General features: G+C 32.0%; 6 protein-coding genes across 6 annotated transcripts in view; 4 read left to right on the top strand and 2 right to left on the bottom strand.

Moving 5' to 3' along the window:
* Positions 1-1990: 1990 nt before the first annotated feature.
* LOC123193723 (MLO-like protein 12) lies at positions 1991-6767 on the top strand. Its single transcript, XM_044606807.1, has 14 exons — positions 1991-2228; positions 2310-2367; positions 2497-2723; positions 3304-3420; positions 3508-3568; positions 3866-3954; positions 4935-5009; positions 5083-5177; positions 5256-5305; positions 5396-5436; positions 5519-5728; positions 5812-5879; positions 5956-6016; positions 6105-6767. Exons 1-14 carry the CDS (start codon positions 2103-2105, stop codon positions 6558-6560), a joined length of 1734 nt encoding a protein of 577 aa, XP_044462742.1. The 5' UTR covers positions 1991-2102; the 3' UTR covers positions 6561-6767.
* A 1992-nt stretch (positions 6768-8759) lies between these two features.
* On the bottom strand, positions 8760-12264 carry LOC123193720 (rhomboid-like protein 19). Its single transcript, XM_044606806.1, has 8 exons — positions 12085-12264; positions 11875-11999; positions 11037-11097; positions 10785-10951; positions 10154-10259; positions 9838-10040; positions 9593-9730; positions 8760-9282 (listed from the first exon to the last, which is right to left on the bottom strand). Exons 1-8 carry the CDS (start codon positions 12097-12099, stop codon positions 9177-9179), a joined length of 921 nt encoding a protein of 306 aa, XP_044462741.1. The 5' UTR covers positions 12100-12264; the 3' UTR covers positions 8760-9176.
* Positions 12265-13665: 1401 nt separating this feature from the next.
* Positions 13666-23353, bottom strand: LOC123193208 (uncharacterized protein slr1919). Its single transcript, XM_044606036.1, has 16 exons — positions 22730-23353; positions 21715-21890; positions 21391-21556; positions 21157-21209; positions 20500-20643; positions 20233-20337; positions 20026-20151; positions 19243-19431; positions 18804-18910; positions 18552-18714; positions 18306-18371; positions 17571-17664; positions 16870-16982; positions 16254-16324; positions 15184-15334; positions 13666-14741 (listed from the first exon to the last, which is right to left on the bottom strand). The coding sequence occupies exons 1-16, from the start codon at positions 23046-23048 to the stop codon at positions 14292-14294; spliced, it is 2493 nt and encodes an 830-aa protein (XP_044461971.1). The 5' UTR covers positions 23049-23353; the 3' UTR covers positions 13666-14291.
* Positions 23354-27990: 4637 nt separating this feature from the next.
* LOC123192357 (chlorophyll a-b binding protein 6A, chloroplastic-like) lies at positions 27991-29306 on the top strand. The gene is made up of 4 exons (XM_044604884.1): positions 27991-28278; positions 28377-28479; positions 28609-28897; positions 28992-29306. Exons 1-4 carry the CDS (start codon positions 28082-28084, stop codon positions 29144-29146), a joined length of 744 nt encoding a protein of 247 aa, XP_044460819.1. The 5' UTR covers positions 27991-28081; the 3' UTR covers positions 29147-29306.
* Positions 29307-48037: 18731 nt separating this feature from the next.
* LOC123192236 (aminodeoxychorismate synthase, chloroplastic) lies at positions 48038-57015 on the top strand. The gene is made up of 14 exons (XM_044604716.1): positions 48038-48172; positions 48710-49029; positions 50123-50254; positions 50574-50641; positions 51649-51713; positions 51792-51858; positions 52297-52581; positions 52663-52789; positions 53343-53665; positions 54295-54374; positions 54602-54704; positions 55073-55155; positions 55349-55966; positions 56285-57015. Exons 2-14 carry the CDS (start codon positions 48723-48725, stop codon positions 56763-56765), a joined length of 2739 nt encoding a protein of 912 aa, XP_044460651.1. The 5' UTR covers positions 48038-48172; positions 48710-48722; the 3' UTR covers positions 56766-57015.
* Positions 57016-57751: 736 nt separating this feature from the next.
* The window catches only part of LOC123192238 (chorismate synthase, chloroplastic-like), a 5334-nt gene continuing 2137 nt past the window's right edge, over positions 57752-60948 (top strand). Inside the window, exons 1-8 of the mRNA XM_044604717.1 lie at positions 57752-58135; positions 58598-58748; positions 58947-59023; positions 59153-59211; positions 59886-59969; positions 60063-60155; positions 60633-60713; positions 60875-60948. The exon at positions 60875-60948 is cut by the window's right edge and continues 58 nt beyond it. Coding sequence (XP_044460652.1) covers positions 57988-58135; positions 58598-58748; positions 58947-59023; positions 59153-59211; positions 59886-59969; positions 60063-60155; positions 60633-60713; positions 60875-60948 — 767 coding nt within the window. The 5' untranslated portion in view covers positions 57752-57987. The remainder of the gene's footprint in view (positions 58136-58597; positions 58749-58946; positions 59024-59152; positions 59212-59885; positions 59970-60062; positions 60156-60632; positions 60714-60874) is intronic.

The following is a 60948-nucleotide window of genomic DNA, read 5'->3' as shown; positions in this document are numbered from 1 at the left end:
TTGAAAGTTATGGGGGGTGGCTGTATTTTGAAAAATATGGAAACCCTAGGTTTGAGGGTGAAAATGTTAGTTTTTAAAGTTTAAAAACTTTAGGTAAGGTGAAAATGTTAGTTTCTAAAACCTAAGGGGGGTGAATGGTAAAACCCTCACATCAATTTTGGGAGATTAAATGGAGGGGTATTTTTGTCATTTCATCTAACAAGGGTAAAATGGACATTTTACCCTTATGCAAACAGATATCATCCATTTTAACAGCTCATGGGTGAAAAAAGTGGATTTTCATCTGCCATGGGTGGTATTTTGAAAATGCATCAAAAGTTAGGTGGGAAATAGTCCTTCTCCCTTTTTAAATCTTATTGGTGTTATTTTGAAACCACATCAAAATTTAGGTGGGACGTATGTGTCCGTCTATATAAAATAATGTTTAGTATAAATAAAGAAACCAGTCAGCAATCCCACCATTCTATTATCCCTTTAATCGAAAGCCAGGCGCCGGTCAAGCAAGGAACAGGACTGAGCTGCAGTGAAAGCATAAATGGGGTAACAAAATCCAAGAACAAAAGTTTAAGAATACCATGTTGTTTTTATTGAGAAATAACCATGCAGCACTTGCCAAGTCTACGCTGCCAAAACTTTGACGATTGCAATTAATTAATCGTACCTAACTCACAATACTACTCAAAATTAGGCCGAAGTACAATATGACCCCCAATCTATGGAGGAAAAAATTCCCAGAAATTATCCCGCCGACTCATTCCAGTTTTACATTTATTTTCGTTACAATAAAACTACCAAGGCTGGTGTTTTTTGTTGTTAATATATCACGCTTCTGAGTATAGATTAAGTATACAAATGATATATCATTATATGATCAAATAATTTTAAATTAAAGATAAATTAAGACTCAGTTATATAATGATACATCATTTAGGGTTAGATCTAAACCGAATTGGCTCAAGCTTGAAAGTTAGCTTGGTTCGAATTTGTTTACTTTGAATATGAATTGAATTTGAGTTAAGAGACTTGACTCATTTTAAAACTGAGTTGAACTCGAGCTATAGAGGGTTCGGATAAGTTCGGCTCCCAAGCTGGATATATGACTCTTTTCGATTCGAATTTAACCCATGATTCAATTTGAATTATGTTAAATAATTGTTAAACGACATCGTTTTATTAATAAGCCACAAATTTAAACCATGAATTTAAATCACATATCTGAGTCATAAATTAGAACTAAACTCAAATTAAACTATTTTTATTTGAACCAAACTCGAACCATCCTTAATATTGGCTTAACAAATTCGAGCCTAATTCGAGCTAGGGGTGGTCGGTGTCAACTTAGTCCGTATCCACCTCTAACATTATTTATATACTCAAAACTATGTTCACGTAACATTAATTTTATGAAAATCATCAAATATAAAATAATTAATCCAAAATCTTATATTTTCTATCTATAAATAGTACATATGTGAATTGAGTTGATAAAATTGTTATTTCATGATTAAATTCGACGTCTGGATTTGAAAAAAGGGAGTGAAATTTGGTGTGTTTGAAAACAAAGAGCAAAAATTGTTCCTTTGAAATAGATTGGGGGTTATTGTACTCAGCCTTAAATAAGCGACAAAAATGTAAAAACAAATACAAAAAGAGACATAAATTGACCACGTAGTCATCCTTCATGTCTATGTAATCGTGTTGAAGTGTAATTTGGTTGATCTGGATTCAATTTTTACTTTTATGTTGTGTTTTTTTCGTTTTATTCTTACATGTTGTTGTTAGTGTAAAATCCATCAATGTATACGTTTGCCCTACAAAAAAACGGGTAAGCATTTTCTCTTTCTTTGAATTGGTCAAAGTCATTCTGCCTCGCGATGACCTCCCAGCCCCACCGCTTAATGATACAACAAACAAACACTTTCAAGCAACAAAGAACGAGTCTATATATATAATACAGATAGCTCCAGAAACTTACAAATCATCGCCATTTTCACTCTGCTTTCTTCAAGTTTCTTCAGTCACTTCTGGAGAATCTCATCGCTTGTTGAAAGTCTTTTAGGGCCGTTATTGTAGAGGAGTTAATACTAAGCACCTGATCGTCAATGGCTGGAGAAGCTGTTAAAGAGCGCACGTTGGAGGAAACTCCGACGTGGGCGCTTGCCGTGGTTTGCTTTGTGCTGATTGCTATATCGGTGTTGATTGAACATCTCATTCACATGGTGGGAAAGGTGAGAAGAGAAGCAATAGTACATTTTACTGATTTTACATAGAGCGAAATTAAATTCTTTTACTTTTTTTTTTTCTGTCAGTGGTTGAATAAGCATCACAAACGAGCTCTTTTTGAAGCACTTGAGAAAGTCAAAGCAGGTGATAAACCATCCGTGGCCTGCATTTCTTTCCAGTTTTTGCGTATATTTCTGTGCAACGAATGAATCTAATCATATTTAAGCACTGTAATAAAGAATTTCCATTGGCTTAATCTGTTTGTTTGTGCAGAGCTAATGCTCATGGGATTTTTATCGTTCCTGCTAACGATTGGACAAGGACCCATTTCTGAAATTTGTGTTCCAAAGAGCATTGGAAACACGTGGCATCCCTGCAGCAAAAAGGAGGAAGATGAAAAATATTCAGGCAGCGGCCGAAGACTTCTTTCCTTTTTGGATTCAACCTCAAGCTCTCGCCGAAGTTTAGCAGCTGCAAAAGGTGACAAATGCGCGGAAAAGGCAAGACAAATTTTGTATCTTTTATTTCTTTGTATCTTGTTCGCATCCAGGAAGCACACGATGCCTTTCTGCATTTCTGAAAACGTTTCGGGGCATTACGGAAATATAAAAAAAATTTGACTTCCTTATTTTTTAATCTATGAAAAAACTATTTCATGTTCAACTCTACTTCCGAATTTCAATCCTTACTTTGATTTCATCTCATCTCATCTCCTCTCCGACTTTTGAAACTTCGATTCGATTCGATATATTAAAAAAACTCTTCTCCTCTTTGCATCCGACTTTTCTAATTGTAAACAAATACTTGAAAAATCAGTTTTGTCAGATTTAATATGTATTATTTTTTAGGAAATACAATTTGTTATATTATTTTAGAAATTTGATATTTATGTAAAAACATTATATTTTTCATATTTATTCATTTTTCTATATTTTCAAAAAATATTTTTCAATTTTTTTGTTTTCGTGCTTCTGTTTCTGTGCCACATAGGTTCACATATCATCTACTTTAATTTACTTCTTTTTCTTATATATTTTGATAATTAATAGTAAAAATGAATGTGAATTTAATATTTTGCAGGACAAAGTTGCATTGGTGTCTGCATATGGTATTCACCAGTTACATATATTCATCTTTATATTGGCTATTCTTCATATTGTCTACTGCATCACCATCTTGGTGCTGGGAAGAACCAAGGTAAAATTTGCTCTCTTTTTCTCTGTATATATATATATATATATATATATTTTATATAATATCTCTGAAAGTTTGCAACTATTGCAGATGAAGAAATGGAAAGTCTGGGAAGATGAGACAAAGACCATTGAGTACCAATACTACAATGGTACTATAAAATATAACTGTTCATAAAAATTGAAAATTAAACTAAAAATTTTATGTTCATTTGATTAAAGCAACTGGGTGTTTAATGTTTTTAACTGAAGAATTGTTATTTAAGATACCTGAGGGGAATATATGAATTCATAATTTTGTTTTTTTTTTCTGGGTTTTGATGTTGACTTCCACTAATAAGTTAGTTAAATAATTAGGTGGATTAAAAGACATTAATTATTATTTAAAATTTAATTTATTGGCTTTTCATTTTTGGTATAAGTCTAATTTATTGACTTGTGTGTCGCAGATCCAGAGAGATTTAGATTTGCAAGAGACACATCATTTGGGCGTAGACATTTGACCATATGGAGCGAGTCATCATTTAGCCTGTGGATTGTGAGTTGCAAAATATTAAATAGCCCAAAAGACGTATTCCCACTTAAAAGAAATACTAAAATTTTAAAGCCTTATTGTCTAATTTTTAAAAATTTGAATACTTACTTATGAGGTAACATTTATTAAAAATTTTAATTAAAATTAGAGATAAAATCGTTATTTAATAAAAAAATTAAACTTTTATCACATTTTTCCTTCTTAAATTGAAAATCTCATAATTTTTCTCTTAAATTTTTTTTAAATTTAAAAAAGTGGAAATTTTTTCCTCTTTTCTTTAGCAAAGATCCTCTGTATTTGGTCGTTAATCGTTCTCCCTCCAACCTTATCTCTTCCCCTCCTCTCTAGCCACAAATCCATTGAAATCGTTTGAAAATCCAAACAACGCTTTCTTTGGTTGATGAAGACATTATTTAGACGAAGATGCCTTCATCATTTAGAAGATGTCGTGGCTTAGGGAGAGATGGCCAAACTTTTCTCTACGAATTAGGGTTAAAAGCGTTGTCACTTGTAGTTGAAGTGGGAGGAAGAAAACCTTAAGATTGAGGGGGGGGGGAGGAATCCCATTTTTCAAAGTTTGAAAAATTTAGGTAGAAATAAAATTATTAATTTTTAAAACTTAAGATTGAGGGAGGGGGGAGGGGGGAGGGGGGAGGAGGAATGCCATTTTTCAAAGTTTGAAAAATGGCGGTAGAGATAAAATTATTAGTTTTTAAAACTTAAGAGGGAAAATGAATGAATTTTATGTTTTAAAAATATTTTAATTACAATTTTACTTTTAACTTTAACCAAGTTTTTTAACGAAATTTTACTTATAAGTGGGTATTTAAAAGTTGAAGACGGTCATTTTATGATTTTACTATACCTTGAATAAAACAAGCCTTTTGAGCTACTAAATAAAAACAACTTATAATTGAAAATATCTTAAATATAAATTTCATTTTTGTACGAAAAGAAATTAAGCAATCTTTTTGTTTTCACAGGTTTGCTTCTTCAGGCAATTCTTTGGATCTGTTGCAAAAGTTGATTACCTCACATTGAGACATGGATTTATCATGGTAACTAAAATTGGCATTTTTTTGGCCATTTAATTGCCAAATGGAAAAAAATTTTTATGTTGAATAATTGCAGGCACATTTGGCTCCTCGAAGTGAAACAATGTTTGATTTTAATAAATACATCAGCAGATCACTTGAAGAAGATTTCATAGTTGTGGTGGGGATCAGGTTGGTGCTTTCTCTCAACATGTTTATGTTGGTGCCTTATTTTTCTGCAAAATTTCTAACTTTTATTTGTATTTTCAGTCCAATTCTGTGGTTTGTTGCAATGTTGTTCCTGCTCACCAACACACATGGTAACTTTGATCTAAGTTCAATCTGCCACAGAATTTTATGCATTTTGAAACTGATTTCTGAAAATGAGATGCTTCTTTCTTTGTGAACAGGCTGGTTTGCGTATCTTTGGTTACCATTTTTTCCCTTAATTGTAAGCACCAAAAGACAATTGACATTCAATTTTTATTCAATTTTATTTATTTTTTTAGTAATCGGAACTTGAAATTTTGCAGATAATTCTGCTGGTGGGTGCGAAGCTACAAGTAATCATAACTAAACTTGGTTTGCGGATTCAAGACAGAGGCGATGTGGTGAAGGGTGCGCCGGTGGTGAAGCCAGGCGACGACCTTTTCTGGTTTGGACGCCCGCGCTTCATACTCTTTCTCATTCACTTGCTTCTCTTTCAGAATGCATTTCAGCTTGCTTTCTTCATATGGACTACAGTAAGTGCAGTCATTTCAGGGTTGTACAGAGTATGTATAGTTTTATTTATATATTTTTCTAATACATTTGATTTATTTTGCAGTACGAATTCACTATAAAATCTTGCTTCCACCACAGCATAGTGGATATTGTCATCAGAACCTCAATGGGGTGAGTCATAATTTTGAATGACAAAAAGAGAATTATGCAACTAGTGTTAACTTGGTTAACAAAATTCTGGTTTCAGGGTGCTCATACACATTCTCTGCAGTTACGTGACTCTGCCACTCTATGCTTTAGTGACACAGGTGAGAAAAAAAAGACCAAGATTTTTCATAAGGAGAAGTAGCCATTTCTGATCTATCAATCAGCTTATTGTTTTGGTTGATTCTGCAGATGGGTTCGACAATGAAACCGACAATCTTCAACGATCGAGTAGCAGCAGCCCTCAAAAACTGGCATCAAAAGGCGAAAGAACACACGAAACATCAACATGGCAAGCATTCTGAGGCGACAACACCCGTTTCAAGCAGGCCACAAACTCCATCTCATGGAATGTCTCCGGTTCATCTTTTGCATAACTATCCTAACAGTAGCACTGACAGCCACCATCCTTCGCCGTCAAGACCTTCCAGCTTCGGTAACGGACAATGGGACCCTAAGAGCCGCCATTTGCATTCCCATAACCGCAATGAAATCAATGAATCTCATCACCATGGAGATTCAAGTGCCCCTAAACAAGAAATAGTAGCAGTGCCACAACAAAGCTCAATGCAGTCACCTTCAGGACCTGGTCCTGTTCCGGCACAACATGAAATCAATATGAGTCTATCGGAATTTTCATTTACATAATTATTTAATCAATGTGGTTAAATTTGATTAAATAATTTTAAAGTGGAAAAAAAAAATCATTTAATTGTATTATATATACTGTCAAATCAATAGTCATTATCAGAGGTTCACTCTCTGTACATGACATAGCCTGGAGCTTCCAGCCTGCATAAAAATAACATGCAGGGAATAGCGGATATAAATAAATGGGTTCACTCTTCATTTTCATTTTATACAGCACAGATGATTCTACTTCACATGTTTTTTTTTTTTTCTCTCTAAGCATACGTATGATTTGTATAATATTTTATTTTTCAAATTAAAATATTAGTTTAAATGTAAATTATTTAAAATATTATTATATTTGATAAAATTAGATAAAAAATGATATATATAAATAATTATTATATTTAATTAGAAAAAAATAAAAGAATTATAATATATTATTGTACTTAAATACTTTAAATACAATTATTTTAAAATAATTTTTATATTACTTATTATCTTAATTAAAATGAGATTACTTTTATTTTTAAAAAATTTAAAAATAATTATATAATTATAATAAAATAAAAATTATTTTATATTATTTAATATATTAATAATAAAAAATTATCAAAATTTTTTATTATTTATAAATTAATATAAATAATAAAAAAAAATTATTTGACTAATATTTTTTTACCCCGTACCCAATCCCACATTTTCCAATCCATTCACTAGTGATAAGACACAATTTCTCACTACAAGTGACTCCATCAACATAAAATCAACTATAAAAAGACATAGCCGATTTTATTTCTTAAAATTTAAACAAAATTAAGATTAAAAAATTGAATTAAGACTAATCTACATACGGGCGATGATGATGGAGGTGGAGAGAGGGTGGGTTGATGGATTTTTTTATTAATTAAAGATTATTTTTTAAGGAAAAAAATTTAAATCGGAAGAGGAAATGTTTGGTTTATGCACTTTCTTGTTGCTTTGCAACAATTCAAGAACTTTCATTATAACGAAGGTTTAAAACCTTCTATATCAGTTCCAAGCAATTAATTTGAACCAATAATTTTTAATACGATCTATTGATTTGATGTAATATAATATAAAAGATTAAATTAAAATTAAGTATTTTTATGTAAAATTTATTTTGAATCAACTTAATAAAACTCGATTAATGTTGAGATTAACACGAAAGTAAGTTGAACTAATTCGAATATTTAGATAAATATTATTCTAATAGAATTTATTAGACGTAAATTATATAAATGTTGAGGGACAATATCAACAACAATTAAAATTCTTACAAATTGTATATAGTTGTATTTTTATATAATTATAATTATTTATATTATTCTTAATTTTTATTTAAATCCTTTATTTTACAATAAAACTATACGTACACATTTTTAGTATACAAGTAATATATCATTATGTGATTAAATTATTTTAAATTAAAAATAAAATAATATCTAATTACATAATGACACATCATCCGTGTACCTAAATTATGTACAAAAAGTGTGTACACATATTATTATTTTTCTTTTTATTATTCAATAGTGAAAATGTGATTTGGCTTGTAAGATTATTGATGTGTTATAGATTTTTTCATATGTAATTTTTAGACCATTTGTAAATAAGAAAAAATATTATGAGTAATACTATGTGCACAAACAATGAGTACAAATGATTACATATCACTATATGATTGAGTATTATTTTATCTCTAATCTAAAATCACCAATCATACAGTGATATGTCATCATTTGTACTTATTATTTATATACATAATTTTATTAAAATAATATATTGTGTGTTTTATTAATAATAGTTTACAATAATTTAATGATGTAATTAAAACACTAAAAATACTTTAGAGAATAAAAACAATAAACAATGAATCAATCCAAAAGTTAAGAAGTTTAAAGTAAAAGTTCAAGATTTTTTATACGATTCTAATTTAGTTTTAATTTAAATCCGGTTAGAGTTAAAAATCTTTAATCCAAAATCTAAACTAATACGATATAACACAATCTAATAACAATAACTCTTCTGCCTAATTTAGAGTTAAATTTTATGGAAAAAGATAACAAAAACATTATCATCTGTCTCGTTAATCTAAAGCATAAAAATAAATTTGTACAGAGATATTTATTTCAATTTTCAATATCCATTTTGTCCATACAAAAGGCTGTTGTTAACCTACCATACGATTACCACTGACACGTCTCCCCGGCTCCCAGAGGTAAATTCAGATTCATTTGATCAAAGTCATGTTTACAGAAGTATAAGCATGGTCAAAGGCCTCAAAGCCCAAAATCAAATAAAACAAAAAATAAATAAATAAATAAGATTGATAAAAAAATAACACACACATCCAAGGACAATGTTTTTTTTCCATTTCTATTCTGTATAAATCGAGCAAGGGCTCAGATGAGATTCATTCGGAGATACCACGGCATAAAATGGCAACATTTGTAGTGTGAGGGTCATAGTCCACGGCAAATTGTAAAACAAACTGTCCACCACAATCTAGAAAGAAAGGATTTATCTCCTAACATCGCACAACATCTGAGGCTATCAAGGTATGAACAGTCCGCATTGGTCATCCAGGTTTAATAGTTGGTTCTCACACTGTCAGACATTCTCCGAAGCATCATCCTTTTTGGACTCCTCTACACTCTGTGCAGTGGCTAATTTCTCAGCTGCCAATCTTTCCTCCAGTGCTCTAGCCCCTCTTTCTCTGCAGAAGAATGACATTGAGAAATCAGAAACAACAAAGTCTATTGCATTCCCCCCCAAAACTTTCTGTATTATTACTTAACATTTTCGGTTGGGCACAAAATAGTTTTATTATTCGTTGTTTTGCTGTAACTTTTAAAAGGACTCCTTTACAACCAAGTCAAACAACCACTTTCCATATGTAAGCGTCATTTCATGCACACAAATTGGAGAGTCCAGCATTTTGTGCAGTTTCCTAATGAAATTGGTGTATTTACCATAGCTGCAGGAAACCAGAATTTTTTTTTTTGCTAAGCAACCAAAAATGTTACCTTCTCCTTGATGCCTCAATAGGGTCAGAACCAGGCAATGGGGCACCTCCCAAGGTATAACCATGACCATCACTAGAGCTTTCAGATCTTCCACAAAGCATCCGATGAAATATTGATGCGATAGGATCAATAACTGGTCTGCTTGGAAGTAAAAAGAGACAGTTAAAGAGTGACACTAAGATTAGATTAAAGACTTGAAGCAAATTGTCATGAGTGGAAGATTCAAACAGAAAAGACTTGCCTACCTAAGAAATTCAGGGAAGAATGAAGAGAATGCAAAATCTTCACTTGGATCACCCCTAAGTTTAGTTTCTGGTTTTCCCTGCATGTATCTGAGGTAAATCCAGCCCATATATGTACCAAATATTAAGGTTGGAAGATATGCTGCTGATTCCACTGTAAAGAGGCTTATAACAATGGATAGCAGGAGCATAAGAGATGGCAACCACTGCAGAATAATGAAGAGAAGACCAGGGATGAGAATATAAGAGAGATCTCTCCAACTTACAGAAAATCCTATCATAAAGATGAGCTTAAATGAATCTGTCAAAAAATTAGCACCTTTGCTTTTATTTTCAATAAAGACAGCTCCTGGTCAGGTACGATCTGCTTGATCCCAACCAAGAACCCTGCGAGAACCCCATGGAAGCCAGAAACAGGCATGTATCTACCACAAAGAATAGAGATAATAAACAATTACAGAAGTAGATAAAAGGCACCAGGAAAAAAAAAATATAATCCAGGTATAAAATATTACTAATCCAGGAGAAGATGGTTTTTTTAAGGTAGATTGATCGAGGCTTATCCTTATGTAAATTCAATAAACTATGTGTATAAACTTTTAGTACATAATTTAGGTACACAGATGATGTTTTATTATGTGATTGGATTATTTTGAATTAAAAATAAAATAACACTCAATCACATGAAGACACATCATTTGTGTATCCAAATTGTGTGCAAAAAATGTGTATATATAGCATTGCTCACGTAAATTATTGTATTAAAATATAAAAGAAACAGACAGCCGCCTTTTATGGCCAGTCAACAAGTTAGAAGCAAAGCAAGACACAACATGAATTATTAGATGTACCAGAGAGCAAGACAGGTAAAGGTAAGCTCCTAATCATGCATAATTAAAGCAAACAAAAGTAGCTAATTCTTGAATAGAAAATGCTACCATAGTACTTACAGGTAAGACTCCAGCCTTGTTATGTAGTACAAGGCAATAGCAGTAACGAAAACGCATACAGAAGTTAGAAAGTTAACTACGAAGATGAACTTCAGGAACTCCTTAGAACCCCACACAGGTTCAAGCAACTTCCCCATGAAGAGGAGACCAAGGGTGCTGACCACCACCTAGAAAACCAATGACCAACATTGTCATTGGGACAGTAAAATTAAGCAGATCAGGTAAATATTTTACAGCAAAAGAATGCCCTACCCCATGCAGTGTTTGCTCAATGTAACCGGCTGTCAAGAGATTCCAAGCAAAGGGAATAGTCCTGCAAATAAACTTTTAGTCAATAATTAAATATCCAGATACTGAAGAAACATAAAAACATAAAGCGCTGAGCTCCTCCATATTTCCATACGAGGATAAGGGATAATCAGGTGTAGATCTATTCCCGTTTAGGTTACATACATCACATCACCAGAAGAAAAGGGTAGTTAATTTGGACAAAGCCATTCCTCCTTAACAAGTTACAAGAACACCAGATTTCCAAGGAAAAAATACCAAGAGAGTCTAAAATCCTTTACCTATGAAAACACAAATTTACATCAGGATCCACCATACAAACAAGAATCATATTCCGTAAGCTGCTTCTTATTTTATTATATTTTACAAAAATGTAATCCAGTCTAATTAGATTTGCATTAGTAGTCAAAGTCATCACAAATCAATATTTAAAAACATTTCCTTATTAATTTATCTCCTAAAATTTATCAAAGACCCCCACTATCTGCCTGTACTTCAAAAAAAAAAAAAACACAAAGCAACTTCGATGAGGAGCTAACATTTCCTCATATATTGACTTCTATGAAGTCCTCTCTCGCAGGTAATAAAATTGCAACACAATCAATTAGGCAAAGAAGGTTTACACATCCTTAAAATATTAGCCATCAAAACCAGCTATGCTTAACTTCAGATAACACAAATTTATCATTAACGCTCCTCAGATTTAACAACTTGAAATTACTTCAATTCTAATTTATAATCAGATTAAGATTTGCTGAAATCTAATTCAAAAACTTAACAAACAGAGCAAAAATGTGCTTACCTAGCAGGAATCAGAGCAAGAACAGTAATCGCCGCAGGTAAAACCTGAACTAAAATGTGGCCACCAACAAGCACCACCGCTAGTCCCTTGCAAAGGTTAGTAAATCCAGTAAACAGGCGCGCGCTCTGCAAAATTAATTTGAAAATTAATAACAAAAAAACAATTTCATTTCTAAAAAAATTTGAGAGATCTGATGGGAAGGAAACATACTGCCGGAGAACTCATGATCGAACGGTGGCAGTTAATCCGGAAGTGAACGCCGATGATCTAATGAGTTTTGATTTGTTAAAATATTGTTTTGTTTTAGTTTATCTAAATAACTTAAGGGGGAAGGGAAGGTCGTTGTACTTTTTTTCAGATCGCGGAAGCTGAGCGGAGAGAATGAGGTACACAATAATAATATATAAACGCCTTAGCATTTACGGCGACGTTTTACTTAATTAGTTTTGTATCGTAGTTTTTTTTTTATTTTTTTCTGTTTTTATTTCTCATTTGATGGTTAACTTAACAATTTTCTTTAATAAAAAATCTATTTGTAATAATTTTCGATAATGACACTAAAATTTGCAAAATTTTTCATATTGATTATGAGGTTTTATCCTTCTGATTGTTTCTTAGATTTAAAGAAAAAATATGGGCCAAAGGCCTTATTCGCACCCAAAGTTTAATGCATTTGCAAATTAATACTATTAAGTATTAAAAATTTGAATATCCATTTGTGAGTGATTAAAACTAATGAAATAAGTTAATATTATCTATTTCTCTCTTAAATTTAAAAAATTAACAATTTCTCTCTTGAATTAAACTTTGAGATGTTACATTTTCCCCTGTAAAGTTTTTTCTTTTCTCTCTCCCCTTTTTCTAAGGCCATCATCAGTTGATTCTCTCTTCCTCCCCTTTTTCCCTTTCTTCAACACCTTCTCCTCTCCTCATCTTTGTCATTGAACGAAGATGTCCGACAATGAACTGTCACTTCTTCCAATGATGATGTTGTCTTCGTAATTGAAAGAAGTGATAATTCGTCATTGAATGTTTTTATCTGTTGTCAAAAATGAGGAGAAGATGCTAGAAAAGGAGAAAAAAAGGGAAAGGAGAGAGAACCGACTAACGACAACATCAAATAAAAAGAAAAGAGAAAAAGAAAAAACTTTAAGAGAAAAAATATAATATTTTGAAGTTCAATAATGAAAAAAATAATTAATTTTTTAAATCTAAAAAAATATAATATTTTATTATTTTTAATATTAAATTATAATTTTACACTTAAAATTTAACTAATATAATTAATTTTAACTGTTTATAAGTATGGTTAAATTTTTAATAATTAAAAAATACTAATTGAAGAATACAATAAGCTTTGAGCAGGAATAAGTCCTTTAGCCAAAAAGATGTGATCATTCGTATGAAACGGGCACACAATAAGATCTCTGGTAGATAAGCAAAACATTATCCTTTTTTATTTAAAAGAATATAATATGTAACATAAATTACCCACGAGATTATTCATTTCTCCTCCACCGTTACCAAACACGTTCACGATATGTCCAAATGTTTAAATCAAACGCCGCACTGAGGGTATCATTTTATCTGTAGCGTCTGCCCTGTCCCTTTCTTATTTAACGTCAAATCGGAGGTTTCTAAGCAAGGACAAGTCATTTCCTTTCTTCTTTCAATGTCCCTGACATACAAATAAAACAAAAAGCATTCTCGTAGGAAGCACTTCCTGGAAAAGCTTCCACGACTTGAAGAAGAACACAAGCTCAATAAAAGAAAGACAATTACACAAAAGAATGCTAAAAAATAAAGTATACAATAACTTCAGATGCTGAATTACACAACAAATGAAATATTTGCTTCGGACATTACGGATCATTCATCAAAGAATCCAAACGGTCGAATTTTTCAAATCTGGGTACACAATTTACACTATTTTGATTCACAGAATTAGCATGTATGTTTTTTTTTTTCCAACAAATGCAATGACGTAGAAACCTCTGTTTATTTACTATTAATGGCACTCATAACATATCATCATGATATATAGAACCAGGAATAAATCAAAAGCATGATTTCTTCCGAGCACACATCTGACCATACATAATATATAGAAAACATTCATCTATGTACCTCTCCACAGCCTTCTACCTCAATGCTTGAATCATCCTTGAAAATCGCATGACTTCAGGCAAGTGGATGTTCATATTGCTTCCTTGTATAGAAATCTACAACCGTATACATGGTTAGGATCTTAACTTGAATCCAGGGGTTAGGATTCTTACTTTCACGGGTAGTAGCTTATCTCCAGTACCATAAATTCCACTTAGGGTGTATGTCCTTCTAAAGTTGTCTTCAATCAACATTTACCCACATTTAATAAATTCATTGGAAATTATTGTATCTGTTCTACCTTTAGGGAACTAAGAATTTGAAGCACTGATTGCAAATCGCTTGGGAAATAATGAAATTGAGCCTCTATGGGCTTCTGATAGAGAAACTAAAAGTCGGTGAAAAGCCAGAGCTGAAGCTGTGACAAAAATAACAAAGGAACTCCAGCAAAGCCTCAGCATCAAAACTGGATCTCTTCTCACAGGGTCAAGTACCTTCAGAAAAATAACTTTGAGCCGTTTATCTCTCAAAAAGGATTGATAATCATAGCTAGCTGTTGATAATTTGGAAGATGACCCTAAATCTCCATTATCAGTCCCACGTGCCAATGTCAGTTGAGAATTATTCTGAGTTACAGAAACCCTTGATCCAAGAGATTCAAACATCCATTGGTGCAGTATGTCGGCTATAACCCTGCAAAGTTGCTGGCGAAAGAAACTTGCTTCCTTGGAAACCATTGCTCGGATCAAAGAAGCTCCGTCCTGTAAATCAAAGTGCAAACTGAATAAGAACTACAAATGGATGATACATGAAGTGGCTCATTCCACTTCCACCAATGGCCAACAGTATTGAGTTTCATTCCTATTAAACATTCATTCATCACTTATATTGTAATCAACGATCCAGGCACAAAAATAGAATTGGAAAAGTGACATTCAGATGAAATTATCCCATCCACAAACTTCTAAGCGTATGCATATTATGCAGAAGATAGATTTCCAAAAATCATGAGCTCATGTATTTTTCCTGCTGCTAGTAGGATCATTTAAAGAAACAGTAATATGATTAACAGCGTGATCTGAAATTCCAGTTTCTGTGACACATATATTTTCAACACCAAGGATAAAAGATACAGTGCTCAGAAGCATATGGAAAAAATAAACATTAATTAAGGAGAAAAATCCCAGCTAAAAGTTAACTCACTGCGGTCATTAGGAGTCTTCTTAGGACAACACCATCTTTAGATGGTAAAAGCTTCAAGACCAAATTTGCAACATCTGAAACACCAGCCCTATTTGGTAAATAATCAAGAGAAGTTTCATCATTAGATCCTACCACCTGTTGCAAGGTTTTCCTGCACAAATATATCACAGTAAGTACTAATCTGTTTATACAGAATAACACACTTAGAAGACAGGGAAATTTATGAGATGACGCCAGCTTGAAGCTGTTTAACATGAAGGACAATAATAATAAAGAAGGTATTACAAGAAAAGACTAAAAGTTAAAAACAAAAGAACTCTTTCAGTGTTATGTAATATGTATAATCTTCTAAATTCTGAATGGTAGTAAAATATATCCCTCCCATCAGACCATCCCCATTTGCTGGATAGCTGTCTAAAGCAGTGAAAAGGGAAAATATTTTATAAGGTGACATTGCCTTAGATATGGGCTTTCTGAAACTAGTTGCTATAACTAATGAAGTCGTGGATGCTTAGAAAGTTAAGGATGAAAGAAAAGTATAATTAGTTAATTGGGAAAATTTGTCACAGAAGTGATTGCTGATTATGGACAAAAATGAAATAACTTCAATATTGTTTGAAATATGTCAATAATAGTTTTTCAGAGAAGATGTGAGCTAGTACAAGTTTTAGGGACATAAAAGCAAAAAATGAATTGCATAGAAACTTGAAGGCAATCATATGTGCTGCTCTAGCTTAAAATATAGCTTCCAGGGAGTTAATATGTCAAAAAAGCATAGATGCTTTCCCCTCCAAATTAATTATTAAACAAGACATTCTTTTGTAGACCATAAAATCATCGTTAACCACTGTCAAAAACAAAATATCTAAAGTAACACTGATATATAAATTTTAGAATGGGACTTATAGGAAGAATATTAAATCATAAAAAAAATATGCCAACTTCCATCTTCAAATATGAAAATAGTTCAGAACATGAAAACCACCATCTAAAGAAATTAGAGCTCTAATATTTATAGATGAATACTATCAAGAAAGAAAATTGAACCCCACAGGAGACTTTGTGCATACCTTGTCGCACCCACTCTCAAGAAAAGCGCAAGCCTCTGCCACTGGAATTCCTTCCTTTTGTTAAAAACCACCTATACAGACACAAATAACATAACAAACAATAAAAAAACAGAAAACTTGACTTTGGACTTTTCCTAAAAACTCTTGCAGCCAATGGCAGATAGAACATGGTGTTCTAGATAGCTAGCACAATCAACAAAGTAAACATAGGATGTACTTCCAACAGTATAAATTCAGCACCAAAACGTTACACCCCCCACAAATAAATTCTGTACTGATACATTTTAACCTCCATATGCTTGTGGATTTGAAATCCACCAACAACATGATTATGCGGGGCCAGCAGTGACTAGCCTCTCCCATGCTAGAGATTGTCAAGTAGAAAAGTCTCAGTGCAAACATTTTGGGTGACAGCTCTGTGAGACCCAACTGACAGAAAGCTTTTGCTTCCCACAGGCCCATCATCTCCATCCTCCTAAATGAAGCTAAATTTTCTCTTCTTATCAGTTTCTATTGCTAATAGAAATAGTAACTAGCATCAAATACTTAAGTTATATAAATGCAGAATAATGTAATATATCTACTGAGAAACCAATGGACTAACAGAATTTGTTACCGAATGCAAAATTTTTCTTGTATCAGCAGAATTTTCAGTGAGTAGCTTCTGAATAACAAAAGGGTAGGCAGCTTCAAATGTCTTGAAATTTGGATCTGCAGCTACTGCCAAACCTGAGAGGAAAAGATAGAATATTTGAATTATTATTTAAACAAAAGAAAAGACTCTTCAAATTGTTGATTTATTGCCAGAGATGGCCAAGAACCACCAGCTCATTACCCCGTGGTTCTTTTTCCTTCTGTTATTCTACTATGACAGTCAAATTTGTTTATCAAACAGGACAATGCTGCTTCAAATTATGTTTGCCAAAAAAGCTCCCTTTACAAGGATGAAAATTAAAATTGGATTCATGTAGTAGGATAAAAGGTATCACAATGAAATACAGTTTATTCTCCATTGTCTGGTTTGCTCTTAAGATTCATCCACCTTCTATAACCAACCTTGGCTCTTCCATAGGAGATTTCATTGCTGATAACGATGAACAAAAAAGCCGATTGCACATCATCATAAAGTTATGTCACATAATTCAAAAGTTCTTTGTTGCAGTTACTATATTATAAACCACCCTCATTTTACACAAAATGCAAATTTCTATCATTCCATAACAGAATGAAAGGACAAATACAATGAAAATTGGATCCTACACATATTGTAAATCAGAAGCAACTGGGAATGAAAGAATCTGACTGCTGATAACTTACCTTCAAGGGAAGCAAGAGAGCGCAGGACAAGTGTATAGTATGGAGGCATGCGGAACTGATACTTCAGGGCTACAGACCATATTTTACTCAAAACCTTCAAAATCAAGAATTTTGCTGTAAATCTCAAATATTTGCATATATAAGCACGATGAGGGTTCAACATAACACTTAGACATAATTATTGTAAATAACACTTGTGTTCTTTAATCTTGAATGATATATTCAAAAATTTGAAGTTACACAGATGCATGCAAAGAAGAAAATCACAGATATGCTGCTGCTGCTGCTTCTAACACTCAAAAGTGCAAAAATGAGTTTTAGAATAAACTACATGGACCAAGTAGGCAAGCTCTAGAAAAAGAGTCAACACAATTGGAAGCTCAGTGCCCAGATTACAGATTATCAAAATTCCCAATAATCTTACTGGAATGCCTAATAACAAGAATGTTAATTGTCATTATCACGTAACAACATAAGAACATGTGTGTGTTGGGGAGTGAAGGAGATGTTATGTTTGGGAGCTGGGGTGGTAGAGGTATATAGACTAATCAGGAAAATATAAGTCAAACTGGACTCCCTATCCTAACTAATACATAAAACTAACAAAGATAAAAAAGGTTCCACCTATTACACCATTTCAGAGTTTTATGTGACTCTGATATAACAACGGGCACTAAGATTGTCAACAAGACATGAATGCTACAAACAAATAATATTCTCAGAAATAATTCTCACCCTACTGAACTTGACATCAGGAATTCCGTCATTAAATTCTACCTCTTCCAAAGAATCTTCCAGGTCCTGAAATATTTTCAAATATCAAACATTTAGATTCACCAAAATCTCAGAGGTTCTAACCTAAGAAACAATAATAGACACTTTGCATCACCGAATTTATTTTTAAGCAAATGATTGTCTGCTAAAATTTGCAATTGGTCAAAAGAGGTAACAAAATTAAATTATAAGAGAAGATAAAAATACCATGGTAATGCGTCTTATATTAGCCCCTGGCCTTACAACATCCATTTCAGCCAGAGCAAGAAGCAGGGAATGCCAATCTCCATTCACTATATGTACTATGGAAGCAAGCATGGCAAACTGATGCTTCTTTTCCATCCGACAAAGCAAACCAAAATCCAAAAAGCTGCCACATAAATCAGCATCAGTAACGAACCAATAGCTTCGGTAGGCACATAAAAACATCATTTATGGAAGGTAGGGCAATTGTAGTACCCCATTTGTCCAGACGAAATATAACGCAAGTTTCCAGGATGTGGATCAGCATGCAATAAGCCAGTTTCAAGGAGTTGAACAAGAGATGCCTCCACTCCATTTTTAACCTAGAAAAAATTAATCATGGGGATCAATTAATTAATTGCACATTAAATTTGGACCTTGACCATAAAAACTAACTTTTCTTTTCAATAAGACCATTAAAAAATTAACTGCCCACATGATATTGTCAAAAACACAAATTCAGTAATTGCAGAAATTACAATATCAGCAATCACAAAATTGAACTCGCTGTTGGATCATAGCCTCATATGAACTAACTTGGGTCAGCTTCACAAATCTTTAATCTTGCTTGAAATTTTACCATGAGTCCAGAAATAATTATAAAATTTAAAAAAAAAAAGATATCATGTTGACTATGTAGCTTAATTCTACACACCAGATCAAGAAGTCGCCTTTTTGCCTCCAATTTCTGCCTCTCAGAATATGTTGAACTATCACCAGTAGATATAGAGAGTAAATCAGTTGGACTCTCACCAACCATCCACTCCATCGTTAAAACCCTCTTTCTAGTCAAATGTGGAAAAACTTTTGGTACACGAATAAAACGAAAAGAGGAATGAGCTGCCTGTACATAAGATATTAAACAGTTGTGAAAAGAAATAATTCAAGAGCAACATATTTAGGAATTTGCTGAACATATAAAGAACTGTTAAATGCCCATTTTCCTAGGCAAATAATTATGTCTCTTCACAAATGAGTTAGATTTAAATTATAAAAAGAAAAAAAAAAAAAAGGCAGATGAATTCTTTCTTTCAATGAACTCAAAATTATCTACTTCGGCTGAGTTTAAAAAATGAGCATTTAAGACAATGTCAGTTTTCTAATTGATTACTTAACCATTTGATGCCAAACCCGGCATACAAGACTATTCTAGTCAGCTTGCCCCACATAAAAACATCACTGAGATTTTAACTCCAAGACAGCTTTCTAAAATCAAAAGCTTTTCCGAAGAAAAAAAAAAGGGACAAAAAAGGGCAGTAAGTATATGACTAATTAATAGATGCCTTACCAAATTCAACACATAAATCCACCTCCATAGTGCTATAAATGGTAGACCGTAGATGAAAACAAACCATTATGAAGCAAGAGTAACATTATTAAACCTTCTTGATCATCTATGACAATTTAAACAAGCAATTATGGATTTTGAAACAAATACCTGAAACTCAGAAGCGTTTTCAGCCTCCAATGTGTAATCCAACTCCCCAACTAGGCCTTTTCCAAGCTCGTCAGCATATAGGCGAAGATCACTCTTCCTATTTGCTATCTTTTGCACCAACTCCAGCTGCAAAACACGACCAATAAATAATTTAAGAAATTAGATTGAAGCAATTAGAGAAATAAGATAATAGTGTTCAAAACTAACCCCAAGGCGAAGAATATATATATCTCGCACAACAACATGTCGTAAATTAGGACGTTGAACTTTCACGGCTACACTTAAACCATCAAGAGTGCTTCCACGGTAAACCTAATACAAGTTTCATATGACGCCAATAAGAATCAACCAGAAATTAAAAGTTCCAACCAGATCCTACATTTTTTCATATATGATATTAATGTATATTATAATATATTGATGTATTACATGATTCATTATTTTTCCCTTAAGAATAGTTGATTAGAAATCCACCTGACCAAAGGAAGCTGCAGCCACAGGTTCTTCAGAGATGTAGCTAAAGAATGATTCAACTGGAGAACCTAACTCTTCCTCAATTATTTTCATTGCTACAGATCTGGGGAAAGGAGGGATTTGATCATGCAGTTCAGATAAAGCCTGCAAAAGGAAAAAAAAACAATCTATGAGTTTAAATTCATTGTACAGTAATACTAAATATGCAAAAGGTTATGATTAAAGTACAATAAAATATCTAGAAATATTATTAAAGTACAATTATTTATGCCAAGCACTTAATGCTGGCATACATCTACACATAAATAACAGAATACTCTGATTCTAGCCATCACATCATTGCAAAACAGTGAAGCAGCTGAGACTCCCAGAAAATACATTTTGTCCCAATACAACGAGACAACTTAATTCAAAGATTGTTCTTATTGCAACTGAAATTAAAAAGATAACTAGTCATTTGACCAGATGATAACTACATCGAAAAGCATAGAAGTACACCAAAGAGGTGAAACAAAAAAGAACAATTAGTTTTTGTTCCTTTCCAGGACCCATTGCAGATTATATCTTCATAAATATCTAAATGCGCTGAAACACTTGAATGTTATTGAAAGAAGAAACTGGCATGCATAGTAAGAAGAAAAATGTGTTTTGCTGAACCTTGGAAATATCAGAGCCAATAATATCTGGCCTTGTAGAAAGAGACTGACCAACTGCATCACCAAGCAAAGGCATGTAACTAGCATATTGGTAATCTTGTGACTGCAGGAGAAAAATAAAATACCCAGCATATAATTGAAAGAAAAATCTGGGGAAACAGGAGAAATTAAAAAAAAAATAAAGCAAAAAGAAAAAAGAGAACTGCAACTTATTTTTAAATTGCACATTCCCGACCTTTGATAAAAGTAGGACCCAGATATAGCATAGTTTCTTTCAACACCATCCCAAAATTGTATTGTGAAAGTTTTCCATCAGTATCCTCCTCTGCATTTGATCTCAAAAACTTTCTCATTCCTGAGGTTCGAATTTTGATTGCTGCAGATAAGAAGCAGGAACCAACCTACCAGAACAGAATCATGTCAACGTCATAAGTATCTGATTCTTTAAAAAAATAAAAATAAAAACTGATAGTTAATACCTACAGTATTAACAAAGAAACTAGGGAAGAAAGGCACACTAATAACATTATAACAAAATGTCATTAAAACATTAAAATACCTCAAGAAGTCGAAGGGCCACTATATGAGGCCTGCAAAGAAAATAATCAACAACATCTTGTGGATTGTAGACTTCCGGAAGCGGTTTTGACCAAATCTTGGACAGATAGTGGAAATAACTTGCATATGCTTCCAATGCTTTAAGATCAGCCATGAACAAATCCACACCAGAGAGTCCTGTCAACATGTTCAATAATGTGACGCAAAAATCAGTTTTTTGCTGTATAAAATAAAACTGCCAGTTTCTCATTAAAAATTTTACATACAACATCAGCCACGTCAACTAATGCCAACCCTCAGGATTTTTCCTGGGTCAAGAGTGGCCAATATATTTCAATTCAATTAAAGCTTTTAAAAAAATTTCACACAGCTATCATACAATATGCATACAACAACAAAGCAATATATTAATCCAGTTCTATAAATCTGGCAAATAAAACCTTAAAAGCAATGACATTTTAATTGATTGTCTTGTACCCTAATCAGATTTTCACATGAATAGTCTATTTCTCAAGACCTACAATTGAATTAAAATAAACAAATCCACTCTCAAGTTTATTGCTCAAACATATGACAAAGTAAATCCGATTCTCACTTTGCTCTCATAAGACTAATGTTTCTTTATGTCAATTGAAAATGTTCAAGTTAATATTCAACAACCTCCAACTAGAAAGAAATGAATAGACCACATGTTCCTTCTGTCTCTCCCTCAATTACAAGGAATCAGTCTCAATACAGTCCTAAACTGGCATTAAGTATCTGTGTAGCTTCCACGTCAAGCTATATCAAATGTAGCACGCTCATTATGAGGACGGCAACATCAGGAACCAAAACATCTATCTATCTACACATAATATAATTACTAAATAAATTCTGAATTTTGTATTGCATTGAACTACTTTGACTATTTAACACTGTCCATCATGTCATCTAATCATATACTATATTATATGTATCACTGCCGGCAGAAATAAAATTTAAATATCTAGAAACTTATTCACATAACGAAGCTAGACCTGGGTAGGAAGGCTGTGGCCAATCACAAGGCTCCACAGGAGCTGCTTGGGGATCCTCGAGATTCCGAAGCCAGAGAACATCATCAAGGGTTTTCGAAACTTGAGAAATGTGAAAAGCCTCATTTGCCCACTCAATTCCTCTACTGATTCCTTTCTTCAAAAACTGCAAGTCCTTGCGAACTACTTCACCAAAGTAGCTAAAATTTCCAATCACTCTCACTTGTTTCCGTACCTTGCTCCTCTTTGGCGTCGTTTTGGAAGCTCGCGGCGAGCGGAGCGCCGTTAAAGATGTCGAAGCTGATGCCAACGCCAAAGCCATTTCAAAAAAGGCTGCTCTTCTGATAAGAATTAGTATTTATTTATTTATATATTTCGTGACTACTTGTGGTTTCGGAGAAAAAGGAAGTAAGAAAGAAAGGAGGAGAAAGGGAAAGTGTCGTGGAGGGTGAGGTGTGTCAAGTTGTTGTGTGGCTATGGCGAGTGGGGAGGGAAAGCAGTGAAAGAGTGGGAATGAGATGTGGGAGAGTCCACTGTGTCAAAGTGTTTCCGCCTATAGAAATTCACAGCTCCAGCGTAGATGTTAGATGGGATTTATCGCTTCGCTCTCCGGACCGTTGATCAGACTGCCTCTATAAGTTTCTGTTCAACAGACACCTTTTTCTACTTGAAAGACAAATGTTTGCGCCAGTAACATCAGAAATTCACACTACGATATCAACATCAACGTCAACATCAGCATCAAAATGAGATATCATAAAATGATCTCTAGCAAAGCAATGTTATTATTTAAATTTAAATATTAAAGAGTAAATTACATTTTCTCACACGCGGTTTGGTCTATAAAAACACTCTTCCATCCCTCTGAGCATAATTCACAATTTTTTATCAAAAATTAAACTTTATTAATTAAAAAAATAAAACAATGCAAATATAAAAGGCCAAAAGATTCCCACCCAAAGTTGATGTAAACCCAATATTTTTATCAGTTTCTTATTAAAAATTTAAACTTTTGTTTATTGATAGTTAAAATTAATAGGGATAGTTAACGCGGAATAAAATCATTATTTAATTAATAATATATTTAAAATAATAAAATATTATATATTTATTTTTTAAGTTTTAAAAAACTAACAACTTTTCATATAATTAAACTTTGAAATCTTATATTTTTTCCTCATGAGATTTATGATTTTTTTTCCTTTTCTTTTGCATTGGAACTAGTAGGTTTCTCTCTCCCTCCCCCTCTTTGGTGTCTTTTCCCATTGTGAATCTTCCTCGTCCCGTGACAAAGATGATTCACAATGGGGGCAAAAACACTGAAGAGACGCTAGCAAAAGGGAGGGAGAGCGAAGCTAGCCAGTTCTAGCTCTGAAAAAGGAAGAGATAAACCTTGGGGGGGAAATGAAAATTTTAAAGTTTAATCATGGGAGAAATTATTAGTTTTTTAAATCTAGAGAAAATTTTATAATTTTTAATATATTACTAGTTAAATAACGATTTTAATCCTAGAGTTAACTATTTCTATTAATTTTAATAGATTATAGGTAAGAGTTTAAATTTTCAATAGTTAGCGAATAAGAGGTTATTTGGCCAATATAAAATAGTAAGTTAATCATCATAAATCATGAAAAGATAAAAATAACCTTATCAAATTTATAGACTATAATTTATCAGAGATAATAAAACATGATAATTTCATTCCTAAATATTCTAAGATTAATGATCCTAAAGATGAATAAGACTGTAACGAGGAAGATTAAAAAAAACTCAATCTAAATGTCAAGATAATTAACATTTAGTTTTGTGTTTTGAATTCCACAAAGTTTAATCGAGTATACACGTGTGAGTAGTATAGGAGATTTAACAAACGACCTACGAAGATTCAAATCAAGTAAAAGAATCCAAATGAAATTATTGTTTAGAGAGTATGAGTTCTTTGAGATGAAAGCAAGTGAAATTATATCATAGATGTGCAAGAGATTTTCAAACCTAATAAATGAATTAAAAGGATTAGAGAATAAGTTCAAAATTATCAAACATATTAAAAAGGTTCTAAGATCATTGTTAGAAACATGAAGTATGAAGGTGACAACAATTGAAAAGTCAGGACATGTGCAATATGCAAATGGATGAACTACTAGGTAGTTTATTAACCTTTGAAGTGAAGAGAAAATCTATAGAGGAAGAAAATAAGAACAAAAAGGATATAGCTCTTAATGTAGAGAAATAGGAGAGGAATAAAGAAATTGCTCTAGAGATGTCGTATGATGATGGGATTAGATTATACAGTAACTAGACCTGGCCACGGGCTGGTTTGGCCCGTGAACCGGACCGAAACTGGCTCGAATAAAACCAGAACCGGAACCGGACTGAATAAAACCGAAACCGGATTTTACCGGTTTTGTTCCGATTCACCTAATTTTAAACCGTGAAACCGTCGGTTCACATGCGGTTTATTAATCGACAGGTAAACCGATGGTTTACATAATTTGAACCAGAAAAATTAATTTATTTTGAATTTTTTTTATTTTTTTAAATTGAGAAAAAAGGAACCAACGGTTCCCTCCCTGCAAATATGCAGGGGACCTTGGTCCCTTGCATATTTCAGATTTTATGCAGGGGACCAATGGTCCCCTGCAAAGTGCAGAATTTTTGCACTCCCCTACAAAAATTTTAAATTTCGTTTTTACCCCCCATTTTAAAAATTTTGTTTTTAAAATTTTTCCTTTATATATCCATCCAATCTCTCAATTCTCCCACTCAATCTTTCAAACTCTCTCATTTACTCTCATTCTCATTCTTTCAATTTTTAATACTCTCTCAATCTTTCAATCAAATTCTCTCAAATTTAATTAAATTCTTTATTTATTTTTTATTAATTCCAATTTCTATTTCTAATTCCAAATTCTCTCAAATTTTATTAAATTCTTTCCAATTCCAAGCCTTTCTTTTAATTTTCAATTATTGAATTAAAATTTTCAATTTTAATTTAAGATTTTAGAATTAACGGTTCAATGTCGGTTTTGAATCGGGGTCATGAACTAGAACCGTCGGTTTCAAACCGATTACAAACTGTCTTATTACAATTTCGGTTTAGGGTTCTTATTTTTTTGAACCGTGAACCAATAATTTCAAACCGAAACTACCAGTTCATGAACCGTGGTCAGGTCTAACGGTAACTATATTGTTGACAGGTTAAAAGTTAGTCACTAATACTTCATTAGTTAGATGGTTATGATGTCTTGTTAAAAGCCAATCTTAATTTATGTATGGATGACTATCAAGTTGTAGATTTGACACAAATCTATTCACTATCAACTCGACGAAAAGTCTACAAATCGCACACAATAGAAGTTGATTAAACTTTAGAGACATTGTATTATTTGAGAGGAATTAGGTCTAGTATCTGAATTTTGAGTTTTGAGTCTCATGGAATAAATGGGCTCAAAACATAATCTAATATGCTTCGAGAACCAAAGTAAAATAATCATGAGGTGAGAGGATTAGGGTGAAACTGTGCATTGTTGACTTTATTTAGATTAGATAAAGATAAGGTTGAAATGGATAATTGTTTGGTTAGATGTATGACCATGCATGTTTTATACACATTTGTACATTATCTCAAGTTGACTTTATCCATGTATCTTATCGAATTAATTGTTATCTAGATAATTATATATTATATGAGATAAGATAAAAAATGGATGCATGACTATACGTTGACTCTAAGAGATGAAATCTCATAACTTCGTGACTTTTATCTATATACACAAACTCACACCCGACTTATAAACTTACACAAATGCTTTAGTAGACTATTTTGTTCATGTTCAAGCCTCATTGAGTTTGTACTTGGTGTGACCCTATATTTGGAATAGGGAGCGATTTGCAACCACCTTTCAACATGGTTAAAGTGAATAAACCATCAACATTGGTATGTTATCTTTAATCTTGATACACGTGGTTGTATGCTCACATGTTTGTAATTATATACACATAAATGGATCTGGAGGGAAGGTTTTATGGCGTGTGTTTATATGTTATTACATAATGTTTTAAAATTTTAATTAACATTTTTGTTGCATATTTCATTTTTGTGTCATAAATCGTTACAAAAACATCCATAAAAATCGTATTATATATGCTAAAATATTTGTTTCAAACATGAATCTCAAATAATCAACATTAACACAACATTTTATCTAAAGTATGTAAAATGGTTGCTATTAAATATCAAAGCTAATATTTTCTTATTTCTACGTTAAAATGTGATTCAAATCTTCGAAAACAAGCTCAATAATCACATGAAAGGGTAACAACAAGGACAACAACTAAGTGCAATGGTGGAGGAATATAACATAGAAGATGAAGGAAATTGATGAGAAACTCACCCTTGTAAGGTTTTGAGTGTCAATGTGATAGGTTTTTAGTCAAATTTTTGTTGAGTATTCAAGAAAAACTGGGTTGAAATTAAAAAAATGATAGATGGTTGTGCATTCGAGGAGAGGAAGGCTTGGAAAGAGATCAAATCCTAGATTATATTAGTTTAGTCATTAATTTTTTATTAATTTTTGATTAATTTTGTATACTCTAAAAAAAAATATGATTATGTTAATTAATATTCCCAAAAAAGTGCTTTGATGTAATTGAATCAAGAGAAAAAAAAAAACTTATCTATACAGATGATTTCATTCACTTTTCTTTAAATTTTTTTTTATAACGAGAGAATCTTATTTGAGTTGAACTACTTCTTTAAAATTGATCTAATCATAACAAATAAATAAAATCTCAAATTTAGTTATCGATCCTATAATAAGTTAAGTCGATAATTTAATATTTAAATTTGTTTTTATAAAGGAAGAAAGAGATTTATGATTTAAGTGGCAATGGAGGCCACTTCTTGTTGTAGGAAGAAAGAGAACTATGACTTAAGGGCAAAAGGAGGCCCAATAGAGATAGAGATATCTATAGTTTCATATCCTGATTCCATCCAATCAGCTTCCTGCATGGATCAGCCCAAAAGATAATACCGTTGTAGCATTCTCTTTAAAATTTTTCTTTTTTTTAGTATTTTTGTGATATTTTGCCTGTATGACACTGTCACAGATCCTCCGCCACAAACCTCAGGATATCCAACATGGCACCAACTGGATTAACAATCCCACGTGGCCCAATTACAAATCACGATCATAAATCCTCAGCCAATAACAATCCACTTTCAGATTCGCCTACATCTCACCACCCTATACTTGTTCTGCAACTTATCCACTCTTAAACTCCCTCCCTTTCTCCATTTTCATTATCACCTCTCTCAGAAAATCAACAACAAGACTCTTCTTTCAAGTTCTGAGAATGTCTTCCAATACATTGATGAGCTGTGGCATTGCCACCACCGCCTTCCCTTCAGTTCTCTCCTCTTCTAAATCTAAGTTTGCTACTGCTGTTTCACTTCCTTGTTCTACTGTCAATGCTACTTCACGCTTCTCCATGTCTGCCGACTGGATGCCCGGCCAGCCCCGCCCTCCTTACCTTGACGGTTCAGCTCCAGGGTAATAATACTAATATAAGATGGTTCAAGTATCTCAACTTCCTACCCTTTTTTTTTGGGTTTTTAACTTGTTGACATATTTTGACTTTTGTGTTCCAGTGACTTTGGATTTGACCCCCTTCGGCTCGGTGAGGTTCCCGAGAATCTTGAGAGATATAAGGAATCTGAACTCATTCACTGCAGATGGGCTATGCTTGCTGTTGTAAGTTTTCATCTTTTATCTTCAAAGGTCACCTTTTGAATTGTTTGATTCACGCAATCAACTGATTTAAGCGTTGTTTTGAATGAAAATAAACGCTTCCAATTTGATTGAATCGTGTAATTTTTGCAGCCAGGGATCCTAGTACCAGAGGCATTAGGATTAGGCAACTGGGTAAAGGCTCAAGAGTGGGCTGCAATTCCTGGTGGACAAGCAACTTACTTAGGCAACCCAGTTCCATGGGGCACTCTCCCCACCATTTTGGTCATTGAATTTCTCGCCATTGCCTTTGTGGAGCACCAACGCAGCATGGAGAAAGACACCGAGAAGAAGAAGTATCCTGGTGGTGCGTTTGACCCCTTGGGATTCTCCAAGGACCCCCAGAAGTTTGAGGAGTACAAGGTTAAAGAGATAAAAAATGGTTAGTAGCTGTAGTCCCACATAATTTGTGCTTAAAATCTCTTGACAAGATAAATTGAAGCATTTGTAATTTGGTGGGTTAATTTGATGTATAGGTCGCCTTGCATTGTTGGCATTCGTGGGGTTCTGCGTGCAACAATCGGCTTATCCAGGCACAGGACCATTGGAGAACTTGGCAACTCACTTGGCTGATCCATGGCACAACAACATTGGGAACGTTATCATCCCCAGAGGGCTTATGCCGAATTAATCTTTCATCCATATCCACTGTAAAATTACATCTAATGAAACAGTTTTCATGTATTTTGACTCTCAAGATTGGAAGTAATTTTCTACCAATATCTTGTAATATTTGAAGTACAACTACTATTGTGGTTTATGGCATAATAATCGAATTGCGTATTATATCATGTATTGAAAACTTAAGTTTTTATGTGATATGACTTTTAAAAAATAAAATAATAAAAAATATAATTAATACGTCATCAATTTGAAAAATATTATAAACATATTTAAAATTTTTTATACACACCTCTATTACATTATTATTTTCTCTAAAAAAGTGTTTTAATTTATATTAGTAATATGTATCGTATTATAAGATATGTATCATATCATATAATACGTCTACTGTATTATATTAATTCGATACATCTCATGATGTGTATCATTTTATACTAGTATTGTATAATTTTATACCTATATTGTATCATATTATATGATATATTTTGTGTATTGTATGATACTGATAATTATGGTTTATGAATTAACACCATTCATTCAGAAATCACATAAATCAGATTAAAAGGCCTCATAAACCACCGTGAATATGAAATGTGTTAAATGTAATATAAATTTGTTTATTATTGTATATTATATTTCCTTTTATTTCACAAGATTTTTTGTCGAATCTCATTTCCCGTAGAGGGGTCCTCTCTATTTTGGTGTAACAAGGGATCTATACGAGTACCGAAAGGAATGTGATGACTAGTGAATTATGCAGGCGTGGTGTTGAGGAAGACACATATGTAAGAGATCTTAAGAGTTTCTTGACGGCTACTCATTTGAGTACTACAGAATAATCAAGCTTTCAATTAGGGTATCCTTAAATTTTCTTTCCGAAAGGAATATGATGACTAGTGAATTATGCAGGTGTGGTGATGAAGAAGACACATATGTAAGAGATCTTAGGAGTTTCTTGACGGCTACTAATTTGAGTACTGTAGAATAATCAAGATTTCGATTAGTGTATCCTTGAATTTTATTTCCGATAAGCATAAATGAGGATTGAGGTTTTAGGCTAATATGTGATATTCTCCTACTCGCACGATGTCTCTTACAGATAAGCATTTCATCTCATGGTAGCAAGAAGACCCTCGCTTAGCAATAAATCTAAGACTCTGTCCTATACACGTCCTCATTCAAGATATTTTTTAATCAATAGCTAATAAATACATCATGAATATAGGTTTTCTGATTATTAAACTGAACTATGTTAAAAATTTTGTCTCTTTTATTTTCTATGTTAGTTATATTATATTATAGTAAATAAAAAAGTTTTACTAAATCTTTATCGTTTCTACCCCATTTTAACTTGTACAAGGCTATGAATATCATATTTCAATTGGTAAAGATAAAATTTATCAAAAAAATGGACACTATGGGTGTTATAAATTACCATTTAATTGGTGTTAATAAATTTTATCAAAAATTAAAAATTTTCCCTCCTCACTTGTGGATGTTATATGATTCCAAGTTAATTCTACCAAATAATTATATATATTTTTGTATAAAATATAACTTTAAGACATAGAGTACTGAAAATCATAGGTTAGGATAATTTTGAAATTTTAATTATATCTGTATAATTCATAAAATCTTGACTTATATCAATTAACCCTTATGAAATTAAGTTATTTTATTAATTTTCCTTTTTAAATCTTATATGATTGTTTTTATTTGAATCTTAATTGGCTTCATTGTTGCCACCAAAAAAAAAAAAAGAAAGAAAAAAAAAAAAACTTTCACATGACTATGAGATCAACAAAAATCAAGTTTGTGGAACAATTGCTGAGCATTGACTTGTTACTAAATGCACCATTCCCAACTTTGCTCCGGCCGACAACATCGACACTTGGGCCTAACGTCTAAAGAACAGCTGGCCCAAGTGATAAATCAGAAGGTCTTTTTAAGGCCCACAATAGTAAAGTTATTACCACTGTTGAAACACCCAGCAGCAGTGCTTTGACAAGACAATTATCTAAAATATCTAAGGAAATACCAAAAATATCCTTTACATTGTACATATACCAGATTAATGTAACAATGAATTTAAAATCCAATCCCTGTCAATTGTTTGTAAAGCCACATTTGATATGAAAGATATTTTATTATTAAAATTAAAAAAATATCTTGAAAATATATTATTTTTATAATTATTAATTATTAAATTATTATTATATTTAATAAAAATATATAAATATAAATAATTATTATATTTGATTAAAAATAATAAAAAATACTAATATATCATTTTATTTAAATGTTTTAGGTTTAGTTATTTTAAAATATTTTTATATTATTTGTTATATTAATTTAATGTGAAATTATTTTTATTTTAAAAATTAATAAATAAAAATATAATTATAATAAAATTAAAATTAATTTTTTAATATCTAAATTATCTTTTATATTAATTATTTTATTAATAATAATAATAATAATTCTTAAAATATTTTATTATTTATTAAATAATATAAATGATGAGAATAACATTTCTCCCCTTAAAACCAAACATCCGTCCTCGAAGAGTTGAATTATTTACATCTACCAACCTAAAATGTAACGAATATCGGAACCCTTTTAATCTTTTTACAGGTAGAAAGAAAGAGTACTAGTGTACAGGTTGTCAAAATATTAAATATTATTAATTAATTGGTAGCAGCAAATTGTAGGGGGAGGGGCATAATGATAATGCCCCACCTGAAAATTGACAGCTGGGCGTCCCGTCCTGTCGAATTTTTTGGTACCCGGAATTCTATCTTGTTTTCTTTTGCTAATTTCCAGACATCATTTAATCATAGTACCACTTCTTCATCAAGGTCTAAAGACATATTCCTACGGTCGGTTCGGTGAAAGCATCAAATTTTATCTATTAAATTTTAAAAATATAAAATTTTACCATTGTATTAAAATGTCTAAACTTAAAATTTTACCATTATATTAAAATTATTGTTTATATTTAAGGTAAAAATATTAATTGAATAAGAATATTAAAAAAAAAAAATCACATTTATCTTTTTTTAATTTAAAATTTTAATGATTTTTTTAATTCAAAATTTAAAAAATGATAATTTTTCTCTAAATTTTTTTTGTCACTGAAGTTGATAAAGTACGTCATCTCCAACCTTACTTTCTCTCCCTCCCAACTGATCTTTTTATTTAGGTATTTTAATATTTTTGTCTCAGATGAAGATGATCTATCTTTGTATCCAATGAAAATAACATGAGAGGATAACGAGAGAGAAAGAAGAACGAGAGAATGCCGATGGCTAAAGAGGAGATGGTCACAGGAGAAGAGAAGAAAAAAACTTTAAGGAGAAAATAGTCACTTTTTAAATCTTGAGTGCAGAAAATTATTAGTTTTTAAACTAAAGGAGGAAATGTGATAATTATTTTGTTTTTTAATTTTTTAGCTAAATAATATTTTTATTTTAAATCCTAATAGTTAATTTTAACATATGGATGGGTATTTGAATTTTTTAAATCTAATGGATGAAATTTTGTCATTTTAGCAAACCTTGGGTGGGACAATATCTTTTGGCCTTTCTTTAGGTTTCCTCAAACATGAACTTAAAATTACAAATAGAAGAAGGTGATGTATTCCGGTGAGCGAATTACTTTTCCCACCCAATATTTAGCCTGAAAATTTTTTCACCTCTGGATATTTTAAAAACACCCTTTCACCAATAATCAAATTCTCTTAATAGAAAATATACAATAAAAAGGCAAAATTATTAATTTAGACATATGTCAAAGAAAATAAGATAAAACAGAAAAATCAAAGTCTTCTCTTCTTCATTACTGCGAAACTTGCCAAGAACGAACTCTTCTGCATCAAGAAGAAAATTAGTCTCATCAAATCTAAACAAGAAACACTAACTTTTGAAATTTATTTTTACAACTCAAACACATACTACACTCTGAGATCCTAACAAATTTTATAGCATGACACTCTCATAACGACCATTCAAAATGATGCTAACTTTCCTATAAATCAGATATTATTGATATGGGAACGAGTCCCTCTAATTTAAATTCAATTTGTGGAATAAGGTTTTAAATTAGGGTAGCTTAAGATATAATTTTCCCTTCTAAACATCCTTTAAATTCATTTGTTTTTCTCTTTTTTTTAATTTATAACAGACAAAATTATCATCCTTTTACAATTAGAGATCGATAATAATATCATAAGGTTAATGAGCAAATTAAGTGCTTTAATTAATTAAGGATTAAATTAATTCAATAATAATTCATCCTTTAATTTTTTAGCAGTGAATTTCATACTGCATGCGCATATATATAGGGATGGGGAGGACAGAGTCCATGCGTGTTCGCTGGGTTAAATTCGAGGAAGAGTGGAAATAAAAAAATAAAAAAAGAAAAACACTAAGAAAAATCGATGTTAGCTTGACTACTTGAACATATGGCAAATTTTTAATAGAAAAGAAAAGTTAAACAAATAAATATAATAATTTATAAAATCAATAGAAAGAGAAAGAGAGTAAAAAATTTCAGCAAAGCACATGCTATCTGCAGCTTCTCATCATGTCGTAATTCTAATAGAAGGAGGAGGGTTTGTTAATTTGAATTCCAAAACAACATTTTTTTTTTAATTGATGACAAATCCTAGAAGGGTCCATGTAAATATGCCCTAATCCCATGCGCTAGCTAGGTTTTACGTTTGATCAGCCAACTCCTATTGTTAAATATTATTTAAAGCCTTTGCATTCTTTTACTCAATTTTGTCTCATTTCCCAAATGGGGTTTTATTTTATTTTATTGCTTTCTTCCTTCAACCCATAATTTGTCCACAAGGCAGAGAGAAGCTTATTTTAACTTTTGTGATGGCCTTTTGTAAAGGGTAAGTATGTGCAAAGCCTGTTTCTATCCCATTTTAGCATCTGGCTTTTACTATTTAACTTGGGATTTAATCAACATTTTTCAAATGGGATAACAAAAAGTTAAGCTTACTTTGATGGTAACTACTGTTACATAACCTTTGAAACTAGAGCGACTACTGCTCATAATGAGTATTCAATATTTTTCAAGTAGCAGTGCTCAGGTTGAGTTTTTCTTCCTTTATTTTTTTGGGTTCTGAATTCAAATGTCCTTTTGAGTATGACAGATTGTGCTTGACTTGTTGCGTTCACTTAGATTCTAATTAGCAGTAAATTCAGTAATTAAAGTCGTTGAGCATGCATACAAACAGTGTACTTAATTATGGTAATAATTAACAACAGTGCTGAGTGTAATATATATATATATATATATATATATATATAATATTTCAAGTTCCAATATGCCATGGGTAAACGCTAGATTGCAAAGGCTGACCAGTGTATCAATGTTTGCTCCTCTTGATTAAAACCAGTTATGGCAGGATCCGCCATTAATGATCGATAATGTTCAAAGCTTTCATTTGAACTCCATATTTATCAGAATCATGAACATCGCTAAAAAATACATATTTAATTCATAATCTTTTATATCAAAATCAAAATAAAAATAACACAAATGCTATTAACCTAATTTTAGTTAATTAGTTTTGGAATTTTTGTTGGACAAAAGAGAAGTATTTCAACCAAAATTAACGTTTAATCAATTGAATTATCCTTTTAACTTGTTTGAATTTTTCAAAATTTCCATACTGTAATTTTTAGGACTTTTCATTTATTTAAATTTTACTGAGGGATGTTAAAAAATATAAAATAGTGCCTTCTCTATAATGTCAAAACAATGTGTGTTAATGCATATGTAAAATAAGAATGAACAAGTAAAAGAAGAAATTTTTTCTCTTTCTCTTTCTCGATTTTAAAAGGCTTATTTTCTTTTTCTCTTAATACTTTTGAAGACAGCCTAGGGCTTGGATCATTTTTGTTGCAAATCTCATGGTGATATGGTTGTTTTTTTATCAACGGTAAGTGTTTTGAGTTTCTATCATTTTTATCTATTAGATTTATGGATTATTATGTGTTTTGATATACTATAAAGAGTTGGCATGTATTTTCTTGTATAAAAACATAAATATAGATGTTGTTTGTTAACAAAGAACTATTACTTATGTCAAACTACCTATTTGGTAAGGGAATCGACCACATTAAATAAGTGAAACTTTGTGATTTTGATATGTTGTTAATAAGTTTCAAATCTATGTTTTTTTGTTTGGACACCCCCACTTTTGTCACTCAAATTACTCCTTAAGAGAAATTTAAAAGTTCTTGAATTGTAATTTGTAATCTTGAGTTGTTGATTGAATAAAGAATCCAAGGTATGTTTTCTTTAATTCTTTGCTTTGTATTATGATATTTGCTTAATTCTTGGTAGCTCTTATATCCAATTGTACTTTTGTTTCTTGTTATGGTATCAAAGCCTTTAACAAATGTCACATATGGTTGATTTTTCTTTTTTTCATGGCACAACCACATCAAAGAAAGATGCCAATTGTATCGACTTCAACCAGTGGGCCTAGTGTGTCTAATAACATACTTGTATCTAGTTTGCTACCAGTAAACCTAAGTTGAATAAGAACAATTATAGGTATTAGAGAGCACAAGTTCTCTATTATGTTGGTGTATGACCTAGTAGACCATCTTATAGGCTTAGTGACTTGTACATTATCATTTGCTTTTGTGAAAATATTGAGGGTATGTGTAGTTGGTGTGTGTAAAATGGTGTGTCATAATATGTATTGTACAACTAAATTGCGGCACCCTAACTTATGTATTCTATCATTTAGGGTAAAATATTATGTAAAACTAATATGCATATATTATAATCATGCATAAAATCGAAAAAACTACATATGCATAAAATCTATTATCTATCTAAATAACTTTGAATTCTTTATTTATTAAAATAAAAATAACATCTTAAAGTGTTCTCAAACATAATCATAAAAATGTCTCAAATCCATAATCACAATATTAGAAAATAAAATCAAGTCTTTCAATAATAATTAATAATCTCAGACTATCTACACTTATAAGTCCATCACTCACATGTCGCTCCATCATTGATACACTGCGTCATCTCTAGTCTTATCACCTGCAAAATATGAAGGAAACGAAATGAGTATAAAATACTTAGTATACAAGAATGATCTATCCTATATCTCCTTAATCAAAATTTATCATTTTCATTTACTAACCTTGATTATCTCTTTTCTATTATAAGGTTGTCGCAATCTTGATCGAATCTATGAGGGATTAATGTACCCACTCTAATGACCACTCTATAAACTATCTCTCTAGTCTTGATTGTCCATTTTTATTGTCAATTGACAAGCTTATGATCTTAGCTTATCAATCTGTGGAATCTCATCATCAAACTTTTTATGTCCTCGTAAGTCCTAGCCAATCGATAAATACGTGATCGTAAATATCTTAATTTAAAGACACTAATCAACAAACTATACACTTTTTATGAGTTGCTTGAGTCACGAGTACTCTCTTAATTAGCTTATAGTCTCATAATCAGTCCCTTAGATATTGAGTAATCACATATGTTTCATCGAGATATTTAGTCTTTATCAATACCCAATATTCTAAAACTCTCTCAGACTTATCTTGAATTTAATCTATCTATACCTGGATATATCTCTCTTTCTTATAATCATATCCAATCTATTCCCTTGGGTATCTAACATGATCATATCTAATCTTTTTCTTAGATATCTTTCAACACCTCAATAAGCCTTATATTCTAATCACCTCAATAAGCCTCAATAATGAAGTTACGATAATATATTTTCTTCGTTGTATGGGTGCATTAGTGGCTATCTACGAGTGTATGTATTGATAGGTTGTCATACAATCACTCCCAAGTTGAAACCCAAACATATATCACCCAAATTCCCAAACATATAAGTAGGATACATTTGCTCTCCCAAGCATACTTAAGCTAAAGTTTCTCTTACAATCTCCCCATGCTAACTCGCCAAGCATATGTGGTGGGAAGAAGATGCACAAGCAAGCTTATCACAAGCTCGAGCATACATGCCTAGGAAGTGGATGCATGGGAAAGCTTGGTTACAAGCCTGGGCATACATTGCATGTAAGGCCAATGTACATGTGAACATGTGTATTGGGTGATATACGACTATACATGCTTAATGTGCCACTATTCATCATCTCTTTCATTTATGATTTCCAAACCATGCATGCCTGTGACCATGCATGGCATCCTAAAATTCTTTTTTGGCCAATTCTTGACCAAGTTCATTTGTTCTTCTTTAGTAAACAATCCACAAGAGTAGACACTCAACCAAGATACAAAATCATACATTCAAACCTACATCTAGCAAAGGGTAAAAAAACCTTGATTTCTTGTTGTATCTAGGATTATCATCATACATATTTATCTAGGCATAAATTCAAGCGTCTCATTCAAGAATTCATGCAATTTATCATACAATATAAGAGAAATTTGGAATCAAACGGAAGCCATTGCTACTTACCGGGAATTCTCGTAACAACTTGCCATCGGATGCCCTCCTTCCTCAAGGAATCTCACTTTTGTTATTTAAGGAGAAAGACGGTGGTAAATATTAGGGTTTTAATCAAGAGTTAAGGTTCATATATATGGCAGAAGTTCTATAAGTCATTGCTATACATCAAGTTTAATCTAAATTTCTTTATGATTTTGGCTCAATTTGACCTGAATTTGATCCAATATCAAAATCAAAGCTAGAAAAAGGACAATAATGCCCCTATAGTATACCTAAGTGTGTTACATGAATAATATGTAACGAAGGTGTTATATGTGAGAAATTGCAGTTTTTTTTTTGGTTGATGGAGAAAATTACTATTGCATCAAATTTATCCTTGTTCCTAAATTTGCCATCTTTTGTTGTAATGACAACAACAACATCTTCTAATTTCAAGTTGTACTTATCATATTTTAGACAATAAAACTATATGTATATATTATTTAGTATATAATTGGATAACAAATGATATATATCATATGAATGAGTGATTTTGAATTAATGATGAAATAACACTCAATCATATGATAACATATCATCTATGTACCTAATTGCGTACTTTTAAAATATGTACATATAACATTACTATATTTTAGGGTATCCATAAAGTTTAATAATATAGTTTCATGATCCTTATCATTAACCTTAATATTTAGGCTTTCTAGCTAGGTCCTAGACTAACTTCATAAATTCATCTATACATGTCTTCTAAAGGCTTACTCTTACTCATTTTGAACCAAAAAAACTACGGTTTCAAAATCAACCTATTAGGAGTAGCTTTAGATAAATACAATGCATCAAGCTTACCCCACACTCCTGCCGGAGTTATTTCATTCTTCACCTCTCTTAAAACTTTATCCCCTAAGCCAAAGGATCAAAGAACTATAAGCTTTATCCTTTTCTCACAAAGGAGTCGCAAGCCCTTCCTTTACCAATACTACTTTCATTTTCCCAAGTCCATAGTCATTAGCCCTTGTAAACTTTTTTATTTCAAACTTGAACATTTTTGAAATCCTAATTGAAAACCCTTATAGCTACATATCCAAAAACCCTAATCATTTAGCCAATAACCTAAGCTCTAATATCAATTATAGGTATCCATGTTACAAAATAAATAAACCCTAGCTGATTTTTTTGCTAAGTCATCAAAATTGACTTTTTGTTTTTGTGAAAAAGTATAGATTTGAAGAAGTCTGTCATTGATGAGGCTATAAACAAACTGATTCTCAAGCTAAACTATTAGACAAATAGAATCATTAGACATATTAATAAGAAAATATTTAAGGACAAAAGAGACATTAATTAATTATATAGTTAAGCACGCATACGCATGCACATAAGTGGTATTATGGGCAGCTGGTGAATGGACAGAGATGCAGGTGAATTAGGTAGCAAAGCAGCATGGTTTATTAAAAAAAAAACTAAACACAAGAAGATGAATTGAAGAATCTCACTCAATTAACTTAAAATTTTTTATTAAATTTAATGTAACGAATAAGTGATATATATCATACATAAGAGAATTTTATTGTAAAACCTTGTGTGCTCGGCTTTTTTAATAGAGCATCTATTGGGTTTGAAAATTTTTCTAATCCCTATATGTATTATCATACATACATACATACATACATACATACATATATACGTTTTTACTATTCATTCAAATTCAAGCAACCTACGACATTTGCTGCTCCCTTCACTTGGTGGCTGCAAGGAGATTTCCAATGCTTCTGTCGTGTGCTTGGATTTTTTGTTTAGGGTTGATAATTTTGCTGTATTCTTTGCTTTGTGGTCCGTCCTGTGTTTTATAGTCATGTTAAGTCTAGTGTGTAAGGTTTGTTTTGGTTCTCCTCCTGATTCCTTTCATGGTAGGTTCCTGGTTAGGTCTTCGTGTGGAGATTGTAAGGTTTTTTTTGGTTTTTGCAAGCTTTGTTTGTTGTAGTTTTGTGCTAACCATCTTTTGGTTAAGTCTAATTTAAGTTGTCTCTGGTTTCCCATAAGAGTGTCCCATTGGTTTTTGTTTATATACACATTTACTTAACAAAAATAAAATTCAAGCAACCTAACATGCGAAATCAGTCAATAAATTTATTAATAATTTTGAATTTGAATAGAAGATATTTCAAAAATCAACATATACTCACTAAGAAATACAAACATATAAGTGTGCTCACAGTAAAAAAAAAAGAAAAACGCTAGGGTTTATCATAGAAAAACAAATAGAATAAAAGGGACAAAGGGAGAAGGAGAATAATAAAAAGAAGTGATAAGACTATAAAAGAAAAGAAGGTCAAAAGATGATAAAATTATGAATATTATTTTAAAAAAAGGAATGAGAGATGGAGAATCCATGTCTTTCCAAACGCTTACAGACAAAATGAGGTTCAGAGAAGAGAAAAGCAACGTTTGCTTTACGACCTAGAAAAGGAGCTTTCAAACCACCTTAAGGTCGGCATAGGAAACTGCGTGGTTACTAACCCAACTCACTATTTTTCTCTCTCTCTTTTTTATTTCTCCATTTCTCTCTCTCTCTCTCTCTCTCTCTCTCTTGTGGTGTTGTCTATATTTAGCGCAAACCTTGGTGCGATTTCAACCCCACAATCCTCCTTCTTACAGTCACCAAAAATCTTCCCCCCTCACGTTTAGCCACTAGTTCTCTTGTTTTATGCAAATTCAAAGGGCTTGAGGGGCTTTAAAACTTGATAAATTTTAAGTTTTAATCCTCATTTGATCATCACCCAGTTGCTGTTTTCCCCACAGATCTCTCTTTCTTTTAACTCTCTTTAATTATCATTTGAGAAAACCTATCTTTGAGCACTGTTAGTACACTCAGGCATTTATTTGAATTTTTTTTTTAAAAATGCATATGTTGATGTAAATGCATGGTTTTATGGTTGATCATGCATATTTTATAAGCATATGCCTGGCTCCCTGTATGCCATTTGCAGAGCCCACCGGAATTCGATGGCCTCCGTGTATGGCGTATGAGGAGCCATGCATATTCCATATGTTTTCCATGGTTTTAATTATTCTCGCAGGTTTTAAATCTCCCTTTCTTTCGGAAGGTAACATTATGAAACAATTCTGCAAAAGAAGCAAGGTACACTTAATTATTTAATCTTTCGTATATTCTCCTGATCTTTTATACTTTATGGTTTCTCTATCTACGATGAGACGTTTATGATTTATAAAAATCTCTAAACAGAATAATAAAACCATAATGAATTTGAACCGATTGACTCATTTTTTGAAAGAGTGTTAAATCATATCAATTACAGTACACCTTGTTACTAGGAATCCCCAAATTATTAGAACCCAACCTGACATGATGGAAGTTGAAACTCGATTTGTTTTAGTGCTCTCTTCAGTTGTCTCTTAACCATTTCATTTGCCCTTTGGCGTTTTGGTTTCACTCTTCTACAAATCGCGAAATCAGATTTGTAATCAAGCAAAAACAAACAAACCCACTGATTGATCTTGTTTCATTAGCAAGAAAAGATCTTGTTAAAAAGGAAAAATTTAAGAATACCAGATAAATAAGTATTGAGGGGGATTCCTTCATGCTTGTTTTTATTTTCTTTCACAAACAAAAACAAGTTGTTTAATGGAGCTTTTCCTTGCTTTCAATAGCTAGCTAGATCATATAGAGCTGAAGAGCCAGATAGAACGAAGAGTTATTAGATGGTTTTAGGGTTATCTGATCAGAAAAACAATTACACAAGCAATCTCTCTCTCTCTCTCTCTCTCTCTTATCTTTTCCTCTTTTTCTCTCATTTGGGTTTGTGTATAACATATAAAGAAACGGTGTTACAAACACACACGTCTTGCCAGGGATTTGAGGAAGAAAAAAGGAAAAGGGATTGATTCTGGGGAAAGTAAAGTAGAGTAAAGTTTGAGCAGCAGTGATGGATTATGATTATTATTATAGCTACTAGGGAATCTCACAGAAAGCAGAAAAGAAAAAGTGGACCACTCTGATAAATTTCTCTCTATCTTATTGATTGGTTCGTGGAGAATATGATTCATACAGTCAAAGTAGGTCTAAGTTATGTAACAAAAGGGACCACGTTCAAGATCTCCTGAAAAATCAAATTGGATTTTTTAGAACAGATGGGTTGGTTTAATTTTTTTTCCACAGCCTTTAATCTACAGAAGAACATTCTCTCTGGTTTGACAGTGGCTATGGCTAACCCCTCTACTTAATCTTAAAAAAAAATTTACAAAAACTTATAAATATGTACGTGGGGTCCCACCTTCTAGCTTGCTTCCTCCCTGTCAATTCACGCTTTTACAGGTTGCACCCTGGAGAGTTATGATGAGTACTTTCAGAAAGTAAAGCTGATCTGTTTTTGTTTGGAAATTTCTCTGCAAGCTAGACAATTTTGAAAGATCAGGCTCATGGAAATATTTTTTTTTTTTTTTTTTTATTTCTTCTTTTAACAGTAATCATGCATACGGTAGTTTGCGCATATAATGGAAGGGGGTAGGCTGGAAAGCAAGTGATATAGCTAGCGATCAGTTTAATCATGAATTTCTCTGGTTTATGTAAATTAAAGGACTTCTTGCTTCTTATTAGGGGAGCAGTGAATCTTCTTTTACTGCATGCCTCTAGAAATTAGGATTACAAGGTGAGAGAAAATCTGAGACTTTCTAGTTTCTTTTGGCAACTTAATTTTATATACATTCATTGTTGAAAGTTCATGTTCAAAATGGGCACATCTTCTTCAAATTATGCAGTACTAATACTAATTTTAATAAAAAAATTCTTGTTTTTATATGCCTGGCTTGAAATGGTGTAAACCCATTTTTTCTTTTGATTATATTACTTTTATCTTAGAGTAATATTTACATATTTTAAGTTTAATCTTAAATTTTTTGTCACCAATAATATATATTTATTATTTTCAAATTGAATTGAATATACAAATAAATACAGATTTATATATATCATCACATAATTAGATATTAATATATTTTTAATTCAAAACACCTGGTCGCATAATAATACACATTAAATGAGCATGTATAGTTTTGTTGTTTCACATATAAAAAAAAAAAATTTATGAGAGACCCAAATACTTATTATATTATTATATAATGTAACTTGAATGATAAAAGAAGAGACTTCATATATAAGAAAACATAGTTTAAGTCTTATCTAGTAATATATCAAGATTAAACTTTTGACTTATTTGATTTAATAATTGTGAAGTTGGTCTCGAATAGGGTTTTTTTATTTAAAAAAAATCGATAAACAATTATATAATTAATCAATGATTATTAACATATTATACTTAGCTATAAACACAAATTATTTACTCTCTCATAAAGAGTAAAATTAAATGGTTTCTATAATAAACCATTTCTTGTAAATTGCTACACATAAGATTTACACTTAAAAAGGGTACAACTGTGGGCTGCACAATTTGTTCCTGCGCTGCGAGTAGGGTTTCGGCCTTCTTTATCCTATTTTAACGTCCATGAGCTGGCTGTGACATCGAAATGTCACTAACATTGATCTCACCGTTCATCATCTTGATCGTGGTTGAAATCTGAGATCGGAACGCCATGCAAATTGCTAGATTAATGCAGTCTTATGTAATTACGTATTAAAATTTAATCAACCGGATGCATGCTTACAGTTTCCTTCTGGATAATTAAGAAGTCTCACTTTCTTATTGATTCCCGAAAAGTAGAAAAAGGAAAAGCTGATGGAAATTTGATTGATTGCGATACATTGGAGTAATTGATAGTTTAATATTCCCTTACTCTTCTTACAACGTCCCAGCCACGCGTGTACTGAATATTGAAATTATGATCTAGAAGTATACATGTTACTAGCTTTGGTATCTCGATGCACAACATGTATATATGCAAGTCCTTTAGCAGTTCCCAGGTAACTTTCCTCTATTCTCTCGGAAAAGAAACAAACTCTTACAAAATACAGCAAAAGAGAAGAAGAAACACACAATACTGAGAGCCCCCAAGGGGTGGCTACCAAGGTGGAGAGCCTAGGTTCAAGTCCTTTGACAACATACCAAGATAAAACTCTTAATTTATCTGGTTTATTGGTTATAAGACTGGTCACTAGATCTGACTAGGGTTTGACTTGTTCAATATGAGAGCTTGGGTGTAAGTTCTCAGACAGCATACCAAAATAAGACTCTTGACTTACCTAGTTCAACGATTGCGAGGTTGGTCACTGGATCCAATTAGGGTTTGACTTGCTCAATGTGAGAGCTTGGATTCAAGACCTCTGGCGACATACCAAAATAAGACTTTTTGACTTACCTGGTTTAATAGTTGTGAGATTAGTTATTGGATTCGATTAGGGTTTGATTTGCTTAATGTGTTTAGTTATGTTACAAAGAACACTGGAAACTAAGAAACTTACATTGGTGTTATCATACCAAATAATTGTGGTAGATCTTGAGCAAAGCAATTTCGGTTGAAACTTCGCTAAGTGCTTTGTACTCAACTTTTGTAGAAGATACAACCACTACATTCTGTTTTTTGAGACTCCATTGGACTAGATTTTGTTAATCTTCAATCTCCAATGTTGTCTGCCTAGTCAGAATCAACAAAGGCTTCAATTGTGAAATTTTGGTGGCTTTAATTTACAAACCAAAATGCTGTGTTTCAATTTCAAATCAGATACTTTTAACTTTAATCCAATATGAATTAAAATTGTTTTAAAAATTTTTAAGTCTAAACCAACTCTTTAATGTTCAGGTTGATGCAACATAATCCAAATTAACCCAAAATTATCTATTATTTTTTCTCTCTTTACGTGTTTTTATTGTTTTAATTTTTTTACCAAGTTATCCCAATTTACAATTAATAAAACACATAAAATAAGATTTTTTTTTGTTTATAAATGGTATAAAAATTTCATACTAAAAACTTTAAAACACGTAAATAATCTTACTAACCAAATCACTCGAAAAATAAATTAAAATATTTATATAAAAATAAAAAATAATATTAGTAATTACAATTAAATAAAATTACCACTACAGAGATTTCAATTACTCTTAATATTATCTTTCAACATTTTTATAATTTATTTTTAACAAATTCTACTAAATTAATATTTCTTTAAACATTCGAATTAGTTCAGGTTAGTTTGAGTTACTTTTGTGTCAGTCCTAACTCTATCGAATTTGATTTCAAATCGTGTTGAATAGACCCAAAATAAATTTTGAGTCAAAGAAACTCAACTCTAACTCAATTTTTTTTTAATCATATTGTGTCAAGTTAACAAATCGTATTGAAAATTGTAAATTGTGCCTCAAATCATGATATTTTGGAACACTTACTATTTTTATGTCATGGAATAAATAGAAGCCACTTAATTTGGGGGATATTAATTAAAATAGGCAGTCGCTTTCCTACTTAAACATTTTTCGGCAGCAATTCATACGTTTTACTTTTTTAAGCAAATTGAATTTTTCATTCCAAAAATACCCTCATTTAATTTCTCAACGTTTATCGTAGTTTTTCGTCGATTAATTACTTACGTTTAACTATACGCATTAAGATTAATTTATCTGTAATGAATAAAATCTATAGATTGAAAAACAGATATACTATAGATTGAATAAAATCTACAGATTGAAAATGTTAATCTATGAATAAAATTGAAAAATACATTGAAAATCTATAGATTGAATAAAATTTATGAATAAAATCTACAAATTTTATAAAATTTATTTTATAAAATCTATAAATTTATAAAATAATTAAATTTAAAATTGATTGATATATATGAAAAATAATGGATATATCGAAAACGGTACATTTTTCTTAAAATGGTGCGTTTTCTCAAAAGGAGTGCAGGAAAGTGTTAAGGGGTGCGGGAAGAGAATGAAAATACAAACGAGTGTGTGAAAATACAAATGGATGCGTGAAAATGTAAAAGAGTACGTGAAAATACAAATGGATACATGAAAATACAAAACAAGTGCGTAAAAATATAAACGGGTGCGTGAAAATGTGAAATGGTGCGTAAAAATACAAATGGGTTCGTAAAAATGTGAAGGGGTGCATGCAAATATAAACGGGTGCGTGAAAATGTGAAGAGGTGCATAAAAGTACAAATAGGTGCTTGAAGAGGTGCGGAAATTGACTAAAGGGTGCGGGAAAAATTCAATTTGCTTAAAAAGGTAAAACGTATAAATTGCTGTCAAAAAATGTTTAAACGGAAAAATAACTGCCTATTTTAATTAATATCCCCTTGATTTGGCTCTGGTGCTGTTGCCTGAACTTTTGAGAAACCAATACTACTGCCATATATCACTGTTGTTAATTACTTTTTCCTTGAGATTTAATTTTCATTTTTCACCATGTTCTCAAAAGTATTTAGTCGGCACTGATTTATATAGAGAGAAAAAAAAAATCAAACACAAAATTCTAAGTTGATATATTTGAAACATAATTATCAGTATCTTACAATACGATATTGATAAAAAACTATATGCATAATGAGGTATATCGAATTAATATAATATAATAGATGATACGTATAATACGATACATATCATTGATACGGATCAATATACTTTATAAAAGTGTATATAAGAAATTTTAAAGAATTTTATAATATTTTCGAAAGTAATAATATGTCAATTAAAATTTTTATTATTTTATTTTTTAAAAGTAGTATAATATGATACATTAAAAATTAGATTTTTTATACATAATATGATTCGTAATTCTACTCCCATGATTTGGAGATGAGCTCAGATTGAAAGGTGAATTAGTGACATGTTTGTTCACTTAAAAAAATTTAACTTCTTAGAGATTGTGTTTTAGGCCCTAACTAGGAACGTCCATTGCTTGCCAATTGTATAACTTCTATAACACTCTAGAGAATTATAAGGGAAAGAGAAGACTGAACTATTCAAATTAATTAAATAAATCAGAAACCAAAAGACTGGTGCCAGCAGGGCTGATCTAAATATTATAGGTAAAAATTTAGATTTAAAATAAAAATTGGGCCATTTGGTGTTAGGCAAAATGTCAATTGGGCTGCAGGCCCCAAATTCAGTCCCACTGCGACTATAGATGGACAGGAAAGTTGAAGTTCAAGTCACACCAACCCAATTCCACCTAACATCGTGGAATGTACAGTATTTTGACCAAGAGTCGGTCCATTTAATTAAGTTTGTCCCATTAAATACGATTAAAAATATTAATAAAGATTATTAATTATGATTAAATAATATTTGAGGCCTAGAACATCCTATAATAGATTAAAATTTTTAATCTTTGTGTGGTAAATGAGAAATTATAAATAGTTAGATTTTATTTAGTTTGAGTAATAACTGAAATTAAAAAATTACAATATTGATTTGTAAGTATAAATTATTATATTTAATTAAATAAAATAAAAAGAATATTATTTATATATAATTATTTTAAAATATTATTAATATTATTTGTTAAATTAATAAAAAATGAAATTATTTTTTTGAAAGAACTAATATAAAATAATAAAAAAATTAAAATTATATTACTAATTTTTTAATATACTAGATTGAAAATAATTAGATTACTTTTATATTACATGTTATATCATTTTTAATAATAGAATATTATCGAAATTTTTTATTATTTTTTAATAAAATAAAATAATTTTTAATAAAAATAAATTATCAAAATAATATTTAATAATATTAAATCAAATGCCCTCTTAATCTAAATTACTATTACCCTTTCTTTCGTTAAGTATCAGAGAGGGTAAGTATGATAAGCCGAAAACAAAATTATTATATACAACTGAAATGAAAGCATTGTTCTAACTTCTAAATTAAATTACAAGCATTTTTTTTTTTTTTTAATCAAAAAATTTCAAGCAAAGTTTGCTTCAACAACCTTCTATCCTACGGTAAAAAGGATCCTGGTCCTGGTGATAGGCGGCTAAGATTCTCTGAACGTGAGACAAGTACATCTCGTTGCCCTTTTAATTACTAATGAATCTATATCGGTGGGATCCCACATTAAATTGGCTTGTGTGTGTATATATATATATAAAATATAATTAAATATTATTTTATTTTTAATTTAAAATCAATATATTAAATATATATTTATTTATGTGTATATAATTTTATTTAAGAATTTAATTAGATAATTTTAAATTAATAATATAATTAAATTATATATATTTTTTAATATATAATTTAGATGTATAAATAATATATTATAATATACTTAAATAATTTTAAATTTAAAATAAAATAATATCTAAAATATATTATTTATACACATAAATTATATATTAAAATTATATATATTATTTTATTTTAATAATAAAATAACAATTAACTTCCTAATAATACATTTATTCATATATTTTTTATATAAAAAATGTGAACGCTTGCCATTACTCTTTCTTTATTTATAATCCCATTTGCCTCACTTTTGAGGCTCTCCTTCTCCCGTCTTCAACCTCGACAACGCCGCTTAATTCAACCTCACAATACTCTCTCCCATTTATGCTCTAAGGTTCGTCTCAGATCTGTATCCATCACCCTTTTATTTATTTGAACACTGTATGTATATGTATACGTATATGTTTTTTATGGAATTCGCATCTCCAACTTTATGTTCTAATTTCATTGATTTTGTTTGGAAATCTGTCTTACTTTTTGTAGTACAATCCCGGTAACGTTACCGGAACTCCGACATCTCATTAGTTACCAAGATGTTATTTCTGTTGTCGTTGCAAGCGGCTAGTCATGAAAAAAATGTCGCCTTGAGTTTATCTTAATTACAAGATCATTTATTTTTATCGATGAAATCTTAATTGGATAATGTTTTTGTAACTGCTATATTATCAGTAACGTTGAGGGCAAGAAGTTTAACCGAGTGTGATTTATACGTAAGCATCATTTTGGTTGTACATAATACGTGATTGTTTCATGTTATATTTATCATTGTAAGGACTGCTACTAGTTTGGTAATTATAATTATATTATGAAAGAATTAACTGGTACTAGTGTAGCGATTGATGGGTTCGTTTTTTTAATGTTTATTTTGCAGGGTGAAAGGTGGGATGAATATGACGTTATGTTCTTCAACAACTTCAGAGCTGGCATGCCATTGTGTTGTGGGTTTGAGAGGTAAAAATGGGAGCTTATATGAGTGCAAGCCTTTCGTAAGGGTAGGTGATAGTTATTCTAGGAAGGGTCATATTCAAGTAACTGGCCAGTTAATGCGTGGACAATTAGAAGGGTCATCTATGGGAAAGAAACACCTGCAGGAGCCCAGCAGGAAGCTTGAATTTGTTAGAACCTTGTTGATTGACAACTATGACAGTTATACCTACAATATCTACCAGGAGCTTAGCACTGTTAACGGGTGTAAGTTTTGTTCTTTCCTTCATTTGAGCTTGTTCGCAGCTTCAATTTTCTGTCCCAAAAGCAAGACATGCATTAATGTTACTAATTATTTATGGATCCTATGGTTCACGGCTTTTGGCTTTCCAACTTATGTCATTTATGCATTTTTGGCATTTCTTTTAATCTTATATTAAATATTATAAGTTTTGTATTCTTAATTCTCATTTGTGGAAACCTGCAAACATGAAGGTTGCAATTAGCTTAAATGATTACATCCTTTGTTTAGCTATAAGTTTTGTGTCTGTACAGAAATTTATTCCTATTAAGAAAGTCAGATACTGATATAGGGAAAATCATTGTTTATTTTTTTTGTTATATTCTTTCTGTTATGTTCTGTTGAATTCAGTCTGAATAATCCCTTTATGGAGTAATAAGTTTACCAGTTGTGCCATGAGACAAAGGTTAGAAGCTCAATTCAATATGTAATAGTTCTATGTTGGACTAACTGAATGTTTATTGGGTTATTCAGATTGAATGCTTTTTACCACCACAATTTAGTACGAGGAAGATGATTCTGTCATTATGATCAAATTAGCAGAGTTATGTATGGCCTGTTTGGTAGACTTTTTAAAGCTAATGTCTTTCTTGGAAATGTTGAAAATAAAAGGTCATTTAGCAGGCTCATCTATCAGCTATTTGTGGACGAATTTCTTAAGACATCCCGTTTAAGGAAACATAATGGTGCCATTCACATATCCAGAATATTGACATATTGATGGTTGAAATGGATATGTGAATTGTTTGAGAGTGAGAAAGTCTGATGTTGAATATGAAACAGATGGGTCCTCAAAATTACCCAAATGAGTGGACTTGGGTGTTGAACTATCTGTCTTTTTTTTTTTTTTATGATGTTTTTATCTATTCTGATTTGCTTTTTTTTCTCCTTTATTAGAGAAAAAAGTCACCGGTAAATTCGGGAAGATATTTGATACACCATAAAATAATTTCTTCCCTCTGCATTTATAGATCCTAGAATCCTGAGTTTTAAAAGTAAGTAGATAATATACAGGAATGATAGTTGTTTTAACATTCTTCTGTTGGGTTACTGTCACAGTGCCTCCTGTAGTTGTGCGCAATGATGAGTGGACATGGAGAGATATCTGCCGGTACTTGTATGAAGAAATTGCATTTGATAACATTGTAATATCACCTGGACCTGGTTCTCCAGCTTGCCCAGGAGATATAGGTGAGAGAGATAAATATTGTGAAATACACACACGTGCACACAATTCTTTTTCTTCATGGCTGCACATGTATAATTTGATAAGTACACACTGGATGTTTAATATTGATGGATTGTGGTAGTTATATGTGTAAGACTTTTTCAGTCGTAGGGATGTGGAATCCCAGAACCAAGGCTCAGAGAGGAAGCTTTTTATTGTTATACCTTATATTAGATTGTGTTCATTGTTTCAACACCCTCTATGAGTAACTATATTATAGATGATTGTTCATGTAACTAACTGGATGTCTGCTTCTTATGAGTAAATCATTTGAATGCTTAGGAATATGTCTTCAACTGCTGCTTGAGTGCTGGGATGTGCCTATTTTGGGTGTTTGCCTTGGCCACCAGGTATCTCCTTTTTTCTTCTCCTTTCCCTGTGTATGTGCAGGTTTTTTTTTTCAAATGATGAACAGTTTCCTTTTTGATGCTTAATTAATTTCATCACTTATGTACATGTGACGTTATGTTCACATGCGTGATTGTATTATTTGCTTTTGTTACCCTTTAACCAGAGTTATTGTCTTCTCCCAATCAAAGGTCTATTTAGTTTCTGATCAAAGGTTTCAAGGTCATCTTTGGGAGATCAAAATATTTTCTCAGAGGCTGAAAATATATTATGTGAAACATAATGCTTTATGTATTATAGCAAATGTCCTGAAATGGTAGCCCTCAATTAACCAAGACTTTTGATACCATCTCACTGCCACATTTGTTAAAATTTCTCAAGTCTTGTTAAAATAAAGTACATATTTACTGAGACATATACTATCTCTGCTTTTGTGGTAGTGTCTGTCTTTCGCATTCCAGTTTTTACGTAGAATGTAGGTTTTAAGCAGTATTCATCTTTTCACCTATCATGTTTGCCTAATATGTGAGATATAGTCATGTAAATACTTGCAGTTATATTTTTACAAGGGGAATATTCAAGAAAGAAGATGAAATAGTTCATCATACAATTATGTTAAGATTACCATACTTAATGATGAAATATGTTTTAACTTCTCTAGAATTCATATTTTACATCTTCACACTCAAACTTAGTGTGTTATCTTTATCATTTGGATTTCATTAATATATAGAAAGAGCATAGGTTCTTTCTATATATTTATTACAAGGAGAATATTCGAAAAAGAAGATTAAATAGTTCATCACACAATTATGTTAAGATTACCTTACTTAATGATGAAATATGTTTTAACTTCTCTAGAATTCATATTTTACATCTTCACACTCAAACTTACTGTGTTATCTTTATCATTTGGATTTCATAAATATATAGAACGAGCATAGGTTCTTTAGCCTTTTTTTATGTGTCTTTGTGCACAGCTGACATGAATAATTAAATTATTTGGCAGGCCTTAGGTTATGTGCATGGTGCTAAAATTGTTCATGCACCTGAACCTATCCATGGACGATTGAGGTATTTGAAATATGATGACAGGGTTATATGTTATTACCATTTGTGCCTCTGATGATTTTATCTCTTCATCCCTTGCAGTGAAATTGAGCATAATGGATGCAGACTATTTCATGATATTCCTTCTGGCCAGAATTCAGGATTCAAGGTGAGTCTGTCATCTTTATCTCTTGAAGGAATTTGAATTAAGATACATTTTGTCTTCCGTTTGAAACTATATAGTATGTTGTGATAACTACACTCGGTTATCCATATTCAGAAAAAGGAATGTACTAGTTTTAGTAGTCCATAATAATCTTTTTACCAATATTTTGTAATATTGTGACCACAGCTGAAACCAAAATTTGAGTAATCAAAACTAAAGTTTGGTACCTCAAAAAGTTAATGAATTTTCTGTGCATGCATAGTCCAGAATCGATATGATAGACAAATAAAGTTAAAACATTTCGGTCCTTCTCTTATAAGCTATAAGATATATCTTTCCACTGAATTAAAGTGTCATAACTTCTGCAGATTACAGCCTCATTGACCAAAGGCTGAGGGTGGCATTGGTTTTTTTGAGCTCATCAATTACTATTTATTGTAGGTAGTTCGATACCATTCACTTGTAATCGATTCAGACTCACTCCCAAAGGAACTTATACCTATAGCTTTGACCAAATCTGACAACAATCTTCCTTACTTTGAGAACCTGAAGTTTGATGTTATTCCAGATGCTTGTGGGAGTCAGACCAGGAAAACAATCCTGGTTGATGCTACAACACAGTTAAAAAATGGCCATTTTCAGTCTTCCATCCATTCTAATGGAAGGCAGAGCAAAAATGTTATCATGGGTATCATGCACTCTACCAGGCCTCATTATGGTGTACAGGTTGTTGAAAGTTGCTGTATTGTAATTACATCATCTCTACTTTTTTGTTGTTACTTTTGCTGACTTCATTTCGGGCTCCAGTTTCATCCAGAGAGTATAGCAACCTGCCATGGGAGCAAGATATTTAGAAATTTTAGAGACATAACAGAAGATTATTGGTTGAGATCGAGGTCATCATCCATCAAGGAGAGAAATGCCCATTATACTGGTAAACAAGATCTCTTTCAAGTATCATCATTTCACTGCTGTTCTTGTTGAATAAACATGTTTTTATTTTATTTTTATTTTTATCTATTATATGCCGTCTCCTATACTCGCCCATTCACCCATAAGCATGCAAGCATATAAACACATGGCTTCTTGTTGGTGGGTTATAGCTTTTTCTTTGCATAAGAACAATCTAAGAAATTGCCACATTTATTTTTAACATTGATTTTGAAATTAAAAAAATTAATAAGAAAAAGTATGTTTGCATATCTGAAACTTCATTGGAGAAAAAGATTTTTTAAACCTTAAATGTTGTAGACAAACGTAATTACTTTGTAAACATGGATTGACTGGCTGGTTCAACCTCCTGTACTCTGCATGCTCCGCCATCCTTTTGCTTTTTCTGACACTGGTTCATTTCCTTGGATTTGCCTTGTCAATTACTTGTAACTTAATAATTTATAAATTTTTATTGTTAGCATGATTTTTTTTTTGTCAGTTCAGCATGTGTATTCATTACCTATGTTTTCCTCTGAGCAGTAAACCTTTTTTAGCATGTATGCAGGCACCCCTTTCTAGTCAATTGTTCAGAGAAATTCCTAGAATCAGGCAATCTGTGAATCATTCAGTTGAACTTTATAAACAAGCTGCTCCACATGGGGAAGTAACATTTGGTGCAGAGAAGAATAGTTTTGGAATGTTTAATATGGTTAATTTTCAACATCCAAGTAGTGGAATCAAATTTCTAAAATTGAAATGGAGGAAATTTGATCGATTAGCAAGTCAAGTTGGTGGGGCAAAAAATGTCTTCTGTAAACTGTTTGGTGACAAGAAGGCTGAAAACACGTTTTGGTTGGACAGTTCATCAATAGAGAAGGTTTTTTACATTTCTCAATTTTTAGTATACAGCATTTCGCCCTTTTTATTTTTCGTGTTGCAGTTTATATGAATTCTAAGATGACTGTTTATATTTTATTGACTTAGAAAATGTTAGAAGATACATTATTGGACACTCTAAACTAAGAACATTACAAACTGGGTATGGAATTGTAAAAGAACTTGCAGAAAAACTTCATGTGTTGGTGGGAATATCCTTATTATAGCACATTCAAAGTAGTAGATATCGATTATCAGCAACATTTGATGTATTCCATTAGCATAAAATCTGTATGGCGCTGTTACATGAGTTTGTATTTTTAATACTTGAATTATAGTTCAAGTACCAATGCATGATTCCAGTTTTATTGGGACAATTTTGAAAGGCTAATATAATGGATCTCATTGATTGCATACAATACATTTGGTGTATACCATTAGTCTAAAATTTGTATGGTGCTGTTACAGAAGTTTGTATTTTCAATATTTGAATTATATTTTGGGGTAACAGTGCAAGATTCCAGTGTTTTTGCGACAATTTTGAAAGACTAATACAATGGATCTCATTGCTTGCATGTAGTCCTATATTGATCTCCTTATTAATGCCCTATTTTTTTCTTATTTTTACAGGGAAGAGCACGCTTCTCATTAATGGGCGGTAAAGGCGGATCTCTCTGGAAGCAAGTAACATTTAGATTGTCTGATCCAAGGTTTGGATAAACATTAGCCTTGCAAATTTATGGTAACAATTAAAATTTCTCATTTCGGTTCAAAGTTTAATATGTGGCTTCTCTTTATGTTTTCATGTGAGTGCCTTTTACGCAGAGTACCTATACTATTTATTATTAAGGTGAACCTACTAGTTGCAAGGTTGTCAGACATCTATTAACAATACTTTGACATATCGCAAATGATACATACTTCATTCTTGTGTCAGTGATATGGATTTTAAACGTGGGGGTCAATTATGGACTGAAGACGCACAAGGCTCTAACAAAAGCTCATTTTTGGAAGAAGGTTTTTTTGACTTTTTGGATAAGGTATTGATATGTATTGCTCTGATAATTATATGCCTCTCAAATTTCTATGAAGCTTTGCCTAGAAGCAAAGAGGATTGGAATTATAAGTAATTCTTGGTACCCTGGTGATTTTGATTTTAGTTTGCAAATTTATTTAACATAGCCAACATGCTTGCTAGCTATGCCTCAAACTATAAATTTTTATCAGTCAGAAGTTGATTTAAGGTCATCAATTTTGTAACATAGAAAACTTTATCGAGAGAATATTTGCTGGTATGCTCCAACCATGATGTAAAATTCATTCTGAAAGTTTCGATTGTTTCTTGTTCATTCCTATGTTTTAAAGGTTGGTTTAATCAACATTTCTTCTTGTTTGGTCTGTGTAACAGGAGCTTATGTCATTCCGGTATGATGAAAATGATTTTAAAGGATTGCCATTTGACTTTCATGGTGGATATATTGGTTACATTGGGTATGTGATACATTTATTTAAATGGGAAATTCATCAATCATTCTTTTCCATATATTTCTGTCAGTTCCTCATACATCAAATAACCTATGAAAATGATTATAAAGGATTGCTGTTTGCTTGTTTTCATTTAGTCTTTAGATATTTTATTTTCCATTTCTGTTATGGATCTAAAATTGATTTTTTTGTAATGCAGGTATAACCTTAAAGTTGAATGCGGTGCATCATTTAATAGTCACAAATCCAGGACTCCTGATGCTTGCTTCTTCTTTGCTGATAATCTTGTAGTTATTGATCATTTTCTTGATGATGTTTATTTATTGTCTTTACATGAAGAAAGCACAGCAATGACTCCATGGTTGGATGACACAGAAGAGAAGCTTATCAACTTAAAAACTTCTTCAATTAGAAATTTAGAGGGGCAGACTTCACAAGCTGCAAAACTTTCTCTGTGTAAAACAGCCTTTGTTTCTGACAGATCCAGAGAGCACTATGTAAGGGATGTTAAGAAGTGTCTTAACTACATCAAAGATGGAGAAAGCTATGAGTTGTGTCTCACGACCCAGTTAAGGAAAACAATTAGGGAAATAGATACTTTGGGGCTCTACCTTCACCTCAGAGAAAAGAACCCCGCACCTTATGCTGCCTGGCTTAACTTTTCAAAGGAAGATTTATGCATTTGTTGTTCTTCTCCAGAAAGGTTTCTCCGATTGGATAAAAATGGTATATTAGAGGCAAAGCCCATAAAGGGTACCATTGCACGTGGCTCTACACAGGAGGAAGATGAAAAGCTCAAATTGCAGCTGCATTACAGGTAATTCTAATTTACTCATATTCGGACATAATAAAAAATTTTATCTGCACTTTGTTTCCTCATTGACGTAAAAATGAACATCAGGATATTGTTTTTATTGCATAAAAGTTGTTCAATGTGTGTAATATCATTCTAATATTAGAGAATTGTAATTGAGGAAATATGGTAAACCACTGAATATTGTGCAAATTTGGCCAAAGCTTTCTCGTAGGCGTCATCATTGTGACAGAAGTTTACAGGATACTGAGATTTTTCATTGCTTTTGCTGTAAGCTAACATTGTTCCATGTCTCTTTCCCTCATCTTTCTCTCAAAACAGCGAAAAGGATCAGGCAGAAAATCTGATGATTGTCGATCTTCTGAGGAATGACCTTGGTCGTGTCTGTGAGCCTGGGTCTGTACATGTTCCCCATCTCATGGATGTGGAATCATACGCTACAGTTCATACTATGGTGAGTACAATTCGTGGGAAAAAACAATCAAATGTTAGCCCAGTTGACTGTGTAAGAGCAGCATTTCCAGGAGGTTCGATGACTGGTGCACCGAAGTTGAGATCAATGGAACTTCTTGATTCTATCGAAAGTTGTTCGCGAGGTATCTATTCAGGTTCAATAGGATTTTTCTCATATAATAAGACATTTGACCTTAACATAGTTATAAGAACAGTTGTCATACACGAGGGTGAAGCCTCCATAGGATCAGGAGGGGCTATCGTTGCTCTATCAAACCCTGAGGATGAATACGAAGAAATGATTTTGAAAACACGTGCTCCAGCAAAGGCTGTGATGGAATTCGATTAAGGATTAATATCAACCGGAGTAGATTAGTAACATTCTTTGTTGTGCTTTCACATATATTCACTTACAGTATACATGGTTCTGCAGAAAACTGCAACCCCAAATGTAGTTTAGCTCAATTAATTGCTCGATCAATAATTGTTTTTTTGAAACAGAAAATATTTTTTTCCATACAAAAGCATGGTTCAATTCTTGTGAGCTTTAATGTGTATTGAACTAGTTGGATGGAAAACTAGTGAATCTTTATGGCCAACTCATCTCTGTAAGATGTGTGAATTTTTTAGCTTCTTTTTTTTGTTTTTATGAACAACACCAAACCAGTAAACTTTTAAAGTGTTGAACTTGATTAAACTAAAACCTTGAACTTTGTTAGCTCGTTTTCTCACCTTTTTGACTTCCTTCCGTCTGGACTTGGCAGCATAGATGTTTGACAGTAGAACATGATAAACCAGCATGAAAAGGGGCAAGCTGAAGTTCTGCAAGCCCCAAATGTCGGTGAATTTTCCTTCCTACAAACAAATTAGACAATCCAGTGCAAGATTTAAGCTGAAAGGGAAGGCAAAATTTGCCCTAGCTTTTAACCATTTTGCCTCAATATTTAATATAGAAAGCCAAAGCTTGAACGAAGTTGCCTTGAGTGGCAAACTCTCCTATCAAAATATTCCGAAGATAGCCACATGGGTTTGTTTGCAGCATCATATTTGTCCACTAGTTTTTATGAGTTACGGGAAAAAAAAGGTTTCTTTCAAAAATCTTTTGTGAGATGAGTTAGAAAGATCACTATAATTAATGTCACGAAAAAACCGTTTTAGGTCAAACTTTGACGGTAAAGATGTAATTGTTGAAACTAATGGATGAAAATCCCTAATAATTAAATTTATCAAGATACAAACCCTAATAAAATAATTTATGAAATCAACTTGGTGAAATAACAGGACTCTTTCAATGAAATTCTGCAATAATTGAAGTCAGAGACTTCCAAAATATTAAATTATGGTAATTCGCCACCTACCAGGAGTGGTTCTCAAGTCTACCCACCACCAAAGGACAAATCAAAGTTGGGATATTGATCAATATCTTACCAAGGAGGGTAGGTAAGGTAAGCACTGCCTTATGTTTGCATCGGCAACTAATCTCATCATACCACCAACTCCCCACTGTTATATAAAAAACGCACATAAATCACAACTCTTTGCTCTGAATCTTCCTTGTTGTTTTCATTTCAATGGCTGCTTCTTCCATTGCCTCAAAACAGTTCCTTGTGGCCCCCAGAACTGACGGGTCGTTGGGCTCTCGTCTGCCTTCAGATCTTCGCCAGCGCCCATCTCCTACCGTCCGAATCTTGTTCCGTTCCACTACCCCAAAGAAGCTCGGTGAGGTTTTTTTCTTTTTTTTTTGGTAAGCAGTAAGCGATTGATGTCTGAATCTTCAAGTTTGGTGGGTTCTTTCGAAAATTGTTGTTTCATTTTAATTGAATAGTTCTTTGTATTAGTATGTCATAAGGAATTCTTATGTTGAGTTACTTGGAATATTTTGATCACGCCCCTGAAGCTTTTTCTTTTAAGAAATGAAGAAAATGTTAGTGTTTTGGTTAATTCTTAAGAGGCCCCCATATGATTTTGTGTAAGGTAACCTATTTTGGTTTCAGTAGTTGATATTTCAGTTACTTTTGATTTGTGGATTGCATGTGTGATGCTATGATAAATTTTTTAAAAGGGAAAAAAAAAAAAAAACCTTCTCTTAGAGTTAATAGTTGATGCATGTCTCTTATAATCAAAGCGTTGGATGGTGTTTAAAAGCATTCGAGTCCTAACATTTTGCTTTCTTTTTGACAGAAATAAAGGCGGCTGGGAGTACATTTGGAACTTATTTTCGTGTTACCACATTTGGAGAATCACATGGAGGTGGTGTTGGTTGTACAATTGATGGATGCCCTCCTCGTATTCCTCTCTCAGAAGGGGACATGCAATTTGATCTCGACAGAAGGTAATATTTCAGTTACCTCTACCTCCATTTTGTATTTGTCCTTTCATTGCATTTTGATGCAATGCTTGGAGATTACGATACAGATTAATGTTGTGTTTTTGTTGGTCATGGAGTCCATCATTTTGTCAATAATGGGTCTATTTGTTTGTCCTGTTTAAATTATTTTAAGCATTAACTGTTAAGAATTATTGTGTTCAGGAGGCCTGGCCAGAGCCGAATTACAACCCCAAGAAAAGAGACTGATACATGCAAAATTCAGTCTGGTGTTTCTGAAGGTATGTTTCTTTTTTTTTAATAGTATAATTCCCTATCTTTTTTCCTGTGTTCTATTTAGCCAAAAATACGCTGGTACCTTTGTTCTTTTTATTGTATGAATGGACTGATTGATGTTCAAACTATTGCAGGGGTGACCACTGGAACACCCATCCATGTATTCGTACCTAACACTGATCAGAGAGGACATGTGAGTATCCACTGCTGGAGCCTTGATATCTAGTGTTAAGAAGGATAACCTAAATGACATTAACCACTATGTTTCTTTTTGTTCTTTTTTCGGAGGAAGGGTGGGGGATTGTTGAATATTTGGGTCTTTTTAGGCATTTCCTTTACAACACTTTTATTTATGTTGGGGTGCTTGTTTATTTGTCAGGGAAATAATATAATTTTATTGCGATTTAAAGTGATTGTACTTGATGTTACTGTGGAATTGAAATTGTCCATATCGTTGCTCTGGAGGATCATTATTAGGATTTATTTAATTGATAATTTATTGCTTTTAAGAATTGTAAAGGTGTCTCATATATGGAATGCTACATCCTAGGTTGCAAATTTGTTGATGACAAGAAAATACTCTTGATGTCTTGTGCTCCTTTAGGATGTTCAGTTTTCCCTTAGTAAATAAAAAGACCTAAAATAACTTTAAAGCAACTCCAGAAGGATGTGAATTCTTTAAATGATTAGGAGTTTGTTTGTGAATGACGGGTCATTTCAGTTATGGATGATATTGTTTAATTATGACATGTATGATGATTATGAGACGAGCACCATATGCACAAGCAATATATTATTCAGTTGACATTTTGAATATTGATTGATGGTGTGTGGAAGGCTTAACAAAGCATATCTCTATATTTCCAGGATTACAGTGAAATGTCAGTGGCTTACAGGCCATCTCATGCAGATGCAACTTATGATATGAAGTACGGTGTCAGATCAATCCAGGTAATATCTTTTTTAACAATATGGAAGTGATACTTAAGTATTTGAAATCCTGTTTATTGTCCACTGCATCTGATCTCCATGTATAATTTAAAGGGAGGTGGTAGATCTTCTGCAAGAGAAACCATTGGAAGAGTTGCTGCTGGAGCTGTTGCAAAGAAAATTTTGAGGCAATTCGCTGGAACTGAGGTATGTTTGTTTCCTTACGATTTGGAGTTGATTTTATTTTCATATGTGCATACACTTTTTTGTCTTGGTATATGCCTATGCTTGTAGTTTTCTGAATGCATATTCTTATGGTAGTTGCAAAAAGGGGCCTGATTATTATAGGAGTTTTATTAGTTTCTGAGCTGCCCATTTATCATTGCATTTGATTATTTTACTAAGTGTACCCTACTGGGGTAGGAGAAGTTTGCATCTCGGCAAGGAGTTAATATATGATTACCTCTCAGTTGTCAGTATTGAGTACTTATCGGAATTCTTTTTCTGTTTATTGGGAAGAAAAACCAGAAACTGCTAGCAATTGCATTTGTCACAGCTTTAACCCTCTAACCATGTTTTTTGACAATATGCTAGAAAAGAAATGATTTCCTCTCCTCTGGTTTGCTGCTTTTTTCAGCCCCTAATTTCTTGTTGGATCTTTTCATTGTTATTGTTGGCCACCAGATTCTTGCTTATGTGTCTCAAGCCCATAAGGTTGTGCTTCCAGAGGAGTTGATTGATCATGAGGCTTTGACACTTGATCAGGTATAACTGATTTGAAGTTTAAAATGATAGTTTGGGCTGACTTTCTTGAATGCCTAATCTCAATCTTCTTTCTACACTTGAGAGCTAGTCTTTTTTATCTTAATATTTCCTTATGGTTTTTTACATCTATTAGGCTAATTTTTTTCTGCCTGGTTTATCAGATAGAGAGTAACATTGCAAGGTGTCCAAATCCTGAATATGCTGAGAAGATGATTGCTGCCATTGATGCTGTCCG

This window comes from Mangifera indica, chromosome 12 (assembly GCF_011075055.1).
Source record: "Mangifera indica cultivar Alphonso chromosome 12, CATAS_Mindica_2.1, whole genome shotgun sequence".
NCBI lineage: Eukaryota > Viridiplantae > Streptophyta > Magnoliopsida > Sapindales > Anacardiaceae > Mangifera > Mangifera indica.
This window is presented reverse-complemented; position numbering and strand designations above follow the sequence as displayed.

What these genes read in the sequence shown, in the direction of transcription:
- LOC123193723 (XM_044606807.1), top strand. Translation starts at nt 2,103, where the DNA reads ATGGCTGGAGAAGCTGTTAAAGAGCGCACGTTGGAGGAAACTCCGACG. An exon ending in CCTGCTCACCAACACACATG is followed by an intron (nt 5,306 to 5,395) that starts GTAACTTTGATC and finishes CTTTGTGAACAG; the next exon opens with GCTGGTTTGCGTATCTTTGG. An exon ending in GTCATCAGAACCTCAATGGG is followed by an intron (nt 5,880 to 5,955) that starts GTGAGTCATAAT and finishes TTCTGGTTTCAG; the next exon opens with GGTGCTCATACACATTCTCT.
- LOC123193720 (XM_044606806.1), bottom strand. An exon ending in TTCTTCCCTGAATTTCTTAG is followed by an intron (nt 9,731 to 9,837) that starts GTAGGCAAGTCT and finishes ACTTCCAAGCAG; the next exon opens with ACCAGTTATTGATCCTATCG. An exon ending in ATTGAGGCATCAAGGAGAAG is followed by an intron (nt 9,283 to 9,592) that starts GTAACATTTTTG and finishes ATTCTTCTGCAG; the next exon opens with AGAAAGAGGGGCTAGAGCAC.
- LOC123193208 (XM_044606036.1), bottom strand. Translation starts at nt 23,048, where the DNA reads ATGGCTTTGGCGTTGGCATCAGCTTCGACATCTTTAACGGCGCTCCGC. An exon ending in TGGCCCTTCGACTTCTTGAG is followed by an intron (nt 21,557 to 21,714) that starts GTATTTTAATGT and finishes CTGTTCTGGTAG; the next exon opens with GTTGGTTCCTGCTTCTTATC. An exon ending in CTGATGTCAAGTTCAGTAGG is followed by an intron (nt 17,665 to 18,305) that starts GTGAGAATTATT and finishes TTGATTTTGAAG; the next exon opens with GTTTTGAGTAAAATATGGTC.
- LOC123192357 (XM_044604884.1), top strand. Translation starts at nt 28,082, where the DNA reads ATGTCTTCCAATACATTGATGAGCTGTGGCATTGCCACCACCGCCTTC. An exon ending in CTTGACGGTTCAGCTCCAGG is followed by an intron (nt 28,279 to 28,376) that starts GTAATAATACTA and finishes TTTGTGTTCCAG; the next exon opens with TGACTTTGGATTTGACCCCC. An exon ending in GGTTAAAGAGATAAAAAATG is followed by an intron (nt 28,898 to 28,991) that starts GTTAGTAGCTGT and finishes TTTGATGTATAG; the next exon opens with GTCGCCTTGCATTGTTGGCA.
- LOC123192236 (XM_044604716.1), top strand. Translation starts at nt 48,723, where the DNA reads ATGAATATGACGTTATGTTCTTCAACAACTTCAGAGCTGGCATGCCAT. An exon ending in GCTTAGCACTGTTAACGGGT is followed by an intron (nt 49,030 to 50,122) that starts GTAAGTTTTGTT and finishes TTACTGTCACAG; the next exon opens with TGCCTCCTGTAGTTGTGCGC. An exon ending in GCCAGAATTCAGGATTCAAG is followed by an intron (nt 51,859 to 52,296) that starts GTGAGTCTGTCA and finishes TATTTATTGTAG; the next exon opens with GTAGTTCGATACCATTCACT.